Source organism: Chlorocebus sabaeus, chromosome 24 (assembly GCF_047675955.1).
Source record: "Chlorocebus sabaeus isolate Y175 chromosome 24, mChlSab1.0.hap1, whole genome shotgun sequence".
NCBI classification, from domain to species: domain Eukaryota; kingdom Metazoa; phylum Chordata; class Mammalia; order Primates; family Cercopithecidae; genus Chlorocebus; species Chlorocebus sabaeus.
Window position 1 is genome coordinate 60,870,901 of NC_132927.1, and position 72,089 is coordinate 60,942,989.

Consider the following 72,089-nt stretch of genomic DNA (forward strand, 5'->3'; position numbering starts at 1 on the left):
TAGTAACCTGCATCACATCTCACACAGCCAAAGTACCAAAGCTTGGATTCAAATACCAGAACCATCTGAATCTAAACGATATTTTTAACCACTCACTATGCACTGCTCCAGAAAATAGACACGCATACAAGAGTCAAAAAGAAAGATGACCTCTCAAGAAAATCTCAGTCATGAACCCTAAATTCAGAAACCCTGCTCTAAATTAAAGAGAAAGTTAAAGGAAACCTTGAGATTTCTTCTGGGTTCGCCACCATATTTTACAGGAAAAGGAAAGGACAGGAAATAGGAAACTGGGACAGAAACTTAGTCTTAGAAATTATCATTTGTTTTTTTAGCTAGAGAAGATGTTGGTAACTTTTTCTTAAGCCGTATAGTAAATATTTTAATGTCTGTGGATCAAGATGTAGTCTCTGTTGGAACTACTCAGTTGTGCTGTTTTAGGTGAAAGCAGACATAAACAAGAGGAAAAGAATGAGTGTGACCAGATTTAACTTGCAGTGGTTCCCACTAGCTATGTTTGAGTAGAGCATACAACATACTGTATTTTATAGGATCCCAGGTTTTGTAATCAGAATACAGGAGCAGGTGCAGGACAAAAGTCATCGTTATAGACTGACTGCTTACTCTACTCTCTGTTACAGTCTCTCAGTCATTATATATTAATATATTGTATCAAGAATAAGGGCTTCTTAAGGGAGCTGTGTTATCATCATCAGAGATCATACTAGGACAACTAAGTCTACTCTGGTGAGGAAGATAAGTATCAGTTACTAGATGGTAAATGTAGAGCTTCTCGGATACTAACAGTATAATATTTAGTGTGAGTGCTGGGTAGTGACAAGTTCTGGAAGAAATTAGTCACACAGTTACAAGGCTCATTATTAGATTTTTGGAAGGAAGGATAACATAAATGTTCAAGTAAAGAATTCCACAAGGAGATGTAGAAACGTTAGTGGAAATATTAGAAATTATACTGTGAAATGGTGTTTGACAGTAGGGTTTTAAAATGGTCAACATGCAGCCAGTAGGGAAACAAACAAAAAAAAAGTTGAAAAAGATGTGAGAGCCGAAAATGGCAGGTGAAGATGACCATTCTTTTTAATGAAAAAATGTTGTTATATAAAACAGACATTTTGCATAATTCGCTTTGAATGAAGCATCTTAAGAAAAAATGCATATGTTTAGTCTTTTCCACCTCCAAATGTAGGTCAAGAATAAAGTATTTGGTGATGGGAGGGTAGGAGAGATGGGATAACTATTGCATAAAATTTACACATGCAAGAATATTAATGGGATAAAACTATTACACAACAGCAGTCTCTTGTTTCTTCACCAAATCTTATCCTGACTTTACCCATTTTCGTGGCCTCCTCCTCTTTTTCACCCAATCAGATCTTTGGTCCAATGATTGTGAATGTTTTACAGGTTTCTCATTAGACTTAATTAGTTTCTCTCAAAGTTATGAATACTACCCAGGCATCTTCTGTATTATTTGGACCCATAAAGCAAAAAGGAAGCCACATCTCTAATGTCTTTCTGGTTTGTCATTAATATAAACAAAATATTCAGAACTATTTTTTTAGTAGGGGTTGAGATGTTCAAGAACATAGAGATATTTCCATTTTATCTAAAGGAAAAAATGTGTCTGCTATATAATACTAAAGATAAAACTTAATTGAGTCTATCTGATGATGATGAAGAAACAATGCAGCATTTCAGATGATTTAACTGCATGCTTTGTGCTTAGCCTTTTTCCCTCAGCACCCTGTGGATTTCTTCTACAGCCATTCCCGTCTTTGAAGTCAGTGGGAGCTCTGAGCCTAGAAAAGTCACCCAGAGTACAGAAGTGCACAAGGACAAGTCTATTTGACTTTGTGTCCTCACAAGGATCATGGAGTGGTCAAATTAGTAAGCAGGAGGGAAAAAAAAAAAAAAAAAAAAAAAATCCTAACCATAGCCAAATGCAAAACAAGCATTTTTCTTCTTCTTCTTTTTTTTTTTTTTGAAGTTCAATATTGTTTCCTTTACTTTTTTTTACATTTTGTGTTTTTACCTTTGCCCTTCCTGTTTCCAACAGTGATTAGAAGTACTGAAAACTCTTCAGAAAGTATGTTCTGTTGATATTTCTAACAGGGACTGGAGCAAAAAGTATGACTTATGAACCTCTGCCCCTTTGATGCGCTATCACGAAAGCTGGGAGTGCAAAGTGTGAATGTCTCAAGCTTACATTAGCTCTCAAGGGATTGCCAAGACCAAGCGGTCATTGACGGGATTTCAAAAGATGAATAACCAAGCAGACTCCTTTAGTATGCATTAGCACTAATAATTAGTAGGGGTCTTTACCCATGCTTTTCTTAAGGCAGAAATATTTAATGTCTTCCCTTAATCATGTATGATTTTCAACAAGTATCATTTATTAAAATATTTTAAATCCTTAAGAAAGATATTTTATAAATCCTTACCATATGGCCTGTCACTACATGTTAATAAGCTATTAGTATTTATTAAACATACAATTACTGCCTTATTAAAATAAAAGTTAATGCTAATTGGAGATAGTTAATTTAATGTATTGCTACTTTGGCTAGTTAATATCAGCCTCTCCCATGCGTTCCAATAGATGAATAAGAAATTTAATTACTGTACATTAAAATTTTCTGGACAGTTTACTTTTATTGCGCTATAGGATTTACTTTCTCTTTTAATCTTCTTTGACTTTCCTAAACCTATATCAATTTACTTGGTAATTTTTCAATCACATAAGCACAAGATATTTTCCTTGGCTATGCAGTCAAGGAAAACACCTGGTGCATAGTGAACTGATAGGTGGATTTTGATGGGGTTCAACTAAATTTATTTTAATTCAATAGATGTTAATTGAACATTGTTTACATGTAAGAAACTATGCTAAACATTTTGGGCATAGAGAAAGAGACCTGAAAGGAACCAATCAACCTTTCTGGTTTGCTCAGACCTCATGTGTACATGGATACAGAACTGTTCGTGCTAAAACAGAAAATTCCAGGCAAACCAGTATTAATTTTTTTACCCTGGAAGCCTATTCTTGGGACACTTACCTCAAGGAGAAAAAAACAATACAGGAATATAGAAGGTATATCATAACATACATTTTTACCGAATGGCCTAGGTATACATTACTTCTGAGTAAGTAGTCAGGTAGATACTGCTACAGCCGTTTTGTCAATACTGATAACAATAATCACATTTTGACTTTATGTTTTAATGCAAAACCATATAAAAATATGATGATGATGATACTCTTCTGAGAATTCTGAAATGCTCAGTAGCTGAAAGAGTTGCACTGCGTTTTCCTTCTCTGTAATTTCTTGGTGCAGAAAATTATAAACATTAAGAAAACTTGAGTTACGTCTTTACTGCCTAGTGCTTTATGTTGTTTAGAGCATTTCCTTATTTAATTCTTTAGTGATTCTGCAGGTTATACATGAATTCATTCATTCAACAACAAAACCACAAGACAGGTCCAATTTTTTATTTCCATTTTACATATAGGAATGCTGAGGCTTAGGAAAATTATGTAATTTGTCCAAGGTCAAACATGTAAATCACAGCCAGGATTTTAACTTGAGCAGTCTAGCTTTAAAGCCCAAGTTCTTAATCATAATATTCCTGCCTTCCTGAGGCAGTGCTTGACTTGGACATTACAATAATTATTCCCCATTTTAATTAGAACCTCATCAACAATAGGGTTATCTCATCCCTATATCTAGAACTAGCACAGCAAACTAGTTACAGGAGGGAGCTAACTTTACTAACTTTTAGCCTGATTATCTTTCTGTTATCCCACAGTATCTCTTTAAAAAAAAGTTTGCTTTTTCTTGCACCAAGTGTAATATTAAGCCACATAAGAGCATGTTATTTATCCATTCACTAGATTATTGACAAAGTAGCATTGGGGAATAAAAAAGGACTTTTGGAAAATATAACTTTCTTGGCATTGATAATGTGGCAGGGGGGAGGAAGGGTTTGTTTTGATTCATTTTATTTTAGATTTAAATTTTTTTGAAAGCTGTCATGTATAGAAATAAGTTTCATCTAAACAAAGCAAAATAAATAAATAAAGGGTTGTCATGCCAGTTGAAGCAGGTGAGCAAGATTTAGGCTTCCAATGATGTCCCTGTTTCTTTTTATTACCTGGAAGGTAGAGTGACCTAGAGTTCTGACCAGCATGGCTTAGGAACCATCCCTATAAATTCTAGAGACATAACATCTGGGGTCCCATCTCAGTGAAATAATGGAGAAAGAGCTCACCGATCTGACAGGATTTGATTTAGGGATTAAAGCATAGCAGTCTTTCATTAATTCCATATAGGACAGTCATTTTATTGTGTGTGGATGGCCAGCAATCAAAGCCATTGAACAGAATCAGGACATATGCATTGAATAATCATGACAGAGATAAAAGGGTGGGAGATTATAGACAACTGGCAGGTGACATCATTCTTTATGGATTTCTTGCCAAAGAATATTCACTATAAACAGTAAACCAGAGGGAGAAAGCTTGGTTAGGTCTCGAAATAGGCACAACACACGTGAAAGTTGGTTTGCAAAGAGATGTAAATGATGATCACATTTCAAGTCTGCTCAACTCTAAGACACTTAACATAGATACTTGTCTCGATCAACTCATAGATACTTGACATAGACCTTTGAACTATAAGAGAAAAAGATAATTGAAACATTTGATTTTATTATCTTAAAAAATTATGTGGTTCATTCAAAGCACTTGGTATAACTACATGAGAATTCACATAAATGTATAAGAAGACAAAATAATACAAGATCTTGTTAAGTGACAGGGCATCTTGATGATGTCTGCAGACTTTTATGAGTTGTCAACAGCAAGTAATAATGTGACACAGACACTTGTAAAATAACCACTTTATTTAAGTAACAAAGTCCCCATTGAAGACTCTAAATGAGTTCAGCATGTATCATCCAAATCCCAATTTATGTCTCCGGTTATTATCCAATCATAGCTACCAGAGTAGATAACATCAAGGTTTTTAGGACAGTATAATTATTTTTTATTGAGTTATATTTCTTAACATTAAAAAGATTAAAATTAAGTAGGAAAATGTTTAAAATAATTTAATCTGGGATATTTATATTTGTATTTTAGAATATTCTTTTTTTTTTTTTTTTTTTTTTGAGACGGAGTCTGGCTCTGTCGCCCGGGCTGGAGTGCAGTGGCCGGATCTCAGCTCACTGCAAGCTCCGCCTCCCGGATTTACGCCTTTCTCCTGCCTCAGCCTCCCGAGTAGCTGGGACTACAGGCGCCCGCCACCTTGCCCGGCTAGTTTTTTGTATTTTTTTTTTTTTAGTAGAGACGGGGTGTCGCCGTGTTAGCCAGGATGGTCTCGATCTCCTGACCTCGTGATCCGCCCATCTCGGCCTCCCAAAGTGCTGGGATTACAGGCTTGAGCCACCGCGCCCGGCCTGTATTTTAGAATATTCTGTATATATTTGGTGATTTCAGGATAAATCTTGTAATTCTGTTTTTAATAATGAGCAATCTGATATCAGTTTTATGTTGAAGTCTAATAATGTGTGCATATATACAAACATGACTTAAGAGAACATCAAATTATTCATATCATATAAATTCATAAAATTCGCTTAAGTACTTGAGATAATCTACTTTCAATTAGATAATGTAAATATTTAATAAGAAAAAAGAAGGAAACTATTCTAGTAAGCCAGTTTAAAATGCTGACATTTATATTTACATATGTTTATAAATAAAACAAACACTTATCAAGGACTCTTAAAAGTTATTAATATTTGCAACACTTAATAAAAATTTTTAAAAATGATTGGATTTAGGATGTTCAATTTTAACAAATTTTATATTAAATAATTAAAGTATTTATGAACAGAAAACCACCATTGAGGTAATCAAAACTCACATTGACATTAGGGAAATGAAATACCTTCTCTAAAAATATAAGTGCCTTCTACAGTACTTAGTACTTATGGTACAACTTCAGGAGATGCAGAGATAGCTATACTGAAAACATAAAAATAACAGCTGGGCATGGTGTTGTGCACCTGTAGTCCTAACTACTCAGAAGACTGAGACACAGAATCACTTGACACCAGGGGTTCAAGGTTACAGTGAACTATAATCCTGCTACTGTACTTCAGCCTGTGTGACAAAGACCCAGTCTCTAACAGTAATGAAATATTAAATATAAATAAGAATATTTAAAAGATAAAGCTATTCTGTGATTTAAGACTCCATGAAAACTAAGTAAAGGTTGAGTATGTACAGATTTCATGTGTCTCTATGCATGATAATTTTTCAAGTATCTTCTTCTTTTAACAACTAAGAGCTGGAATTATGAGGGGAGTCAGGATGAATACAGTTGCTTGGAAGAAGTTTCCATGGCTTAATGGACCACTTCACACACTGCATAACAAACGCCCTTGTCTATTTTTCACAATTCTCATGCCACCTCTAAAAACAAAGTGATTGAGATATTTCACACTGTAATTAACAAGTGGATGATGATTCCAGCCTTAATTTCATTTGATTGAACAGTTATGGTGCTCGTGATTGAAAGTAAGCGTGGGCCATATAGTTAACACTAGATTAGCATTGCATCCCACTTGAGGAGTGAAGTGGGAGGGAGGGACTAGTGTCTGGCTGCTTATATTACAATCATCCATTACTCTTCAAGACTGCCAGGAGAGTAGCAGTTCTAGGATACTGTGAATGAGTGAATAATCAATCGTCTATCATTCTTAGAAAGATTCATAAAGGAGATATTTGCGGCTGACTTTATTAAGCAGCCATGTACCCTACATGGCCTAATAGTATAATTTGACAAACAAATTTGAAAGTCATTTTGTTTCCTAAATAGTGTGGACCTCTCTGGAGGCAAACGAATCCTACATGCTCATAGCTACCACAGAGGCAAAAGTACTCATTTGTGAGAACCACATCAAGGCAACCACTGGGGGTTTTCTTGAAAATGAAACATTTGCGGCCAGTTGACATTGCAGAAGGTTGGGTTGAGCAAACTGTATCAAGAGAGAAGTGTTTGCTGACAGTTTGACAAAAGGACATGTTGCTTTTGCTTTACCAGAGGAGAGGTTAGGCGTTACAGCACCACTCCCAATGAGACCTTGGGGTATTGCATAGCTATCCATTCACAGCTTTCACAGTGATGAATGAGGTCTTAGCAGATGCCTTGCAGAGAGGGTTAGAGAGAAATAGATTCCTCATATGTCTGCCCTTTTCCCCTCAGATTGGGCGAGGCAGATGATTAGAGAAAGTAGAGTCTGGATAGTTTAATAAAACCCATCTGCTTTAGCTTTTAATAGAAAAGGCTTTTAGAAGCTCTTGAAAAGTAAAGCAATGTAATTGTAAAAAATCATATATACATGATATATATATGACATATATGTATCATATATATGACACATACATACACACACATAGCAAAATATATATTTATGTTTTCCAAGGATAAAACTTTCATTGCCTTTTTGCCTGCAGTCCCAGTTGAATGGATATAGAGTTTTTCCTACATCCAACATGGGCTCCTGATTACATAGTTACGACATTAATAGATGGTTGTGTTGATTAAACATAGAGGAAGCTGAAACAATGCAGTACCAAACCACTGTAAGTTGCTAAACAGCAAGAGGAATTTTATAACAGAAGGTAATTTACTGAAAATACCTGATGTACTGGATGTATAAGGTACCAAAATCCTAATGACTGCTTGCTTTCTCACAATGCCTCCAGTACCAGCTCTCATGGAAGATCTCACTGAGGCAGCTGAAAATCGAAACCAAAAAAGAGAGAAGTCATTTCTGCAACCTATTCACTTCAAAAATTATGGATAATATTTGAAAAAGATTTTATTTTATAGATACTTGCTTGGAGATGCTTACTGCATCTGCTGTATTTTTTTGTTTGAAGGATGGTTATATCAAAATTAAGTTAAAATATTTTCATATGTGTTGAGCATTTTGTATATTAAAAACCTAGGTAAATATGTATATATCATCGACGTATGTATGTATACATCTGCTCAGGAAAGAATGAAACATGCAGAGAAACACTGGTAAAATTAAGTGAAAACATTAATTTTGTTGAATACTTTCATACTGGAACTTTAGAGTGCTCAGTACTTGGTGATATTCGCTAAATAGTTAACAACAGAGCACATTGCTTCCAGACAACCAAAACTTATAAAGAGAGTGAGGAAGGGCTGGTATATTGTAAATAAATTGAAATTTGAGGGACTAGCTTCTAAAACAGTTTTCATTTTATTAAATTAATTTTATTGGGTATATTATTTATGTAATAAAAGCATTTTATGGAAAATACCTAGTTCTACAAAAATCAGAGCAAACATTTTTAAATATTTATGAAGAGTAACAATTAGCCTAGCCTAGTAGTTATATAATTTATAACAAAATAATTATTTTAAGCTATTTAAACAGGATGCTTCTTCTTCTTCATAAAGAAACACCTCCTAGCTTCAGTTTTTTAATATCAACTATCATGGACTTTAATGAATATGATATAGCTTGTTTAAAAAAAACAAAACAGAACTCCCATGATTATAAAAAATGTAGGAGCCTTAGTTTATAACCGTAGCTCTCAAACTTTAGAATGTACCTGAATCACCTGAAGGGCTTTGTAAAGCAGACTGCTGGGTTCTGTCCCCGGAGTTTCTGATATGACTTTTTAAGAAGTTTCCATGTAATGCTGATAACTGTGGTCTGGGGATACCTATGAGAACCACAGGTTTTTACTATCAACTTAGTCCTCCAGTGAAAATCCATGGCTGCTGGTGAAAACAAAAATATGAAATGATGAGGTAAGTCAATCATTAAAAAAAGGAGAATGTGCTTTCTTCTTTTGAAAAAATGGTGATGTGTGTGTGTTGTTGTTGTTGTTGTTGTTGTTTTTTAACCCTTCTTCTTCTTCTTCTTCAGATTGTCCGGAAAACCAAAGAGGAACCAGAAAATTGAAGGAGGAAACATGAATAGGCAACTTAACTCTATTATAGCAGTTTGAACTTGAACGCAAAAGAATGTTCTAAATATTTCTCAGCCTTCTGAAGTCTTGAGGCATCCTTTTATTCCTTTTCTGTAGCTTCCTGAGGTGCTACTTCATGGTATTTTATATTGTTGTTTTATTCTTTATAATTTTGTGTATTTTTGTACCATTACTCCATAACAGAATAAGCTTTATCATCACAATAAGCATTATTGTAGTGATGTAACATTTTGCAAAGGCCCTTTCTTTCTTTATGGAAACATGGCTTGTCTACAGTTATTGAGATATCCCCAGCTCTCTAAGCTATTTATATTACAAATTTATATAGACCTTAAGGGTTGTGGCTTTTCACAATCAATCATATCTGGAATCTCCAGGAACTGCCCACAATTGCTTTGACTCTGTGGGCTTAGCCATTCTTAGAGCTTTATGGCCTAGAACACCAACAGTAGGCATCATGCGTGGGTAACAAGAACATGCTTTCACACCTGGTCCACAGACCAATTTAAATGTGTTTCTTTAAGTGACAGCAAGAATTGCCTGTTTGTGTTTACTCTCTAACTGCACCTGAACTCAGGCTCCCTCAAAACAATAGAGTAATTTTCTGGAACCCTGCACTCCTAATCCAGTTCTCACAATACTATTAACAATCATGAGGAAAGTAAACACAAGAAAATGGGAATCCTCATCAATGTCATGGCATCATTTTTATATAATCCTTTCATTTAAAAAATCGTGTTTTCCATGTTCTTGTTGGCAGCAAGTTGATTTACAAATGCTAGCCAGTGGCTAATGTGTAGCCTTGGAAATGTCTCTCAACTTCTTAGGTACTTAGTTTCCTTCAATGGATGAATCTAAATATACTCTCAAAGGTTTTCAGCTTTCAATTGGAGGAGCTCTCAAATAGGGAGAGTCTGTGGTGCCAAGTAAAAGCAGTTGTTACAATCACAGTTAGAGTTTAACAACTCTTTTAGTTTAAGGTCATTTTTTTGTCCTCCTTTAGCACTGAACACAAGCACATTAGATGCAAACCACAATATAGAAGCAATGCATAGAAAGAAAAAGTATCAGCCTATAAAGAAGTTCACTTACTTTTACTTTATACAATATCTCACTGGTTGCTTTAAAAATATTTCCTAAGCCGGTTTGAGGACATTGTGAAAGATGCTAAGCTCTTCCTGGCCTTTGCACATTTTGCTCCTGAGAAGAAAACAAAATGATGCTATTGTTTTTGCATCAGAAAATTTATTTTCAGCAAGAACGCCTTCAAACTTCCCCCTAAATACACATTTTTTTAAAATGCTGGCAAACGGTCATTTCAAATATATGTGTTATATTGTGGTAGCTGTCTGTCTGTTTTCCCCTTGCTGTCTCTTGTTTTGGTCTTTTGATAGGAGTAGAGGCTCAGCAGTCCCAGTCACTTAATGGAAGTGAATGGCATTTTGAGAGACCCCAAATTTTCATCATTGAATCTATTTAGGGAGGCTGCACAGAGCCATTCTTCGTCTAATCTCCTACTGATTTTCAATGCAAATACTGCCAGCTTTGCTCATGGCCACAGGATTTAGTTACGCACTTGACTGAAAACCATGTCAATGCAAATTCAGGGGATAAACCAGCATGCAAATCCCCAAGGCTTCAGCAAGTTACAATTCAGCCACAGTATTAGCAAAACAAGATAGCAATTATGCAAGGAATCAGCTCAAAAGTTATTTTTAATTTAAAGTTTTTGCATCTTTACAGCTGAGAAAAACGAAACTCTGCCTATTCTTTCTTGTAAAACCCACCGGTAGAAACCAAAAGACATATGGTACATTATCACAGCCATGTTCTAGTATGAGTCACACACACACGCACACACACACATAGGTACACTCACACAAACTGCTTCAAGAAGGCAAGAGAGATTTCTGATGAGGTTAAATTGTTATATTTTATTCCAGTGTTTATTACTGATATTTCAGAGACCAAAATACAATTAGCATCCATTAAAATCTTCATATTAGAAAGTATCAGCCCTGAGCAATTTGCCCTCATTTCTAAGCTCTTATCTCTGGTCTCACCATTCCTGTTTCATCTTACTTCTGGGTGCTATTGCTGAGCTACCTTTTGCTAAGATGGGTAAAGGAAGTTGCCGAGGTATCTTTTGCTAAGATGGATAAAGGAATCCTTTCATCACAGTACAAGGATCTACGTTGTGCTCAGAAAATTCCAATTTGAATTTATGACTGCTGGAGCTATTTCATTTATTTAAAGTCTAGAAATATTAAAGGCATTCTATAATGTACTGTCTCTAAAAAGGCATCAACCATCTCTGTTCATGATACCCTGCATTTCTCCTGAGTCAGGGGCAGAAAATGCATATTCCTTTTGCAGTATTTTCAGGAGTCAAGAAGAGCAGGCACAATTTGGAAAAGATGACAGGGGAACTGTGTGGTCAAATTTAAGAATGACTGCAGTTAACAAAAGCAAATAGCACACTTGAGAACTCAGGGCAAACCTGAGTCTCAGGGTAAACCTGAGTCTCAGGGTCAGGGTTAGAGTCCAGGGTTTCCTCCTAACCTGTTGGGTGAACTGGACAAGTTACTAAGCTTCCCAGCTTTCCAATGTTGTCTCATGAATGTCAACCCCTTCCTTCTCAAAGTGTGGTCTGTGATCCAGCAACATCGACATCACTCAGGAGCTTGTTAGAGAATTGTAGAATCTTACACCAGCCCACCCCCAAACCAGTGAATCAAAACTTACCTTTAAGCAAGGTCCTCAGGCAATTTGTATGACTGTTACAATTTGACAATCACTGGTATGTAATACAATAGGTCTTCTGTAAGTGGTAATTTCATTCATTTATTGAATGTCTACTACTTCCAGGATTCTCAGTGGACATAAAATAAAAAATGGAAACTAACATTGACCTTTGTTCTCATGATAGGTGAAACAGACTTGAAACTCACAAATGAAAGTCTATTTGAAGATTGACAAGAGTGCCCTGAAGATCTTGAATGAGGCCTTATGATCACAAGAAAATTGGCTTGGACAGGGGTGTTAAAGAAAATGTGTTACTAAAATGTGTCCAGAACTGTGTTCAGGAAGACATTTGTCATTTCTCCTCACTCAGAACATTTCAGTTTTAACAACTTAAGTGTTAACCAATCTTATACTTCTGCATATATGTTAGTTTTTCTCAGGAATATACATTCTTTTTCTCTTCTTTGACATCCAATCCTGGACTTCCAAACAACTATGTGTCTGCATTAATTCAGCAGACATAAATCCCTCACTTTCTTCCTCGGTGGGGGTTCTCTCCAAAAGGGTATTTAGCCTGGTAGGGGACATGTATCTTGTTACTAGTTCAGACAACAACTGGAGCATCGACTGCTACTCTTGGGATCTTGAAAGGTCAAGCTCCCTCTCTGGACACGTTACATTATAGTAATTACTTTCCCTTGGTTTCTCTCCCTGTAAGTACTATTCTCAGGCTCCACTGATTCCTGACCTGCCCACCCAAGCCTGCTGGTTCCTGAGTTCCCATATTAAGAGTAATAGAACCGCCACACTAAATGTAACAAATCGAGACCTGGAGTGACCAGACATCCAGAATTGAAAATAGAAAAGAAGTCCCAAACCCAATTCTATCCATCAGCTGCGATACTTGGGTGCAGAAGTACTCAGTATCAGAACAAGGACAAGCATTTATGAATTCTAATTACCATACCATAGAATATGCATTCTAGAAATATTTTATTGTAATTAACTCATATTTATCAAAAATCCTTTTTCACTGATGCTTATTCATCTTGTTCAGCAAAGTTACTTTTAAATATAAATCTGACTGTCTTACTCTCCCCTCCTTAAATCATGTTGATGATTCCCCAGAAAGTCACTTTCACGAAGTTCAATTTCCTACACGTCCCTTCATTTCCTATGGCCTTTTTAACTGGTACTCTACTCCCCTACCATTTCAAAGACAAAGATTTTCAAATATGCCTTACTCTCTCAGGCATCTGAGCTTCTTGTCCTTTTCGTTATTTGATTGGAAATCTTATTATTATTCCATTCTCCTGGAAGAGTCTCCTTTTTCATTCTGTAGCTACTCATATTTCCTTGATGAGGCCTGTCCTGACTTCCTGTGTGGAACGAAGCAATTCAAAATTCCCCCAAAATCACTTCCATTATCTATTTTGCTGCATCATGTTTTTACCACACAGATATTTGGGATTCTGCATCCATTTTCATATCATATTGTGATGTCAAGAGAAGAGACCGTTGCTTTGTATTTCCAGAGTCTAATACAGTATCTGAAGCACAGCGTACCCTCGGGGAAAATGTATTTATAACAAAATCAAGCAGAAAAAATTGTGTACGCTTTCATAAATAAATGAATGCATGCATAGGGGTCATAGGCTATTTCCATCCATAATTGAAAGCAGAACAAAATTAAGAGGCATATCCTTGCACATTGCTTGTTTTGAAATCAACACTGAAATATCTGTAAAATCAACAAAGAGAATATGCAGAGAGATACATAAGGCCAGCTCTACCTCTTCTTTCCTGAGTACTGAAATTGTACCATTTGCTTACAATAACCCCCCCAAGTGTACATAGACAATTTTCAAGCATTTCCAATCAAATGTTAGGTCAAGAAAATATTTTTTTTATTAGTAGAACAACTTTCATGTTTCTTGAAGCAATTTGTAAATATTATCTCTTCAAATATACTAGGGCAGACAGGCTGAAAATATTACACTTTTGCTCCAGATGACAGAGGCTAGGAGAAGAGCATATGTGAGCATGTGTGTAAATGTGTGTGTGTGTGTGTGTGTGTTGGGTAAAAATCAGCCTCACTATGCTAGAGTCTGCTCAGTTTGTCTCTCTCAGGTCACTGCTAGTCAATAAAGATCACCACAGACAAGACGATCAGGCTATAATATGGATCAATTATTTAAATTACTCTCCTACTAGCTTTTCACACACTGTGCTCATTCTGTGCAATGCTAGAGACTAGTCAACAGCGAAACTTCTGTCTTCCTTTAAATCTTTATGTCAGTCTCTCTCTTTTTCAATAATGGCTTTCTACAGTACTTCCTGCCTCCAGATTGGGGAAAAACTAAAAAGTATAAGGCATGCACTGTGCTCTCAGAGAATTCACCATTTGACAGGCTGGCAAAACTTGTTTCGTTTCAGTCATCGTTCCTTTATGCATGACAATAAATACACAGTCTAAAATGCACAAGGAAAACACAAGTGTCAAGACGGTCTATACTATTGAAGGAAGCACTCTCTCTATGTTCTTAAACCCTTCAATAGTAGGACTGCATCTTAGTTTATCCAACCTAATTTCATGCTACCCTCCAAGGAACTCCAATTATGCTGCTGGCCTCATTTTCTCTCACAGTTTTCATTTCCCTATTAACTCGTGTTCTTCCTCCTACTTAAACTACCTGCACTTTCTACCTTCTCCATATACTCAAGTTCCACCCATGTTTTAAGATCCATATTTACCTTTCCCTAATATAAATCTGTTTTCTGGTTATTCTGTTCTATTCCTGAAGGTTTAGTAAATATTATAAAAGTTAGCACATCATTACATATTGATTATATTGTACTCTATTTGTTCCAGGTATGTCCATCTGGTTTGCCCAAGGATGACCTATGTTTTGACTTTTACAAATACCATATCATAAATTAATTTGTATTGTCCAAAGACTGAACAGTAATAGGGATTCAATAAAAATTCCTTGCTTCAGAGTTGGGGTTAAAGTATTCACTCATTTATTTTTCTTTTGCTTATACAAAACACTCACAGCTCCTTGTCCGTCTTTATGCATTTCTCTATGCCTGGAGCTCAATTTTCCCACTCTCAAACTTGGAAACTCTTAGCCTTCCTTTAAGACCCAGGGCACAGAAGTATTTCTTCTTGGTCATTTCCAGAATTGATTTGTTTTGCTTTCATGCTTCTAGGATACTTTACACAGCACTCTATTTTAATGGTAATTACATTTCCTTATTTTAAGGTTTATAAGATTGCCAAACTCAATACCATCTGTGGTACACTGAAAAATGGTCCCCAAAACATAGCCATCTCCTAAGCTAACTGGGGAAGGGAATAGTCATTGAGGATTTGATTATAGATCTTGAGATTAGAGTATTATCCAGGTGAGCTCTAAATGCAATCACATGTATTGTTATAAAAGGGAGGCAGAGGAAGATTTGATACAGACACAGAGAAAAAGTTGATGTATAGATAAAGCAAAGATTTGAAAATACTGTCACCTTTGAAGATTGGAGTGATGAAGCTACAAGCCATGGAATGGCAGCAGCCACCAGAAACTGAAAGAGGAAGGAAAGGATTCTTTTCAAAGTATCCAGAGAGAACATTTCAGCCCAGTGATACTAACTTCAGACTTCTGGTCTCCAGAACTAGGAAAGAATAAATTTCTGTTGTTGAAAGTCTCATAATTTGTGGTATTGTGTTACAGTAGCCATAGAAAATGAACTCACCATGTCTCAATTTAATCAATTTATTTATTTATTCATTCATTTATCTGAGACAGAGTCTTACTGTGTTGCCCAGGATGGAGTGCAGTGGTGCAATCACGGCTCACAGCAGCCTGAAAATTCTCATTTCAAGTGATCCTCCTGCCACAGCCTCCCAAGTAGCTAGGACTACAGTTGTGCACCACCACACTTGGCTCAATCTATTTTGTATTGTTTGCTGTATGTCCTGCCATTAGCATTATACCTTCCATATAGCAATACATGTTAGGGAACGCTTTCTGAGCCCCTACTATGTGCAAGCTGTGATGCTAGTTGCTTGGCAATTTTATTGTAATAAGTATTTTAAAGACTACTTCTGGTATGATGATTTTTTATTGCATATATATATATATATGAACTTAAGCTTTTCCTGAGAGTTCAAATTTGAATATCCAACTGCCTATTTGATTTCTCTACTTGTATTTTCAAACAGTGCCTCAAACCTAAATGAAAACATTACTCTTGATACATTATCTGCAGTTGTATTCTCTGTAAACCACACTTTTGCTCCTCTCTAGGTTACTCTATTATTAACCAAGTGTACAAGCCAAAAACTCTTTCTTTCCTCTCCCTCCATATGCAACAGACCTCAACAAATCCTCCTGTTCCTGTCTCAGAATCACATCTCATATTCATTCACTTCTCTCCATCATCACTGCTATTACTTATTTTCACACTGTTAAGAACTATAACGGTCTCTTAACCAATTTCCTTGATCCCACTCTTATCTCTACTATCTATAAATTTTTCTTTATTTATTTTCTAGAGTGTTCTTTTAAAACCATAAACTAGAGCCAGGAATGATAGCATGCACCTGTAGACCCAGTTACTCAGGAGGTTGAGGTGAGAAGATTGCTTTAACCCAGGAGTTTAAGGTTACAGTGATCTATAATCATGCCACTAAACTAAAACCTGAGCAACATAGTGTGCCTCTTACATTAAAAATATATATACATATATTTTTAAAGGAATCCAGTAGACTTTCTACCTAAAAATCTGTGCCTTACTACTGCATTTCAAATAAAACCCCACATTCTTATTTCATCTCATGAAGCCTATATCTCAGATTTCATTCCCTACCACTTTCTGTTGTGTCGATTATGCTCCAGTATTGTGGATTTATTTTAGATTTTAATTAGTCAAACTCACTTTTACGTATAAGCCTTTACAGACTTTGAAGTCACTGAATGGAGTGTCATTTCCTCAGGTAAATTTGGTAACTTATTATTGTCATTTAAATTTGAACCGTAAGTTACTCAGTCCCTTCCTGCTCTAGCCAATTATAATTCCTTGTGCAATAATCTGCACATTTGTTTGTGTATATTTTACTGCATCTCACTAATATATAGGTTTCATGAGAGCAAAAAGACCCTATCTGTCTTATTTATCTCTATCTCCGGGGTCTAATTCAGGGTTTGCTACATAATGGTTTCTCAATAAACAGCTGTTGAAAGAATGAAATGCAAAAATAAATCAGCTAGTCAATCAACAGCACCCAATCAATGAATGATCATCAAATTCTAATATAAAAAGTGTTCCCAGGTCACCAGCCTGCCTTATAACAGGGACACACAATAAGATATTAATATAGCGTTTCTCTTCCTCAGTTCACAACAGAACTGTGAAAACAGTCGCACAAAAAAGGAGGACCTCTGTATTTCAGGAAGTACCGTCTGCTCATTTCTGCATATCTCCAAGTTCTATTTACAATTGGTGTCCACTTATATCATTTCTTTGTGTCCGGTTTATTCTCCAATACTTGACTATTTCTCAGATTGCTGATTACAGACCTCCTACCAATAGTACCACCTGTAGAACACTCTCAAATTTCATCTATCTTAGACACTGTGTTTTATCTGATTGTTTTCTCAACTCCTGGTGGCACTGCCATCATGGTGTCCTCGTGTTTATCCTTTTGAAGACATGACTCTAACATTAACCAAACAATTGTCTGCCCCCTTCCAACTCTCTCTCCTGCTGCAAGAAGTCCCTCCTCCTATCTTCAGCTTGTACTGTAGGTCCCTGCCTAACATTCTGAGGATGTCTTCCCTTCCTACGCTGACTACTCACAAAGAGATCAAAGCTAGTACAGTTCTAATGTTTGCTTGCCCTTCTTTGCTCTTCCTCCTTCTCTTTCTACTGAAGTTCTTTTGGGTGGAAATTTGAGGATTTGTAGACTTGGCCTAATGTTTGTTTAATTATTTTATTAAAAGTTTTTTATTTTTTACAAAAAACTTATTGTCTATACAATTCTTTATTCCCATTTGTTTCCACTTACTACACTCAAATTCTTCATATCTAAATAAATTATATAGAACAACACAAATAGTAGATACTCAATAAATAGAAGATATTATCATCATCATCATTATTAAACACAATTAAAAAGCAAAACCTAATTTTTATTATAACTTTAAGAAGTCTTTTGATGAATTCTGCAAAAATACAGTGAGTTATCAACATTTAAAAATCTTTTTACTTTTTCTTCAAGTCTAAAGTCTATAATGCACCACAACAAGTTGAAAATAGAATATCCTGTCAGCCAAAAAATTATTCCTGTACATGTCAAACGTCCAATTTACTTTAATAATTTGATCAATACATCGTTTGAAGTTATGCATACATAGTTTCCTGTGCTGTTTAAGCTTGTAGTTTTTGCTTACAGAAGAAGAGTAAGAAAAAAAAAAAAAAAGAAAGCAGTACCAGCATATGATAGCAATTTTCCTTTGATCATGTCAAAAGTAAGATGTATATGAAAGATGTGTTCAGTAGTTGATACAGTAAATTCTCTTGCTTTAATTTGTGAATATAGTCTATATTTTATGTCCTTAATATTGTAACACTGAAATATATTAACTTCCTCAACAAAATGTTGACAAAGAGTATCCCAAAATAGCATTCAGTATCAATAGTTACACTGATTATTTTTGATTAATACAGAAATTTTCATAACATATATTTGGAAAATTATATGATTCAGTTCCACACCTTGAAATCTCCAAATTCCAAATAGGAGGGGAATCTCCTTTCAACTGTGTAAAGATTAGTCTTAGATAAACTATATTAAATAATTATGGATAATGCACATTTATTTGACAGTGAAGACAAAATAAATCCGTGGGAGGTAAATAAGTAATTAGCAACAGCAATTATCAGGAACCCCAAAATATAATGAGTTGCAAATCACTATAGAAGGAATTGTCATAAAAATTAGACAATTAGACACATTTCCAAAGAATTTCTTAACGATTCATTTTAGGAATCAACAATCAGCCATTAAGTTAGTATTTAAAGGCTAAAGCTACTCTTCTTATTATATCCATTTCATTGGGGGAATCTTAGTTTTTGGACTTTCCCAACTGGGTTGCAGGTACTTACTTTTCTAGGATAGCACGAGGACTTTCTACTAATCCTTTGGGGCATAATGCTGCCGGTCACTGAGAACCAAAACTATGACTTATTAGGCCCAGTCTGCTCTTTTTATTTTTTATCTTTGTTGAGTTGGAGTCTTGCTCTGTTGTTCAGGCTGGAGTGCAATGGCATGATCTCAGCTCACTGAAACCTCCGTCTCCGAGAATCAAGCGATCCTCCTGCCTCAGCCCCCTCTAATCCCAGTAGCTAGGATTACAGGCACGTGTCACCATGCCTGGCTAATTTTTGTATTTTTAGTAGAGACGGTGTTTTGCCATTTGGTCAGGCTGGTCTTGAACTCCTGACCTCAGACGATCCACCCACCTTGACCTCCCAAAGTTCTGGGATTACAGGAATGAGCCACTGCGTCTGGCAGTTAGCTATTTATTATCTTTAAAATTAGTGTGGGCAAGCTGATCATCTGACTTGCTGGGGTGACCAGCCACCTAAGTCTGCTCTTATGTTCCCGAAGTCCTCCAGTGTCTTCCATAATCCTATCCACCAAAGAAAGGAAGAACCTGCGATTTTGACAGCTGTGTTATTTGATTAAAGCAAACATGCTTTGTTTTTTAAGGATGAGGAATAAAAATAGTTCACTTTGCTTTTAAAGGTGAATCAGCCGGCTTACCTGCAAAATGTAGGTGTCCCCTCTGCATTGTTCCAGCTCTGGGTTCCCCAAAGTGCTCATCTTTACCCCAATCACTGCAACAGAGCCTGTTACACTGCTGGTTGCACAGGGTATCTCTTTAGCCTCACAGGCATCCTGGGTCAGAAGGCATTGCAGGGAGAGTTTTGCAGAAAAGCCAGGTGTGAAACTGGGTGATTAGCTGACATGCTGCCAGCAGGGACAGATATGCGGTCCCCACTTGCAGGAAGACTGAATGGTCCATGGCAAGAACAAATGAAGTGTCATTTTCAAGAAAACCAGACAGAGAACTGGCAAGTACTCTCGGCTGACTAATACTGAATAACACTATCTCCTTTTCCTTATAGTGGTTCTTCCAACAGCCCAATTCCAGAGACTGCCCAGGAATTAGCACCTCTGGACAATTCCTGTAGTTCAGAATCCTCTACTCTTCTCTTTCTTTTCCAATTTCATTCAGTTTCCTTCTCATATTTTCTCTTTTTCTCTCTACTGAATAATAATAATTAGTAGTAGTAACCCTATTGCAACTCACATGAATGGTTATGAGGAGGAGGCTGTTATCTCATAATAAAGCACACATAACAGCAACAAAACAAAGCAAAACTACACAGAGCTACATAAAATCACTGTTTCCCTTTACACAAGGAAAAGGAGGCTGAGAGTCAGACTTTGGAAATAATTTAGTCTGGTGTCTCCATCCAAGAAGATAGAGAAGGTGATTACATTTTATCCTGCAAAATGTTGCCACAAGCACAAAAAAGTGACTCTAAATGTAGCAAAAAGCCAGCAAACAAAAATAAGTGAATTTCTTAAATAATCAAACAAAAAATTGAGTTTTTACATTGTGCTATACCTTTCCAGTCAAGCGGTACGTCTGAGTGTGTTTTAAAAAATCATTCATATAAACTACGAAATCAAATTCTAAGTTTCCACAGCAATGATATTCATGAGGCTACTGATCTCATCATTTAAATATATTTTGATTCTCTAAATCCCATAGCCAATTCCAAGCTTTCCCTTCTGTTTGTCTGATTAACTTGTCATCCAAATAGTTTTTATTTATTTATTTTCAGTTTCTTGGCACTGATAACAATTTAAATGTATTTGTTTCACAGTTTCTCAGAAAAAGTGCGCACAAAGATTGACTTGAAAGTCCTAAAATGCATTAATTTCATTATCAAATGCTAAAGCTAAATATAAAAGCTATATAGGCAAAATAATAAAATGTGCTCATAAGATCTACAAATATTAAGCTCTACTTTATACTGTCATGACAATGTTTTCTCATTTCTATTTACATAATCTCCAAAAACACAGCCTTTAGATTTTGAAATGTTTGCTTTAGTACTTTATTTGTAATGAAACTTCTAGTGAGATAAAATGATAAATAATAGATAGCTAAGAGAAACAGATTCTGGGGAAGTGATGTCTTAGAAGTAAAGCATACGGTTCTTTGAAAGACAGTAAAGAACTTCTCTCTGAAATAAGAGTATTGGACTAGATGATTTCTGGGTTTTCGGCCAGCTCTTGGGACCTGTGATGTTCACTAAGTATATTGTCTTTTTTTTTTTTTTTTTTTTTTTTCGCATTTGGTGGTTAGCAGCACCATTCTTTAATGCAGTGTGCTCTATTTTCACCTCTCAACTAACACATCTACAAAAGGATGCTGTGTCTGAGTTACCACAACTTAATGAGTTTCTGTGAAAACACAGCATGCAGAAGCACGCTGTGGATTACAAACACTGCAAACACAAGATGGTAGTTTTCCTGTCCAAGACACAAACTGCCTCAAGGAAGTGCAACTTAGGGGTAGAAATGTGTAGCCTCAAGTGCCTAACTCAGTTTAAATCTTTATTTTCTCAAAACCACTGAGACTCAGTACCTAACTTGGAAAAGAAGGAGGCAGGTACCAACCTTATGCGATCACTGGGAGAATGGAATGAAACAGCGTATTCACAGCTCACATTACAAGGCCTTGAATATTATAACTATTTAATAAATGCTAGTGATTATTTTTGTACACTCCTGGCATGCATCTGGGCACTGATCATGAAATAAATAATTAAGATAAAATAAAACAGAGAAAAATACCAAGGTTACTAATTTCTAAGTGTGACCTTTTTCCCAGGGATTGGTCTATCTAACAAAAAAGGAGGTAGAACTAAGTAAAATTAAAGCCCTTTGATTTCAGGGAATTTAAAATTTCCAATAGAGAATACAAATGGGCATAACTTTGAGTCTCAATGTCACAAATGAGTGATTTTCCATCCACCTTTTCCAGCTTTCTGAGTTTTTTAATATGAATGCCTTTTCCCATTGTGTACTGGAGCTGGCTTGTGACGGAGCTGGCACACACCAGCTTGCCAACTGTTAAATTTTCAGGAGTACTATGAGCTGGTTGACAGACTTTTTGTAGCTTGTAATCTATCACAGTGGAAGTATTTACTGCAATCAAGGAAACAACCAATAATGCAAATTATGAGTATTTTTTAGTCCTGGTGTTAGTGTTGAACATATACCAGCATATCCTTTCAAAAGAATGCATTGACCATGAAAAGACAGCGAAAATATTGCTCTGGGAAAAGGGAAATCATGTGTTTTCAGCAGACACGATATGAATGCTTACAGTGGTCCAGGTACTGTACTAGATTCTCAATCAGCTCTTGATCAGACTAAACTACTGATGCAGGACTTTTCTCCGCCACTTTACCAGGCTCGATGCAGGGGATACCACGTTTACTCAGCCTGTGTCTGACTCGCACTCTGGCCCATGGCTTTCATGGCTAATGCAACTGTGTGCTTAGCCCCTGGTGGGAGGGAGCATGAGAGCAAGCAAGCACAGGCTCCAGCCACCCACTTCAAGCACTGACAGAGGAGTAAGTTCCTTGCGGGTCCCAGGCCAGACCAGACATATTGTCCCAAAGAGAATGCGGCAGCATCCAGGCAGGGGTGCCTGTGACCTGAAGCCCCAGAGTGGGTGTTACACTGTGCTAATTAGCTCTTTTAGTTCCACCATCCACAGCTGGATGGATGGTGGCATGTTAACAGCTCAATCAGCCCCTTACTCCACTCTGGCCCAGTAAGAACAACAGACCAAAGTTACAGCCTTTCTTGGTATCCACATTCGGTGGGTCCCGAACTCCTGTCCCACACCCAAATAAAATGAGGTCACGCTGACAGTTGAAGGGTAATGAAGGTGGAGAGTTGTATTGAGTGATGAAACAGTTCTCAGCAGAGAAGACACAGGAACATCAGGTTGTCTCTCTGCCAAAGTCAGTTTGTCTCCCCGCAGTGCAACTGAGTCTGGGGTTTTTACAGGCACAGGATAGGGGACTGCATGCTTATTGGTATGTGAGTATGAATAAAAAGGTTAAAACAAAGGCACCAGTCAAAGATGGGCATGGCAGTGGAAAAACAATTTTAGGGAAGAGTAGGTGTATTAGTCCATTCTCACACTGTGTATAAAGACATACCCGAGACTTGGTAATTTATCAAGAAAAAGAGGTTTAATGGGGTCAGGTCACAGTTTCATGTGGCTGGGGAGGCCTCACAATCATGATAGAAGGTAAAAGGTACTTCTTACATGGTGGCAGACAAGAGAGAATGAGAGCCAAGCAAAGGGGGAAACCCCTCATAAAACCATAAATTCTCGTGAGACTTATTCACTACCATGAGAACAGCATGGGGAAACCACACTCATGATTCAATTATCTCCCACTGGGTCCTTCCCACAACACATGGGAACTATGGGAGCTACAGTTCAAGATGAGATTTTTGTGGGGACATAGAGCCAAACTATATCATTCCACCACTGGCCCCTCCCAAATCTCATGTCAACACATTTCAAAAACAATCATGCCTTCCCAATAGTCACCCAAAGTCTAAACTTATTTCAACATTAATTCAAAAGTCCACAGTTCAAAGTTATTGTTCATTCTCATTATCAGCATTTTTGTCAAAGCCATTCGAGCCTCTAGGAAATTCCAAAATTTCCCACATCTTCCTGTCTTCTGAACCCTCCAAGTCTCTAGGAAATTTCAAACTTTGCAACATTTTCCTATCTTCTTCTGAGCCCTCCAAACTGTTCCAACCTCTGCTTGTTAGCCAGTTCCAAAGTCGCTTCCACATTTTTGGGTATCTTTACACCAGCACCCCACTCTACCATATAAATTTACTGTATTAGTTCATTCTCATGCTGCAGATAAAAACATATCCAAGACTGGGTAATTTATAAAGAAAAAGAGATTTAATGGACTCACAGTTCCATGTGTGTGAAAAGGCCTCACAATCATGGTGGAAGGTGAAAGGCACATCTTACATGGCAGCAGGCAAGAGAGAATGAGAGACAAGCGAAAGGTAAAATCCCTTATATACCCGTCAGATCTCATGAGACTTATTCACAACCATGAGAACAGTATGGGGAAAACTGCCCCCATGATTCTATTTTCTCCCCACGGGTCTCTCTCACAACATGGGGGAATTATGGGAGCTACAATTCAAGATGATATTTGGGTGGAGGCAGAGCCAAACCATATCCGTAGGTATATATAAAATAGGTGAAGGTGAGGAATCAATCAAAGGAAAGCACACCAAACAGGAAGACAAGTTCTCAATCCAGTTTGTGGATTTGATTTGTAGGTTGACCTTTGGGCTATAAACTGTCTTTGGCGTGAAGGTGAGATTTCAGTGCGGACCTGCTCCCATCTGTCTAGGCATTTGTCTGCCTCCTGCCACTATCAATTCCCCCCTCTGAAGAGTTACATCTAATTGTCATTAGGATAGGAATGATGTCCAAGCTTAACTGCTTCCTGTTGACATGGGGGCACTGTTTTGGGGAAAATGGCATTCAGATTTGCCTCCAAGTCCTATATAAGGGTCCCCAGTGAAACAGAGCTTTCTTCCAAGGCTCCAGTTGCATTAACATTTGAAGTCTGATGACCTCCAAATGAGAAAAAAACAAATTTTACAAGGTTAAGTATGAATGGACCAAATATTATATATACAAAGAGGAGTAAAAACGGAGAGTAGCTAGTGCTGAAGATAACAGAAATAAGAAGTTAAATATACTAATCGTTCTGAAAACAGTATTGTGGCCACAGCTGTTTCACCCTGGTCAAAGAAATTGAATCCTGTATGAGTGCAATTAAACTTTAGGAGAGATAACTGTTTAGGGGAATAGGTACTCCTAAGGGTATTCAGGATTATGGGTCCTTGGCAAAGATGCCTCATGATGAGGAACAGAATGAAAATAAGAACAGCAAGCATAGGCAAGACCATAAAGAGGATATCCATGGAAGATTAATTATTGACACCTATCTTTTGTGATTTTTAGCTCGAGGTCCCCAATTTTTTCACATTGGTACTTTGGACGCTCTTCTGGGTTGATGGAGGTAAGTGCGTCAGCTTCCCAGGCCTTTACTCAAGTATAATGAATCCAATAATCAATTCCAGTGACCTTTACCATTGTAGAAGGAGGAAGAAGTACAGTGTAAGGTTCCTTCCAATCTGGGCCTAGAGAGGGAGAAAGAAAAGGGAGTGCCTTTACCAGTATTAGATCCACTGGGCTGAATAGAGGCGGCCCTAATTCATGGGATTGGGCCTTCAACAGTTTTTTCAGTTCCTGTTGGAAGCAGACCAAATAGGTTGTATGTTTAATTAAGTTAGAGGTCTCTTGGTTTAGCAAGAAATCATTGGTGAGAAAGAGTTGTCCTTACATCATTTCAAAGGAACTTAAACTCAGCTTTGAAGGGGTATCTCTAAAACATAGTAGGGCTATGGGAAGAAGAGTAGTTCAGGGGAGATGAGTTTCTTGAGACACTTTCCTGAGGTGCCTTTTGATAATATCATTTGTTTTATCTACCTTTCCCAAGGATTGCGGTCTCTAAGCACAATGAAGAAGGCATGCAATAGATTGTATGCCTAGTGCCTTTGAGGCCCCCGGGTGACAGCCACTTTGAACAAGGGGTTATCATCACTCTGGAGGTATTTAGGGAGTCCAAAGTGATGAATTAACTCATTGATTAGTACTTTTATCACCTCAGAGGCTTTCTCTGTCTGACATGGAAATGCTTCTACCCAATTAGCGAAGGTATCTACCCATACCAGGAGATACTGGATGCCCCTTGTCTTTGGCAAAGGGGTGAAATCCATTTGCCAGTCTTCCCCTGGGTAGCCTCCCATTCTTTGGATTACAGTGGGGAGAAGCCATTGATTGAGGAGATCACTCTTAAGGAAAGTCTTGCAAGCATTAACAATCTGTTTGATCACTTGTAGCAGATTTTTACCTGAAAACAACCTCTGGGCTAATTGATAGGCTTTATCCTTACCTAGGTGGAAGGCATAGTAAAATATTTCAAGAACTGACCATTAGCTGGCAGCTGGTAGATGAAGCTTGCCATCCTCCAATTGTTACCATCCTGAGGACTGAAAAATGTATTCCCAAGAGGTGGCCCATTCTATTTCTGCAGGAGAATATTGAGTTTTTATTTATCTTATGGAGCTCTTTCAGAGTAGAGGGGCTTCAAGTGGATCAGAATTCTGGGGCTCTCTCGCTGCTGACTTAGCTGCTTCGTCTGCCAATCTATTTTCTTCAGCTATTTCATCCACCCCTTTTGGTGGCCTTACAATGTATTACTGCCACTTTCCATAGGAGGAAATCTGAGGATAATAGTCTATTAATTTCCTGATAGTATTTAATGGGAGACCCATTAGCGGTAAGGAAGCTCCTCTCTTTCCAGATAGTGGCATGGGCCTGGAGGACTAGGAAAGTATACTTTGAATAAATATAAATGTTAACTGCTTTTCCTTTGTTTAGTTCAAACACCTTCATAAGGGCAATTAACTTGACTAGTTGAGCACTTGTGCCCAAGGAGAGAGATGCACTCACAACCATATCATTTAGGGTAACAATTGCATACCCTGCTTTATGGATCCCTTGTTCTACACTGAAACTTCCATCTGTAAAGAGAATCCTTCCTCTGGGAGGAAGGTGACTGGAATTAGAGAAGGACAGGTTCTTAACTGCATGGAATATCCTTCTAATAGAAGAGCTTGATAGTTGAGGAGGTGGTTGTCCATTAGCCAGAGGCTCCTGTTAGAAGACAGCAATCCTGCCACATTATGTGGGGTATAAACAGTTAAGTTATTTCCCACAATTAACTTAGTAGCCTCTGGTACCAGCAAGGCCACTACTACAGCAGTTTGGAGTCAGGATAACCATCCTTTAGCTATCCAATCAAGTTCTTTGTTTAGGTAGTCTACAGGTTGCAGGGCTGGACTTTGAGCCTGGGTTAGAACTCCCAGGGCCGTTCCCTTCCTTTCTGACACCTAAAGATTAAACATTTTGCCTATGAGAAGACAAAGGGCTGGTGACTCAAGCAAGGCTTGCTTTACTAGGTCAAATATGTTTTTAGCCTCTGGTTCCCAAATAAGGAAGTGAGTTGTAGCTGCCTGAGTCTTCTTTATTAGGTGATATAGGGGATGAGCTACTTCACCATTCCCAGGTAGTTATAGTCTGCAGAATGCTGTAATGTCCAAGAATCCCCTCAGTTGCTTGAAGGCTTTGGGGAGGGGAAAGGAGGAGATGGGCTTAATTCTTTCTTCACCCAAAGTCCTGGCCCTCTCTGACAAGACTAGACCTAGATACTTCACTGAAGTCTGATAGAGCTGAGCCTGAGATTTTGAGACCTTATATAATCTGTTAGCCAGAAAATTAAGAAGAGTCTTCTGCCCTCCTGAGAGATTTCTTCAGTTGGGAAACAGAGGAGAATGTAATCTACATACTGTAAAACTTTAATCTGAGAGTAAAGGAACTCAGAGAGGTCTTTGGACAATGCCTGCCCAAACATGAGGAGGCTGCCTTGGAATCCCTGAGGTAACACTGTCCAGGTTAGCTGGGTGGTGTATTTGGAGGGATCCTCAAATACAAACAAATTTTGGAAGTTAGGGGGCAACAGTATGCAGAAAAAGGCATCCTTTAGGTCCAGGACTGTGAATCATTTAGTTCTCTCAGGAATTTGGCTTAGCAGGTGTATTAGTCTGCTTTACATTGCTGATAAAGGCATACCCAAGACTGGTCAATTTACAAAAGAAAGAGGTTTAATTGGACTTACACTTCCACATGGCTGTGGAAGTCTCACAATCATGGTGGAAGGGAAGGAAGAGCCAGTCACATCTTATGTGGATGGCAGCAGGCAAAGAGAGAGTTTGTGTAGGCAAACTCCTGTTTTTTAAAACCATCAGATCTCATGAAACTTGTTTACTATAAAGAGAACTGTGCAAGAAAGACCTGCTGCTATAATTCAATCACCTCCAACTGAATTCCTCTTATGACATATGGGAATTGTGGGAGTTAAAATTCAACATGAGATTTGGGTGGGGACACAGGCAAACCATATCAGCAGGGTATACAGATTGGAAACCACCAAGTTAATTCAAACCACAGCCTCATTAACGAGGCAGATATTCTGGACCAGTCTCCATTCCCTATTGGGTTCTTGTACCCCCAATATTGGGGTATTATAAGGGCTGTTGCAGGGTTTGAGGATGCCCTGAATCCTCAAGCTATCAATGATGACTTCTAGTCCTTTCTTAACTTCTGGTTTCAGAAGATATTGTTTCTGGTTAGGAAAGGAAGTGGGATCCTTAAGGTGGATCTAGACCAGCATGGCAGTTGTGGCTCGAACAATTTTCCCTTGAGTTTTCCAAACTTCTGGGTTAATATTGTTCTCCAGTGTGGGGAGAAAAACAGTTTGTCCTGGAGCCATCAAGATGGTGGTTCCCATATGGACCAGAATATCCCTGCCCAGCAGAGAGGTTGGGCTTTCAGGCATGATTACACAGGCATGGGTAAACAAGAGGTCTCCCCAACTACAACTAAGGGACTGGGAAAAAATATGAGTTTAAAGACTTTCCTGAGACACCACTCATGGTCATACTGACAGAGGACAGGGAGAGGAGAACTGAAAGGGCTGCTTCAGTGTCCAGGAGGACGCTCACTTTCCTACCTTCGATTTTCAGACTCACCCTGGGCTCTTGTACAGTAATGGTGGTCTGGACCACTGTAACTGGGAAGAGGGGCCCTGGGACCCATCAGTCCTGCTGGACCATTTCGGAGATTGGATTTGTGACCTGAATCTCCAGAGACAGTCTACCCTTCAGTGGTCCCCACTGCAGATTGGACAGGGTGGAGGTCGCTTCCCCATGCTGTCTGGACAGTTCTTCCTAAAATGCACTGACTTGCCACAATTGTAGCCGTTAATATGTGCATCCCGGAGATTCTGGGGTTGGTGGTCCTGAAAGTCGGCCATAAAGCCTCTGTCTTTTTCTAGTGTACTTCTTTCTCTCTTGGGCCTACTCCTTATCTCAATTGTAAAAGACCAAGGTGGCCACTTTCAGGAGGCTCTCTAAAGTACTATGATATGGTTTCACTAGGTCTCCCCCCAAATTTTATCTTGAATTTTCATTCCCATAATCCCCACATGTCATGGGAGGGACAAGGAGAAGATAATTGAATCATGGGGGTGGTTTACCCATCCTGTTCTTGTGATAGAGCTCATAAGATCTGATGGTTTTCTAAGGGACTTCTCCCTTTGCTAGGCACTTTATTGCCCCTGCTGCCCTGTGAAGAGGTACCTTCCACCATGATTGTAAGTTTCCTGAGGCCTCCTTGGCCATGTAAAACTGTAAGTCAATTAAACCTGCTTCCTTTATAAATTATCCAGTCGCAGTTATTTCTTCATGGCAGCATGAGAATGGACTAATACAGTAAATTGGTAACGCAAAGAGTGGGGCATTGCTGTAAAGATACCAAAATATGTGGAAGTGACTTTGGAACTAGATAACAGGCAGAGGTTGGAACAGTCTGTAAGGCTCAGAGAAAAATGGAAATATGTGGGAAAGTTTGAAACTTCCTAAAGAATTATTGAATGGCTTTAAACAACGAAATTAAGGCCGAGGTGGTCTGAGATGGGTATGAGGAACTTGTTGGGAACTGGAGTAAAATTAATTCTTGCTATGCAAGGAGACTGCAAGCATTTTGCCCTGCCCTGGAGCTGTGTGGAACTTTGAGCTTCAGAGAAATGACTTAGGGTATTTGCTGGAAGAAATTTCTAAGTGGTAAAGCATTCAAGAGGAAACATAGCATAAAAGTTTGGAAAATTTGCAGCCTGACTATGAGATAGAAAAGAAAAACTCATTTTCTAGGGATAAATTCAAGCCTGCTACAGAAATTTGCATAAGTAACAATAAACCAAATGTTAACCACTAAGACCATGAGGAAAATATCTCCAGGGCAAAACAGAGACCTTCACAGCGGCCCCTCCCATCAAAGGTCCTGAGGCTTAGGAGGGAAAAATGGTTTTGTGGGCCTAGCTGAGGGCCTCCCTGTCTAGTCCAACCTCATAACATAGTGCCCTGTATCCCATCTGCTTGACCTACAGCTATGGTTAAAAGGGGTCAACATAACACTCAAGCCATTGCTTCGGAGGCTGCAAGCCCCAAGCCTTGGCAGCTTACGCATGGTGTTGGGCCTTCGGGTGCACAAAAGTCAAGAATTGAGGTTGGAAACCTCTGCCTAGATTTCAGAGGATGTATGGAAATGCCTGGATGCCCAGACAGAAGTTTGCTGCAGGGGCAGTGCCCTCATGGAAAACCTCTGCTATGGGCCGGGCGTGGTGGCTCACGCCTGTAATCCCAGCACTTTGGGAGGCCGAGGCGGGTGGATCACAAGGTTAGGAGATCGAGACCATGGTGAAACCCCGTCTCTACTAAAAATAGAAAAAAATTAGCCGGGCGCAGTGGCGGGCACCTGTAGTCCCAGCTCCTCGGGAGGCTGAGGCAGGAGAATGGCGTGAACCCGGGAGGCGGAGCTTGCAGTGAGCCGAGATTGCGCCACTGCACTCCAGCCTGGGCGACAGAGCGAGACTCCGTCTCAAAAAAAAAAAAACAAAAAACAAAAAACAAAAAACAAACAAAAAAAAACCTCTGCTATGGAAGTGCAGAAGCAGAATGTGGGGTTGGAGCCCCCACACAGAGTCCCCAGGGGGGCACCATTTAGTGGAGCTGTGAGAAGAGAGCCACCATCTTCCAGAATCCATAATGATAGATCCACTGACAGTTTTCACTGTGCACCTGGAAAAGTCACAGACACTTAGCACCAGTGCCAGCCTGTGAAAGCAGTCAGGAGGGGGCTGTATCCTGCAAAGTCACGGGGCCAGAGCTGCCCAAGACCATGGGAGCCCATCTCTTGCATCAGCATGCCCTGAATGTGAGATATGGAGTCAAGGAAGATCATTTTAGAAATCTAAGGTTTAATGACTGCCCTATTTGATTTCAGACCTGTATGGCACATATATCCTCTTTGTTTTGGCTAATTTCTCCCATTTTGAATGGCTTTATTTACCCACTGCTTGTATCCCCATTGTATCTAGGAAGTAACTCACTTCCTCTTGATTTTACAGGCTCATAAGCAGAAGGGACTTGCCTTTTCTTAGATGAGACTTCAGATTTGGACTTCTGAGTTAATGCTGGAATTAGTTAAGACTTTGGGGGACTGTTAGAAGGGCATGGATATGTTTTGAATTGTGAGGACATGAGATTCGGGAGGGACCAGGATCAGAATAATATGGTTTGGCTGTGGCCCCACCCATATCTCATCTTGAATTGCAGTTCCCATAATCCCTACATGTCATGGGAGGGATCAGGTAGAGACAATTGAATCATGGGGGCAGTTTCCCCCATCCCACACTTGTGATAGTGAGTCAGTATTCATGAGATCTAATGGTTTTATAGGGGGCTTCCCCCTTTCCTGGGCACTCATTATCTCCCTTGCCACCCTGCAAACGGGTGCCTTCCACCATGATTGCAAGTTTTCTGAGGCCTCCCTGGCCATGCAGACCTGTGAGACAAGGAAAACTCTTTCCCTTATAAATTACCCAGTCTTGGTTATTTCTTCATAGCAGTGTTAGAACAGACTAATATATACTCTCTTGTCCTATGGTCTGTTTTTGCGTTTTCCTCCTGATATCAGGGGCTGTCTGAGTAATAAACTTATCCTTTAGGATTAGTTGTCCTCCAAGTGATAGAGAGGTGTACATTACCAAGTCCCCTCTTAGTCTTCCCAGGAAGGCAGTGGGATTTTCATTAAATCCAGGACTATCACACACAGTTTGGAGTAGTTGAGATGTTTAGTTGTAGTCCTCTGTAATCCCTGCATTATACATGCCTGAATGTGTTTCCTACTCTATTCTCACATTTCATTTCTGGGATCCCATTTAGGGTCCTCTAATGGTACTGCTACTCTTCCAATTGGATAAGGCTCATCTTCCTCCCTGACACTATATGAGATACAAAGCTCATCCCCTAATCTCTCTGTCAGTTTCAGGACAGCCGCTTCTCAGTGTTAGTCAGGGTTTGATTCAAAAGTAACATAACTTCTTTCCAGGAAAGTTCAAATACTTGAATTAAATTCTGGAAAGCCTCTCTATACCTGTCAGGGTTATCTGAAAATTTGCCAAGATCCCCTTTACTTTGCCTTAAGTCCAGTAGAAAGAAGGGTACATGCACCTTACTGACACCGTATTCATCAGACATCTGTTGTAGGGGCAGGAGTGAAACTGGGACCTGTCTAAAATGAGGACTTCTAGAAGGAGGCAAGTGAGAGAGAAAAGCTGGATAGGAAGGATGAGGTGGACCTGGAGTAGCAGGGCCAAAGGGAGCTGGTTCTCCTGCTGAAAGAGCCTCTGGGGTTTCTCTAGTTCCCTGGTGTTGCTCCGTGCAGCCTCGCCTGAGATGGCCAATAGAAGGGCTGTATTAATCCTACAGTGTCAGCAAAGGTCTGAGTTACTCTGCAAGGAAAAGAAAGCCTGCACATATGGGACCTTGGACCATATGCTTTTCAATTTACAGAAAAGGGCCAGCTCCGGGATGGTGTCAAATGGTTTTCCTGAGGCCAAGCCAGTCATTTCTGCAAATCACAATTTGGCCAAACTCGTGTCCAAAAAACTATGAGGTTTTTTTTTTTTTTTTTTCCTCCAGAGTCTGAGGGTCAAAGCAGTCCCAGTGATTCAGGATACACTCCAGAGGAATGTAGACTAACGATGGTAGGTTACCCATCTGAAAGAGAGGTAAAGATGTGTCCCTTAATTCCTTTCTCCCTTTCAGTGAAAACCCAGGATGTGTGAGGAATAGAAAGAAAGGGAATCCGCCTTTTGTCTTCCATCTTTTTATCCCTAAGTCCCAACAACCTAGTCAGGTACCGCCCATGGATGCCAGTGCGACATTTACCCATGAAGCACTGAGGCCTAGAAGGCAGGAATTATTTACATTCCCCTATCTGCTGCCTATCTCCTCTGTTGTCAGTAGCCTTTGATGTCCCTAGACCTCATCTATGCCATGAATATGAACATGGCTTCCTTCCATGAAGTGGGAACCTAATCAGCAGGAATTAGTCCTACCCACCTATGCTATGCCCCTTCACTTCCATGTTGCCTGCCTTTGGATACCTCAGGTCTAGTTTTCCTTTCTAGGGCTTCAACCCGAATCTTGGAATTGAGCTTGTGACAAAATAGTACTTCAGGAGTATGCATGGGTTTATTTAAATTAAGTCCCAGGTAGCCCTCAGCAAATTTATAGCCAGCAGCCTATGGGATTGCTCCTCCATTGCTTCCCTAATATAAGCAGAGTGCTGAAGTGAAGCTGTGGAACCAGGCCCTTCTCAAACAAGTGAGACAAGGGAAGTCCCATGAATTGGAGACCTAGCCTAGTGATATGCTTCCCAAAAAGAGGGGGAGGGAACTCTCACATGGAAAAGTCTCCTGTATTTACAGGGCTCTGTGAAATCCTGATATGGTGGAAAAAAAGAGGAAAAAAAAAAAAAAAGCTTTAGTGCAGGGAGGGAAAGGTGCCTGGGGGGAAAAAGGCTCTTGTTCTATGCAAATCGAATTTTTCAACAGGGGGAACAAAAAAACCTCTTAACTGCTGCATTCTCCCTGCTTCTAAGAATAGATGACAACTATGTTGTTCTGAATTACATTTTTGAAGACTGGGCCCAGTGCTCATCCTACCCAGTAATATCTGCATAGTCTGCAACAACACTCTTAACATTATTAAAGAAGAGATAGGAGCCATTATAATCCATGAAGGAAGTGGGGGGAAATGTCATAGAAAAGTCTGGGGATCTTGGCCAAAACCATAGTGGGTGGTCGGGAACTGGAGCCAGTCTAGGAGCCTTCAGGCAACACCGATGTGTGGCCTTGGCCAGATGCCTTCAGTTGCCCCAGAACCTTATTCCAATCCTGTGCAACAGCTAGACCTCTATGAAAGGAAACAAAGCCAAGATTCCCTACCCAAGAGTCACAGGGGATGGGAGGTGGCAGGATCCTTCCCCAGTCCCCTGTCCTCTGTAGCTGCTCAGAAAACTAGCTAATCGGAGGTTTGGTTCTTCGTCTGCCTTCAGAGAAAAGTCTGAGGACAAGAAGCCTCATAAAGAAAAGTGAAAAGTCATAGATTCATGTTCTCTCATCCTTCTGATGAATTCCAGACAAGCTCCCAAATGACTAACTGAAACCAATGGAAAAAGAAGGAGCTCAGACAAAAACAAGCTAGTAAAAAAGCAGAAGAGAGAGCAACCCTATTGAACAGGATATTTCCAAAGTGTTATCCACTGAACTGGTATGAGATGTTAGTAATTCACCCCTGAGATACATTATCACCAGCTTTCACTACTACCTTGAAATTCCCAGCTTGTAAAAGACTGGTACTGTACTTTAAATATTGTCTTCTCAATTTGTCATTAAAAATGACAATGTTTTCAATAGATTTAATAAATCACTACTAAATGTCTTTTAGTTTCTTCATATGTATAGTTACTCTGAACTGAATGATACATTTTATCTAGCTGAATAGGCACATTGTGAAAATGTCTTTATAGAAACAAAGAGACAATGTGTTGGCAATATTCTTTGTCTCATAATATGAAAGATGATGAAGACTTCTTTTAAAATATTTAAGAGCAAGCAGTTGAAACACACGCTCCCTTCCTAAAGTAACATCAGTTAATTTATTTAAACTGCTTTCATTTGTACTTTGAGTCACAGAGACTGCAGGACAAGCAGTGATCACAATATAGGACATTTCTATAGCCAAAAATAATTGCTTACTTTAGGCCTGAGTCAACTGACATTGTAGAAAAATGACATTATTAAGCAGGAAAACCAGAATATAATAACAAGTATTGCCATTTTTTGGCCAGACAACTTTAAGGTTTTTAGTTACTAAAGTTTCTTGGACACCGTTTTCTGATTTATTAATTCATCCAATAAATATTTATAAAAGGAGAAAGCTAGACAAAATCAGTTTTTGCGTAAGTGGGCTAGTTGTCACTGGAATAAGATGAACAGCACTTATATGGTGCACGAACAAGCATAGAGTGACACTAAAAAATCTAAATCATCAAAAGATTGAGGTGTCTCCTGATGTTTTGATGACTACTCACAAAATATCTCAACTGGGTATTGCAAATTCCCCAAAAGAGAAAGCACATTTCAGGTTCACAACTCCCTTAGGAAGGATATATAAATATAATTAAGTAATATTGTCTATTTTATTTGTTGTTGTAATTATTTTAATGGTTATTTTATTTCATTTTATTACTTTTGAGACAGAGTCTCCCTAAGTCACCCAGGCTGTAGTGCAGTGGCATGATCTCAGCTCACTGCAACCTCCACTTCCTGGATTCAAGTGATTCTCCTGCCTCAGTCTCCCGAGGAGCTGGGACTACAGGTGTCTGCCACCATGCCTGATTAACGTTTGTATTTTTAGTAGCAATGGGTTTCCCCATGTTGTCCAGGCTCAGGCTGGTCTCAAACTCCTGACCTCCAGTGATCCTCCCACCCCAGCCTTCCAAAGTGCTGGGATCACATGCGTGAGCCACCACGCCCAGACAGTTATCATTATTTTTTAGATAATCCATTATCATTTATTTTATTTTTATTTTATTTATTTATTTATTTATTTTGAGACAGAGTCTCGCTCTGTTGCCCAGGCTGTAGTGCAGTGGCACGATCTCGGCTCAGTGCAAGCTCCACCTCCCAGGTTCACACCATTCTCCTGCCTCAGCCTCTCCAAGTAGCTGGGACTACAGGTGCCCACCACCATGCCACCTAATTTGTTGTATTTTTAGTAGAGACGTGGTTTCACCGTGATCTCGATCTCCTGACCTTATGATCCGCCCTCCTCGGCCTCCCAAAGTGTCCATTATCATTTAATAACATTTCTGAGGGTATATTTTTTTCTATTTCCTGCTGCCTGGGAATAATAGCATTGTAGTTTTTCTCTTCTTTTTATAGATCATTTCCATGTCCCTTAAAAGTGCAATGGGCAACACAAAGCCTTCATTCATTCATTCATTCATTCTTCATTGTGGAAAAGACATGAAATGAAATTTACCATTTTAACCAATTTTCAGTTAATTTTTAACAATTTTCATTTAGCATAATGTCTCCATGTTTTATCCATGTAGTTGCATGTGTCAGAATTTCCTTTTCTGTAAGGCTGAATAATATTTTATGACATGTATATACCATATTTTATTTATCCATTCAACCATCTATGGTTACTTGTGTTGTTTCTGCCTCTTTGTTAGTGTGAATAATGGTGCTACAAATGTAGGTATTCAAATAACTTTTGAGTTCTTACTTTCAAATTTTTGGCATATGCTTTGAAGTAGAAATGCTAGATTATATGCTAATTCTATGTTTACTTTTTAAGGAAGTACAATACTGTTTTCCACAGCGGATGCATCATCTTACATTTCTATCAGTAATGAGTACTGGTTGCAATTTCTCCACCAACATGTGATTTTCTGTTTTTGTTTGCTAATGGCCACCCTAATTGGTGTGAAGTGGTATCTCATTGTGGTTTTGATTTGCATTTCCCTAATGATTAATGATGTTGAGAATCCTTTTACGTGCTTATTGGTTATTTGTATATCTTTAGAGAAATGTCTTTGCAAGTCTTTTGCTCATGTTTTGAATTAGTGTTTTGTTGTTGTTGTTGTTGAGTTTGTTCATTCATCTCTCCAATCCCTCAAGAATAAACAGGACCTACATTTTAATGACAGAGAAACAAAAGTAAAAGTACTGAAACCTAAGTGGCCTTGCTAAGTTATGGTTCAAGAGCCATGGTGACCACCAAGGTTGGAACAACTAGCTCTGTTAGGGATGTAAAAGATGCTACATTAAAGAGCAATCGTCATTCTGTATCTTACTAGGAATAGTTTGTCTATGAAGGGCAAAACAAGGTTGTTTTACAAATATTAAGAAGTAAATGGTTACATGAGTCCAAGAAATTAAAATAATGTAATTGCTATGAAAATAGAAATAGTAATTTGTCACACTACCCTCATTTAAATGAATTTAAGTGAACTTTTCTTATTTCTTCAAATTGTCACACACAAGCCATATGCATTTCAAAATACCATCAATAATAACGTAAAGAATGTTTTTCATCATTTCAAATGAGAAAGAACAATATATAGATGGAAGTTATCTCTATCCTCAAGATACTGATAAATTCTCTTTAAAAAATGAAGGCTGGTGTACTATCCCATCAGACTAGGTTTTTTTTTTTTTTTTTTTTAAAATAAAGTATGGTGATTAAACAAAGTTAAAAATATTACATTACTATAAACTCAGAGTTGGCCGGGCGCAACGGCTGACGCCTGTAATCCCAGCACTTTGGGAGGCCGAGGAGGGCGGATCACAAGGTCAAGAGATGGAGGCCATCCTGACTGACACAGGGAAACCCCGTCTCTACTGAAAATACAAAAATTAGCCGGGCATGGTGGCGGGCGCCTGTAGTCCCAGCTACTCGGAGAAGCTGAGGCAGGAGAATGGCGTGAACCCGGGAGGAAGAGCTTGCAGTGGGCCGAGATGGCACCACCGCACTCCAGCCTGGGTGACAGAGAGAGACTCCGTCTCAAAACAAAACAAAACCTCAGAATTATTAATAAAATAATGTACATTGTATATCTTTGTAAAGGAAAGATAGTATAAAATAATTTTGAAACGTCTTTCTCTTTGGAATCACGTCTCACTAATTTGACTACCCCTTCACTGCTTCATTCTTTGCCTGGCATCTAGTGGGTCCTTAGTCAATGGCCAATGTTATCTGAACAAATGAGTGATATCTAAGCACGAGGAAAGGCAGACAAAGTACTCATATAAGCAAACACATATTAAGAGAATTACTTATTGTGCACCAGAAACAGGTATATTTTCTTGGTGCTAAAAAAGCAAAAACAAACTAACAACAGCAAGAAACCAGAAACATGTCTTTACCAGAATTTGTTTTAGTTGAGAGTGAAAGCTGAAGATTGCTGGGTTTTCTATGGCAAACATCATTGCTTCAATTATTTCCTATCCTTTAACATCAACTGCATCATGAACTGAGGGCAGAGAACTCTTCATTTTAGTTGCAATTGGTTTATTTCACTGAAATATGATAAATGATTATTGTTGTCTTAAGACAAAAAAGCAAACGTTATTAATGAGTAATGAAATAAACTACTCAGACCTTTAAATTGTCCAGGCACCAAATTTGATTCTGTGACCTTCTAATGTAGGAAATTTCAAGAGGTAGGCTAAATTTAATCTGAAACAATGTTTCTTTCTGTTTGTTGTACATTTAATGGCCTTTCATTTCATCTAAAGTCATCCTGTTCCCATGATCTGGAAAACATCTACATAAAGAATCCTGGAGGCTTTTCCTGACATACTGAACTCCAAGAGGAGCACTGAATGCGTCTTCAAGAGCCTTCAACTGCTGCAGACATCACAATGGCCCTGTCAATCTGGAGGTATTTCCACTTCCCTTACGCACTGGGCACTTGCTTATATCATCATGATGCAACTCTCATCTTCCTGTCTCCTTCAAGTTTGTTTCTTCTGCCTGGAAAACCTCATTTCCATCACCCTCTTTCCTCCTTATTTTTCAGATCTCTTTAAGGTCGATCTTCTACGAGAGCATCTATATCAATCCCATCTTAACAGGTAAGGAGTCCCTCCTATAAATTTCAACAGTACTTTGTTCTTCCTCCATTAAACCACTTATGACATTGCATTTCAAACTGCCTGTGCAGTCATCTATTTCCCCCATTTAGACTTGAAGGGGATTAACATAACTTTCCCCCCACCGCCGCCTTACCTTTTTATCTGTAGGGTCTAAGACAAAGCTGCTAGATAGCAATTGCTAAAAAATATTTGTTGACAGAAAGAATGGATGCATGTAGGCGTGTATTATGTTAATAAATCATTCTGTATATACATATATATATTCCCTGGTTCAAAAGTAGTGAGCATGCTGGGCAAAATCTCTGGACTTGTAGAACTCATGTTGGGAGAAGAGCAGAAAACAAGTTCACAAATAAATATGTAATATTGCGACAGCTGTTTGTAAATGCTAATAAGAAATTTTTTTTCTGTAAAGGGGCAAAGAATGACTGAGAGGTGGGTAGGCTATTACAAAATCAAAAAGTAGGCAAATTTTAAATCAAGAGAAACCATGTCTTCATTCAGAAGAACAAAGGGAGTATATTGAAAAATAAATAGGTCACAGTGCAAAGATTTTTTTTTCATAAAAGATACTGTGATTACCAAGTTTTATCTGAAAATACATTCACCAATAGTAGTGTTTTGTTTATATTTCTTAGAGGCTATTCGTGATTACGAAGAAAAGGTAAGAAGTAAACAACACGTAGAATATATAGACATATATGTAGATAAGCATAGATATACAATGTAGGTATGGATAGAGACAGTCAAGTAAATGTTAAAATGGTATAATGCTTTTCAATAATAACTCAAAGATAACCACAATCCTACCCTAGAAAGGTAAGCAAACATTGTATTTAGACATCTCCTTAATTAGGCGTAAGCAGAGTTGGGAAGAGCAAGACAGCAAACCAGGGCAAGGTCCCATGCTTGGATCTTATTGCAACAATAAGCAAAACCATAAATCAGTAAATAAATTAAAACAGTGATTTTTATTTATTTGGATTTATGACTTTTTCATTCCCAAATTTTGACATATTCTTTACCATAGAAACACCATGAAGCATCTGGTTGTAGTAGCGTGGGCTAAGTGCACAGTGAGGAGTAGAAATAAAATAATGGTCTGATTGTTGGCTTGGCTTGTTTTAGAGGGTGTTCTGAGTATGCAAATTTTTCCTTTCCTCTTGTTACTTAAGGAGCACCTGGGACTTAGTGGTTTTATAATTAACAAAAATGATCAAAGCATTATTTAAAAATTATGCCATCTATCAAATATTCAAAAGGGACTAGGGGATTATCTTTTTATTCGAGTTACTGAAACTGACTATAAATACTACTTGCATATATGACATAACAATTTTATCCAAATAACACCTAATATTAAGGATAGAATTTTTTCATTTATATAACCTAGATATGAGGGACACAATCTTCATAATAAAATCATCATGTATATGAAAATGAAACAAACAGGCCCACCTTATTATTATTATGCAATAATGATAAACTCACTTTTTATTAATCTTCCACCTGATGCACAGCTATAATTATTAATGCCAGAGTATCCTCTCATTTAATAATTGAGGCTGTTGTCATATTTACAAAGATGCCAGGGAAATTCTTGCAACCTTGCTTAGCTTTGACAACTATTCATTTGCTATAAGATTGCTAGCAACACATTAGATACGATTAGATGAAAAATCATTTCCATTTGAATGATGCGATCTTTGTGTTCTTTCTTTATTAAAAACACACAATACACTTGAAATGTACAATTGTATTCAAATGATTATTCATGGAATACAAACCACTGTTTGTGTAAAAAAAAAAAAATCAGTCTCTATTTTTACATCTAAATGTGCTGAAATGTACTGGGATTGAACACATCTGTTGGAAGAGTTAGATACGGACCTTGCAGCATTCTTCTCTTGTCTAAACCAGCTCACTGGCACTTAAAACAGAACTAAATAATCTTGCTTGATTTTCTTTTGTCCCAGGAGGAGGATAACTTCTGATTACCTCTTTGGAGAACAAGCACATTTGTTCTGTCTGCAGCTAGGAAGGGAAGGCTACCCACCATTTGGAAATTGTAATTCAGGTTCATGCTGCAAATACTGAAGAATATGTGAGACACAGAGGTCTAAAGGCTTAGTCACTACATCTGAGAGATGTCCATTCACAAATAATAGTTAGAAACAGGATGGAGATAATGTATCTTCATAATTGCATAGATGAATTTTTCAAGTAGGTGCAGAAATTGAAATCATTAGGTAAAAGGAAATCATAGATCACCGTGATCTGGGGATGAAAATAAATAGGAATGTTAGGGGATAGAATAAGATGTCCCACTGTAAGCAATGAGAATTACACACATTTGCTCGTCCCTGGTCTGCATCACAATTAGATCAATACAATAGCTAGAACCTTTGAGTGCTATCTCATAAATTCAATGAAGAATGTTGTTGAGTTTTGTACGTCTGAAAGGGCAGGAGGGAAAAATTAGAGAATAAGAAAGCTGCATCTGAGACATACAGCAGCCAAAACCTCAATTCTATGTCAAACTCTCTCCTAGACTAACTTCTATGTAAAAACTACTTGTCTCAAAGAGAAGTTATGAAACAGTGTTTGGGAATTCGAAATCTATAGACACTAAAACTTAAATGGACAAGTGAAATCTCAAGCTAGTCTTCCTGAGACCTCTCCAAATGTAATGTGCATACTTTCTACTCATTTTAAAAATATATTTTTCTGATGGTAGATTCCTACATTAATTTAATATTTTTATGTCATTCTTATGTCTATATCCCTTACATATGGTTGTCTTTATTGGTATGTGTTCTTGTTTTATTTAAGTATACCACCTTAAGAAAGAAGTTGTGTCCATGAATGGTTTTAGGTTAACATATTTTTCAGAGACTCATATTTTAAACATTAATTGATTTGCTATTTAAAGCAGTATTATTATAGTAAAGTTTTTATAAGATTAGTTACCTCTAATTGATCTTGTGTGTAAGTTAACATTGATACACATAGGCATGTTTAAGAGAGATTTCTAATGCAATTGTTGGTTACTCATAGGTAAGGGTCCAGTCTTTGTGATTATCTTTGTATAGAATTGAGCACAAGCCTTGCCCTTCAAAGATTGGTCCACATAACAGCAGCACTGACATTCTCTGGAAGCATATTAGAAATGCAGACTCTTACTCTGAATCTGATAAATCAGAATTTGTATTTTAGTAAGATCATCTGATGATCATATGCTCATTGAAGTTCCAGAAGCAGTGACCTAAGCAATTTTGTTTGTAACTTGTTTTGTAGATACTGTTCAAAGGAAAACCTTAAATAAATTACATTTAACAGGAGTTTAGTTGAACAAAAAACAGTTCATGAATCTGGCAGCCCCTGAATCAGAATAGATTCAAAGAGGCTCTAGGGCAGCTGTCTGGTGGAAGAAGTTGATGCACAGAAAAAGAGAAGTGAGGCACAGAAACAGCTGGATTGGTTACACCTCAGCCTTTGCCTTATGTGAACATGGATTGAACAGTTGGCCACCCTTGATTGACTGAAACTTGGTGGTTGCCAGAAAAGTAGGCTGCAATCTGTTTATACATACAGTGAGGTTACAGTTTACTGTGTAAAGATAAACCTTTAAGCTAAACTTAAAATATGTAAAGATGGCCGGACGCAGTCGCTCACGCCTGTAATCCCAGCACTTTGGGAAGCTGAGATAGGCGGATCACGAGGTTAGGAGTTAGAGACTAGCCTGACCAACATGGTGAAAACCCGTGTCTACTAAAAATATCCAAAAAATTAGCTGTGTATGGTGGTGCACGCCTGTAATCCCAGCTACTCAGGAGACTGAGGCAGGAGAATCGCTTGAACCTGGGAGGCGGAGGTTGCAGTGAGTCAAGATTGTGCCACTGCACTCAAGCCTAGAAGACAAGAGTGAGAATCCACCTCAGAAAAAAAAAAATGTAAAGAGGCAACTTCAGGCTGAACTTAAATTAAAAATTCCTATGGTGCTATCATGGCAATGATTCTGATGGTGATGGTGATGGTGATGTCAGTGATTGTGTTACCCTCATGGTACTGTGCTAATGGTGGTGGTTTGGGTAGTAGTTGTGGAAGTGATGGTAGAAGCATGAAACTACTTTCCAGGTCCTAGGTGAGGACCTAAATACATCACTTCAATAGTAAAACATTATTGGAAAAATACTAAATACAAATGCAAAAATTATATTTACCAGAAATCCTGTGGAGAAAATTGTATGCATTTGAGGATAAAACACTGACAGATCCTTTGAAAGAGAAATGAGATCCCCAAAATTGATGCCAGAGAAGACCTGGGGGTGGGGGTTTTGGCTAATGAGCAGATGATTTTCAGGCCAGAACTGAACTGAACCCAATAGAGTAAATTCGGCCATACCACTTTCAACAAACCTTCCCCAAACAACATTCAGTTTTTTAAATAAATGCTAACCAAATAGTTAATATAATTTTAAAGCATGGATACATCAGTAGTTTTTCCATAATACTAAACTATTAATATGCTCAATGTGTCCTTATGTCTTAGTTCAGCTCCAATTAAAATGAATCTTTAGATGTAAAAGTTTTCTTGCTTTTTTTCCCTTCCTTAAAGGAACATTTTAATACAGGAATAATGAATAGTTTAAAAGGGCTGGATAAAGGAAGACCCTCACTTCTAGATAATTTTTACGAGCCATCAGCTCATCCTCTTTAGCTTTTTAGGCCTGTGGCATTTTCCATGATGCTGTTCTAACTCAATAGGATTAAAGTCTGGGGAGTTGTAAAAAAAATACAATCGGCATTTATTGCTTAGTTATAATATGACTCTGCAGTGCATAATGTTTCTACTGTACGCATTTTATGATGGGGATCAAATTTTGTCAAAGGCAGTTAGCAACGCGCTATCTCACAGCACTGAACATGGCACTCCCACAGCTTGAGTTAGTGCTTTCATTTGCTGTCAACATGGCACCATCGTGTGCTTAAAGGTCATTGAGAGACCTTAGCACAGCATATTTAAATAGTAACTTGGTGCTATTTAGGCAAGGAACCTTCCCTACTGATAATTTTAAAAGAAAATGATAACAAATTCCCACAATCATTCTGCAACCTAGGTCCTTCCACAGTTCTGTATGGACTGGTATCATATTACTGTATTTGAATGACAAGATGACAAGAACTACTTCTTGATGCAGCACTTCATTCTTAATGTATGATCTCTTTATAATTGCAAAGAGAAGGGCAGATGTAAAATACCAGTTTTTCTTTGAAAAATGCAAAAAAAAAAAAAATAAAAGCCTAGAAGAGAGAGGGGAGGGTGGGTGTGTTTATCTTGTGAAGTCATGATATGTGCCATCCTTCAGGAAAACAATTTTGAGGGGTTAATATTCACAGTACCTGTCTAGGGCAGGAAATTGAACTGTGTCTCTGGAGTTCTACTGTCAATTCATCAGGATAAAGAAGAGTCTGCAATCCAGTACATTCCAGATGAGAAACAGGCCTTAGGCTGCTTCTGCCGTATTTCATTAGCAACCTTTCTGATCACAGGGTAATACCTAAGGAAAAATATGTATGTCACATAATGCAATGAGGACCAAAACAGGTGGCCAGAAAGAAAAAGAAAAGAAGAAAAAAAATCCTCAGTGACAGTGTTCTGACTCCTGTAGTTTATGTGAAAGAAAAAGAACTAGATTACAACATAATATATAATAAGTTAATATATAAAACAAACATTTATTCTTTTACTTCTTTGTTTTTAGGTTAGACGGGACTAGAATGAACATTCTACTTAGGATATTTTTGTTATTGTTTCTTTCATTTTATAGTCACTTATTAAGTGGCCTATAAAATATAACTACTTATATTAAATATTTGGGATGAGGTGGCAATTAAAAGAAGATCATGATCTCTGAGTCTTTCCAGCAACTTGAAGGGATTTGTTGTGTGTGGTCTGCACTTGAATATTTTTGCATCATATTTTGATTACAAAGCTTCCAGGTCCCTGAAAAAAAATAAAATATGTATTTTCTATTTATAGGTAAATTTTTTGCATATTCCTTTGTCTTATTGAGTGCAAGGTTTCTTGTTTTCAAAATGGAAAATAATCAAAACCATAATATTATTGTATATAGACTTACTGTGAGAAATATGTGATGTGAAAAATCACATTTTAAGCTGTAAAATTGTGTGTAGTTGTACAAACCTGATGCAAAGCCACACTGTTTTCATCAGACAAAGAAATTACCCAGTGGGAATGGAGAGTAATGATAGTGTGCCTGAGATTGATAGTGACAGGAGACAGACAAATGCCTAGGCAGACAGGGACTGGTGCCCAGTGAAACCTGACCTTCAAGCCAAAGATGGTTTAAAGCCTGAAAATCAAGCTGCTGGTTCTGGGTAGAGCTCATGACCAGCGTGAGAACTATCCCCATCTTATCTTCTCTCTCTTGACTGGTTCTTTCTGGATGACGCCTTTTAACCAATTGAATGGTGCTTTTTCCAAAGCCCACCCATGGACCAGTGAGCCCTCACTCACCCATTCTGAGCCCATAAAAACACCTGCCTCAGCCACACAGAGGGCTACCCTCTCTCAGGCCCCCTCTCTGCTGAGAGCATTCCTTCTGTTGCTCAATAAAATTCTTCTCCACCCTACTCACGCTCTAGTGTCTGCATACCTGATTCCTCTGGGTTGCAGGGCAAGAACCCGGAACTCACCAAGCTGTGGGTGGCAGGAACAAATGAGCTATAACGTGTTCCCATTTGCTGAGCTGCCAGTGGTGGGAATGAGAAAGACCTGTAATATTTCCTGGGGGTTCACACCTTGGGACTCCCCTAGCCAAAGCTGTGACATCCCTAGGGGCTCCGTGGTTGCTAGCATCTTCAGGTTTTTGGGCACCTCCATGTCCCCCTTATCTGGATGCTGGTGCCCAACACGGGAGCCACTTGCAGCACACCCAAGTCTAGCCACAGGCTTAACAGGGAGCCATGGTAGGCATGGGATTCAGGCCAGTAATGTGAGTCAAGTGCAGTCTGCTGGGCTGAGTAGGCGTAGCGAGACTGGCGGGCCCAAGCAAAGCCCTGGGCAAAGGTCACAGGAAAAAGCCTCTGAGCCCGTTTCCTCCCAGTCAGTGAACTGCAAAAGCCACAACAAGATGGCAGAGGAAACGGTGGAAGAACACGTGGTAATGTATACGGAGTGATATTACAGAGAGCATTGAACATACATTTCTAGATGATTATTAAATTGTGTTGAAGAAAATAAGCTGAACATTATTGGCAAGATGGGTTTTATTAAATTACCTTTCAAGTGGCTGTGAACTGGTTTTGGAGAAAATCCACAGAAATGAAAAAGGAAATGTAGGCGGAAACACATACTGTGAAGGATATAGCCGCAGACAGCAGTGTCTTCACGCAGAGGGTGAAGAAAAGGGAGATCAAAAGAGGATAATACATATTTGTTTAAACTCAGGTACCTAATGAAAATAGAAAGCTAGAAGAACAGTTGTTACATATGAGGTTACCCTCCCTAACTTCAAATTTTCCAAGGAGTGTAAACTTTTTTTTTTTTTCTTTTTTTTTATTTCTTTCTGCTGATAAGAATCCCAGGGACTTCCCAACAGAGAATTTCGAAGATACACACACACACAAGGTAATTACATTTTGACAATTGGAAAAACTTTGTTGAAAATAACTGTTAACAATATAATAAAATACTTCAGTTCTTCTCATCCTCTGTGTGGTCCTCTGTATTGAAAATACTTGATGTGTTCTAAGAGACCACCCAGAGTTTCAATTCTTACTTTCCTGATTGCTTCCATAATAATGTTTACATTTTCTTCACTTTTTTTCTGCTTTATTTGAATCTGGATTCATTATGTATCTTAAATATCTCATAAATTGGGACTCACTGAATAATATAGCAGAGGTGTAGACAGACAATAAACCCTGTTTTATTAGAGCTAACCTTTACGTGCACTGAATACATAATTGTGGATCAATCCAAGTGGTAACATCTACAGAAAGGCTGGACAAGATTTATTGTATCTCTTGCATAAAAACTCTCAAGCAGTTAAAAGTAATTATAACAAATAATGGTAAGATCAATTTAGCCATAAACGATAAGGATACAGTAGTCATTATGGAGGTAAAATAATTAAGGATAACACACCTTCCTATCTCTTCAAACACAAAATAAACATACTGTGCAGTGACCAATCATGAGAGGAAAAATCTCCTAAGTATTTTTCTAGACTGACCCATTTACTGTCCAAAACCTAGTAAGTTGTTTGGCAATAAAAATATCACAAAGGTACAAGATTTCATTAATACAAAACTTCTAATAGATCCAATTGTGGTGTTCTTATAGGTGCTTTAAGATTCCATTATTATGAATTTGAATTTGTCCCTCTATCAATGAGCATTTGAAGCTTTTGTCATGGCGAAGGATTATGACTGTGTCCTCAGTTATAAATTCCTTTTTCTTTTATATTTAAAATCATTTCTATGACTAATTGAAGCAGAGTTTAGTAATACACACTTGTCAGGATTACTGTAAACCTAGAGATTAATAATGGAAACAACCAACAATTTTCTTCTCTTTTCAATTTATTTTCTAAATATCTTACTTTTTAAGCCAAAGCTATATCTTTTTATTGGAAGACCAATCCTTTAAAGCTGAGCCTCAGACTCTTAGCTTGTTTGTGTATTTCTATTTACTTCTATGTGATGACAAGTACATGATGTAAATGTTAATAATGTGACTGGAGAGCCTTGGAGATGTGTCTCTTCTGTTTTTAAGCACTATTCCAAGTTCTTTTCAGCACAGAGTTCAGAATTTCATAAGTACCAAGTGTTGCTCTTGAACACTCTGGTTTAAAAATGCAAATTATAATTTAGAAAATTGCATATTTTTATCAACTGAAATACTTCATTTTTAATTAAGAGAGAGATGAGTCACTCTGGATTCCCAACCAATGTGAGTTAAATTTTAAGAGAAAATGTAGTAGAAATATGAAAACTTTTCAAGGAGATCTTACATTTTTCAGAGGAAGATCAAGCCTGTTTCGTTAGTGTTACAATGTGGGTGATGGCAGACATTGTATACAATACTTTACTAATCAGAAACGACAGGAATCTGTGTTCACAGCACTAGTGTTAAAATTGACAGGAACAAAAGACAGAATTGAAATTAGAGATTAAAAGGTATTTCTCCCTTTCCTGTTCTCCTTAGGTAGCTCTTCCAGCAAGGGTCATATCTCCTCCCTGGTTTCAGCTTCCATTTAAAAGGCCAGAGGTGGCCTCCACGTCCAGGTTCTGTTAATGTTTTCTCATCTCTCCATCCCAGGAAAGGTATCCTACTGTTACCACACTAACTACTGTAGGTCGTTCAGGTCTTCTATCACCTGGCTAACCAATTCTCTCTATTTAGTTCTGATACCCAAGCATTTTCCATTTCCTTGCTAGATCCTGACTGATATGCAGTTTTTCAGATGTCTAATTTTTGGTTGTATCATTTATGTATTATCTAATATGATTTTCCTAATAGAGAATAAATTTTCAGCATATTTTTAATACAGACAGTTAACACTAAAGTTGACATGGAAATCTTGGTATTTGATAGTATGTTTAGAAAGTCCTATATTTTTATGCTTTATTTACTGGAGATACTAGAGATGACAACATATTTTTGGCCTATGTTAGGAACTGTAGCATACTTTAGGAAAGTCTTGCATGAGCAGAAAATTAAAATGTGTTAAGCCCTTTCCCTTTCACTTTTCAGTATGGTGCCTGAGGTGAACTCTTAATGAGTTCATGTATTCAGTCCAAAACTTAAGAGATTTGAATGTTGTAGAGTTGACTAAGTCCTCTCTAGAAGTATTGGGTTTATCTCAAAAGAACTTCTTATGCAAAATAAGTGACACAAACTAAATATCATAATCCTAGGGATGATTTAACCATACTGAATGCTTGCCTGATTGCTTCTTTTGCCTGCTTGCCTAATAAAAATTGCCATGTGAGGCAGAATTTGGTCAGGTTTTTTGTAGCGAGGTTGTGAGAAAGAGCTAACAGAAACCAACAACTGGCAGCTACCAGAATCTACAGAGAAGAAATAAAGATATAATGAGAGAGAAAGGAGAAAAAAGGAAGGAAGGAAGGAAGGAAGGAAGGAAGGAAGGAAGGAAGGAAGGAAGGAAGGAAGGGAGGGAGGGAGGGAGGGAGGGAGGGAGGGAGGAAGGAAGGAAGAGAGGATAGGAGGAAGGAAGGAAGGGAGGGAGGAAAGAAGGGAAGGAGGGAGGCAGAAGGCAAGAAATGCGAAGAGAAAACAGCAGCAACAAAAAAAGCCAACTAATATCTATATTGACAAATACCCAGACCAGTTCAAAACACATACAAAATATTTTAACTAAGGTACAGAATTCCGAGATTCTGACCGACTGACTTTGGTTAACAATTCAATAAACGACTGATACTTAGTATGTATTCCCCATCTCACTTTATATCAGCAGTAGACCATTTTTTATCTAGAATATGCTTTAAATATTCAGAGCAAGCCAGTGTTTAAAAATACTAACCAAAGACAATTAATGAAGCACATTAGGAATATATGCAAAGATATTACTGCTTGGTACATTGGTGGGCATTGTGTGTGTTTATGTTTATCATAATGTAAATCATGATCATCTAACATTTATCAGGACCAATACAATTTCTCACCAAACAATTAAAAGGATCTGGGGTAGGTTGTTTTAAATATGAATAAAATTAGCATAATCAAGACAAAAATACTGAACACTAAGATTCAATTCCATAATGCATATCTGCCCATATGTGTTTGAAATAAAGTTCAATACAATAAAAAAAAATAGGAGTTTTACCACTGATTTCCATCAAATAAGGAAATCAGAACAAATGCAAATGAAATATGTAGATATTAAAGTATCAAAATACTGCATCCTCTTTAAAAAGACATTGTTTCTCAAGTTGTTGTCTACTTCAGCACTCTATTCATTAAACTTTTTTCTCATCATGGTCCATCACTGACTATGAAATGTAACATATTTGCCAAAAATTAGCCATGAGCCCTGTGATGGAAGAACGGCTCATGTTCAGTACCAAGAATTATTTTTAGAATTATTTTACTTAGTAAAATAATTAATTAGGAAACAAGTAAATAATTGCTTAGTAATTGCTTAGTACATCACCTGGCACAGTGTAGGTGCTCAATAAATGCTTATTGTTTTAAACTTTTCTGCTTTGCTAGTGGTGTGCTAGAATTATTTCATTATATTTTACATGACCACAAATATTTGTATTTATAAAGTGTAATATTTTAAAAGAGGTTGTACAGTATATGTCAGGTATTTCATTACTATTAGTAATGTTGATGTTAGGGACAAAGCATTCCCAATTCTGAAAAACTAACAAAGGGACTTTGAAATTCTCTAATCTAACTGGTGCTTTTCATCTCTATTGCAGAGTAGAATTAGTTAAGTAGAGTCAGTTAAACATCGTTAAAATGGTCGTATTACTCACATCAACCTATAGATTCAATGCTATTCCTATCAAACTACCAAAATCATTTTTCAAAGAATTAGAAAAAATACTCTAAAATTCATATGGAATCAAAAAGGAGTCTGAATAGCCAAATCAATGCTAAGCAAAACACAAAAACAAAAAACAAAGCTGAAGGCTTCATGTTACCTGATTTCAAACTGTACTATTAGGCTACGGTAACCAAAACAGCATGGTACTGGTGCAAAAACAGACACATAGGCAAATGGAACAGAATAGAGAACCCAGAAATAAAGCCACACACCTGCAGTCATCTGATCTTTGAGAAAATCAATAAAAATGGTACTAAGATAGCTGGCTAGCCATATGCATAAGAATGAAACTGAACCCCTACTTATCACCATATGCAAAAATTAACTTAAGATGAACTAGAGATTTAAATATAAGATTTCAAGCTATAAGAATCCTAGAAGAAAACCTAGGAAACACCATTCTGGACATCAGTCTCAGAAAATAATTTATGGCTAAGTCCTCAAAAGCAATTGCAACAAAAGCAAAAGTTGACAAGTGGAATGGAATAAAACCAAAGAACTTCTGAATAGCAAAAGAAACTGTCAACAGAGTCAATAGACAACCTACAGAATGGGGGAAAATACTTGCAAGCTATGGTCTAATATGCAGAATCAGTAAGGAACTTAAATAATTGAACAAGTAAGAAACAAGCCCATTACAAAGTGGGCCAGAAACATGAATAGATACTTCACAAAAGAAGACATACATATGGCCAACAAACATGAAAAAATTCCCAATATCACTAATCATAGGAGAAATGCAAATCAAAACCACAATATAATACCATTTCATGACAGTCAGAATGGCTGTTGCTAAAAAGTCAATATGTAACATGTTGGTGAGGCTGCAGAGAAAATGCAACATTTATACACACTTCCTGGGAATGTAAATTAGTTCAGCCACTGTGGAAAGCATTTTGAAGTTTTCTCAAATAACTTAAAACAGAACCACCATCGAACCCAGCAATTCCATTACTGGGTATATATCCAAAGGAAAATACATCATTCTACTAAAAAGAAACATGCACTCATATGTTTATCACAGCCCTATTTGCAATAGCAAAACAATGAAATCAACCTAGTTGCCCATCAATGGTGCATTTGATAAAGAAAATATGATAAATGTATACCATGGTATACTATATAGCCATAAAAAAGAACACAATTTTGTCCTTTGCAGCAACATAGATGCAGCTGGAGGCCATTTTCCTAAGCAAATTTACACACGAACAAAAAATTCAAATACTGCGTGTTTTCACTTCTAAGTGGGTCCAAAACATTGAATACTCATGGACATAAAGATGGCAACAATAGATACTGAAAACTACTAGAAGGAGGAGGGGAGAAGGGGGGCGAAGGTTGAAAAACTAACTACTGAGTACTATGCTCACAACCTGGGTGACAAGATTAATCATACCCCAAACCTCAGCATCACACAATGTACTTGTGTAATGAACCTACATATGTACCCCTTGAATCTAAAATAAAAGGTGAAGTTACATTAAAAGATGTTGTGTGAAAATCAGAAGAGACTAGTGTACCATTTGGAGAATAGTTAGCGTGAAATTCAGAAAACATTTCATCTGCAAATGGGCAGATTGTACTGGGTGCTGGGTATACATTGTTGGAATTAAAATAAAACAAAAGATCCTACAAGATCTCCTACTTTTATATAAGTTACATTTCTGTGGTAAGGATAAAATTACAGTGAACAAGAAAATAGATAGTGACATCAACTCTTACTAGTATATAGAAGAAATACTCTGAAAGCCTGTACCCTTACCAAATAATGAAATCTCATATTTTTAAAATCTTTATTGCTAGATTCATGATACATAAATCTCAAAGTCTTCCCTATCCCCATATTCACCCCTGCTGTCCCTCACCTGCAGTGAACTAAAGCCATAGCTATGAGTGATGAACTAATAGACAAGATGAAGTTTTCAAAGCTGGAAGTTAAGCCTTGGAACAATCTCAAAGTCTGTAAGCTGAACCTGAAATTGTTGCATTTATCTGGGACCCTCTAATGATGATCAGGTGACCCCAATTCAGTAACATTACCACCTCCCCTGCAAAAACGCAAAACATAACTAGAAAAAAGTCTCCATAATCTGGGGTCTGAGCAGTATCAAAGATTAAAATCTAACAAATATGAGCTCATAAATGAAGATCATCAAACCCTCAGGGATTTAGTTGCCATAACAGGAGCAAGAAGACAAAGTCAATTTGAGACGAAGGGATTTTAAATATTGAAATGATCAAACTGCAACAACCAATGATACATGAACTGTTTATTGAAATGAAGATGTAACCGTAAAAGTGACCAAGCAATCATGTAAAATAACCAAACGAAATTTTGTGTGTGTGTGTGTGTGTGTGTGTGTGTGTGTGTGTGTGTGATGGAGTCTCGCTCTGTCACCCAGGCTGGACTGCAGTGGCCGGATCTGGGCTCACTGCAAGCTCCGCCTCCCGGGTTTCCGCCATTCTCCTGCCTCAGCCTCCCGAGTAGCTGGGACTACAGGCGCCGCCACCTCGCCCGGCTAGTTTTTCGTATTTTTTAGTAAAGACGGGGTTTCACCGTGTTAGCCAGGATGGTCTCGATCTCCTGACCTCGTAATCCACCTGTCTCGGCCTCCCAAAGTGCTGGGATTACAGGCGTGAGCCATCATGCCCGGCCAAAAAAACGAAATTTTGAAATGAAAATGATAAATGTGAAAACAGAAATCTTTAAACTATGGATTAAAATGAGATTCAGCTGAAGAGAGAATTTGTGGCTAGGAAACTCATTTATAATACAGCAGAGGGATAAGGATACGGAATATAAAAATATGAGAATGATGGGCTGGGCACAGCAGTTCCCTCCTGTAATCCTAGCACTTTGGGAGGCTGGGGTAAGTGGATTGCTTGAAGCCAAGAATTTCATACCAGCCTAGACAACATAGAGAGAACCTGTCTCTACAAAAAAAAATTGAAATTAAAAAAAAATTAGCCAGATGTGGTGGTGCTCACCTGTGGTCTCAGCTACGTGAGGCTGAGGGTGGGAGGATCACTTGAGCTGGGAAGTTAAAGCTGCAGTGAACTACAATCACACTACTGCACTCCATCCTGGGCAACGGAGAAAGAACCCCCACACCCCACCTCTCTTTCTTTCTCTCTCTCTCTTCATATATATATACACACACACACACACACACACACACATGTATATACACACACATATATACACATGTATATACACACATATGTACACATACACACATATGTACATACATATACATATGTACATATATACATGTACGTACATATGTGTGTATATACATGTGTATATATGTACATGTGTGTATATATATGTACATATGTGTGTATATGTGTGTATATATGTACTTATGTGTGTGTGTGCTTGAGAAAAAGACTTTTAAAGAGTCAGGGAGTATTAAAGAGAGTAGAACTAAAAGTTGTAAAACATACTTTAGGTATACAGTTGCTTTTTCAGGTTGGTGTTAGGTTCATCACTACGCCAATTATCAGGTTCAGGGTTAGGTTACAACCCATGCTGAGGTTTCAGGGGAGGGGCAGATGGGCGAATAGCTGAGAGAACACTCGGGGGGCCATAAGCAGGTGAAATTTAGTTTTATTCAGCAGCTCTCTCATCAACAGCTCTCTCACACTGTCTGCTCTGTCTGGACTGCTTGCTCAGGCTGCTCCTTAACGCACAGCTGTGGGGCCGGTTCTCCCGTCAGGGTCAACAGCTTAACTCTTTTTGTCTCTGGGCACGAGAGAGCAGAGCTGCGTCCTGGCTCCCTCTTGTCCATCTGCAAGATGGATAGCTTTGGCTCTCTCCCTCTATCTCTGGCCACAAGCACCTGCACAAGAGCGCCTGTACAATGTCAGCAGGGCAGTTATACCTTTCCCAAACAATAGTGGCTTCGAGCCAAGTATGAGCTTACACAAACAGGTTATGTAACAAATGGAGGTGTGCACCTGTGCACCCATCCCGCTGAGTCATGCAGGCCTGGATGTCTGTCTCAGTCTAATTCTTGACCAAAGCACATCCATGTACCTTACAGTTGGAACTGGCAATCATACTAAAGAAAACGAAATTGACTATAATCTAGTATTATGGTTACTTAACTTTGTAGTAGAATAACAGGCAGGACATGCAGTAAGTATAGAAGCTTCATCTAATCAAAAGACAACAAAGCTATCCAAGTCCCAAGGTATGTGGGAGCTACATATGAGCTGCAGCTCTATTTCCCATCAACCTTGAATGTTACTCTAGCTACTCAGTCCCCAGCCTGCAGGACTCCCACAGTCCGTGTGTAAGATTGACATTCATGATTATTTTAACTCTTGGCAAAGTAGCAGTGCTGGGGAACAAGAAGGATTTTTTTTTTTTTTTTTTTTGAGATGGAGTTTCACTCTTGTCGCCCAGGCTGAAGTGCAATGGAGTGATCTCGGCTCCCTGCAACCTCAGCCTCCCGGGTTCAAGCGATTCTCCTGCCTCAGCCTCCTGAGTAGCTTGGATTACAGGCAGGCACCACCACACCCAACTAATTTTGTATTTTTAGTAGAGACAGGGTTTCTCCATGTTAGTGGGACTGGTCTCAAACTCCAGACCTCAGGTGATCTGCCTGCCTCAGCCTCCCAAAGTGCTGGGATTACAAGTGTGAGCCGCCACGCATGGCCAAGAAGGAAATTTTCAAATAGGTCTCCGTGAGCCAAGGCCTGATATTAACCATTCGCACATATATATTTAATTGGAATTTTAAAAGAGAAAATAAAGATAAAAATACAGAAAACTTTTTATAGCTAATAGAAGGATTAACCCAGACTTTATAGATAGTGCCTCTATTATGAAAAATAAAAACAAAAACGAATCCATACCTAGGCATATCATGAAACTGGGAAACACCGGAGAATAAGCAGTTTCCAAATACAGTCAGAGGAGGGGAAAATTCTCTTGAAAAATGTCAGAAAAACCAAGCAATTATATGAAAGTAAATCTATCTTTGAACTAGTTTTCTGTTGTATTAATCCACCTGTTTATCTATATTGCCTTGATCAATCTAGTTTCATAATAAGTCTTGAACTTATATAATAATGTGTATAAATCCTTCAACTTTGCTCTTCTTAAAGATAACTTTGAATATTCCATATTAGTTTTGGAATAGGTTGCCAATTTTTACCAAAAAAAATCATTAAAATAAAAGACAAAAATCAACTGAGATTTTTGAATTTTATTTGAGTAATGGATTTAAAAGATTACCTTGGATTCTACTTAGGGAATGGAATCAAGGAAAGCAAGAATAAAGTGGGAAGCCCAGTTTGGAGATGATCACGTGACTGGAAATGGAAATGGAAAACAGTGACTGGCTTCAGGGAAGGCTTTATGGGGAGGGCAAGCAGAACTTGCCAACGCATTGGATATCTGGGGCAATAAGGAGAAAAAAAGGAAACAGAAAAAACTGCTAAGCTTTTTTCCTGCACCCAGTTTGCCACTGGCATTTAATGAGTTGAATTTAAAGAGTTTTAGAGAATGTTTAAGAGAACTTATGAATGTAATTCAAATGTGATGTCACAGACAGAAATGTAAATTTTGGAATCATCTTACATATAAATGAAACATGCATGAATTGGATGTGATTATATAAAATCTTCATGGTACTACATTGTTAAATTGTTGGGAAAAAGGCTACATGCTCTTTGGGGGAATGATAAGAAGCTAAATGAATAAATCTGCAAAGGAACCTCTGAGTTGGGTTTAAGCACACTGCTCTGTAATTATAAGACTCTTTTCTTCAATCATCTTATTCTGTGAACCTATCAGTCTGGTGTATAATGTCATGTAAGTCTTGCGAATACGTTTACTAAGGGTAGAAATCAGTGCTAAATGTGTCTAAAATCTGAGGTGCTAATGGATGGGGTGTGTAGCAAATTCCTAAATTAAAAAGAATTATGTTGAGGATGTAAAGTTGGCCTCAGCTGAAATGAAACCACCAGGGCCCAAATTACAGAATCTCATATACATATGTCTGTCTGTCTGTCTGTCTGTGTGAATAACAGTCGGAAGTTGTAGTTGCTCTTTGATTCCAAAAAACAGCATGCTAAGAAAAGTTAGCTTGAATGATTTCCCTAGAAGTAAGCTATTATAGCAAAAGACGGATGATAGAAATGCAAAGTCATAAAAGAGATTATTTTCTAAAATCTTTAAGAGGAGAAAAAGACTTAAGGCTGTGACCCTTTCCAAAAAGCTGAGTTTATGTGAGTGTCATTAGATAAAGGCAAGGAAAATTATATTATTCATTAGAGATAAATTACATGAGCCTGTCTACATACACTATTCAAATTCCTACTTAAACATATCGTTTTGTAAATAGTCCAATTAATAAGCCTTTCTTCAGTACCTTCCTATTATCTGGGCTTCTAACAATTAGAAGGCTGATTATAAACATGTTTATGATCCTCTTACCTGTAAATCACATAAATGCCATAAGTCCTAGGAACAGCCTAGGAGCAAGAACATTTCTGATAAATAATACTCTAGGTGAGGTATATTTTCTGGTTCATTGGGCTAAGTTGTGAGGGAAGGAAAGAAGTTTAATAGGACTATGTTCTCTTAGACATTTATAAAGGCCAAAAATAAATCCACAAATAATTTTACTTTGGAGAGCCATAAAGAAACACTTTGATGCCTAATAAGGTCTGTCGTTATAGAAGTGTCACTATAATACCATTTTCTGTTTGGAGAATTACTCAGTAACAAGACCTTTCCATAGAGAAGTTTCTGGTAAAATACAAGTGACTTCCCTCACCTGTGAGTGATTCTCTGAGGACAGTTTAACAACCTATGGAAATTTTCATAGAGCTGGGGAGAAAGAAGAAATTATTTTATTCTTGGACAATCCACTAAGAATTTAATTTACAGAGATTTTATCATTTTAACTCAGGCTACTTAAAAAATAATGTTTATTTTGTTTCTATAGCACACACCAACTTGTGTAGTACGCTGTGGTTCTTGGAAGCAAAGTGACAAAGATAGTTCCTGTCTGCAGGGAGGGCTACTCCTTATGTAGGGAGTCTGCCAAGATAACAAAGGTATTTCTCTAACTTTTGAGCATATGGCTGACTCTGATGCGAGTCTATTCAACAATCAATCTCTCCTACTTCCTTTTTAAAATAATCACGATTTTATCTTGGTAATAATGTCCCCTGCTGAAATACTCACCTTCTCAAATGACCTACAAACTGAAAGTACCCACTTGGCTCAGCACTAGCCATTGGGGTATAAACAAAAGCATCTCCTATGAATATTCAAAAATGTCATTGTTTCAATGATGAAAAGGATAGATTCAGTTGGCAGCAGCTTCTTGCCATTTGCTCTTTATCTTCTTTCTGCCTAAAATGTGGATGCAACACCTGAAAATGGAAAAATCATCCCATGACTAGGAGAACAAAAGTCACACACCATGAAGCCAGATGAAAAGATGAGAAAATATGTTGCGCTGATACTGTTCAGGCAGCCACATCCCAGCTCTGGTCTGCCTATCTTTGGACTTCCTGTTATGTGACGAAATGTTAACTGTCCATTTGGTTAAGCTTTAGACAGCTGCATTCAATCCTATCTGAGAAATTTGCTCTTACAATTAATACATGAGTATTGGCTTTAATCCTAATAAATTATTCTACCATTACCGTCATTCTTCTCTGAGCACTCATCTTATTTATTATTTCACACAACAAACCCTTTTGGGGTGAATGATGTTATCCACTTTTCCAGATAGGAAGTTTCAGTTTATAGAGCTTGTGTCTTTCCTGGGATCACGTAGGTAGTTCATATGTAGGGATGGTATTTGTTTCTTCTGTTTCACCACCATATCACCTTATCAAATTAATATTAATAATGTTAGTAGTTTTCTTAATATCTATTACTTAATTTTATTTTCTGTTAAAAATAACCTTTTTACTTGTGGGGGTCTTACAATTCTATAATGTATTTTAGCTACAATCTCTTACTTGAAGTTCACAGTTCTATAAAGGAAATAAGTTATTGTTGTTATTCCCATTTTACAGCTGTGGAAATTGAGTTTAGAAGCTGGGTTTCCTGAGAAAGGGAAGGAGGGAGAACGTGCTTAGGTTATTTAATCCTGTAATTAATGTTCTTATAGGCCTAGTTCCACATTAAACTTATTTTCTCTCTTTCCCTGGTAAAGCTCTCTGATTGGGCATGAAAAAAAAAATGTTTTGGAAGCTGGGTCAATGCTTTGACTATTGAATAATGTGTTGCTTCTGTCTGTGACTTCTAGGGAATGAATAGGAGATTAAAGATAGCTGTTCCCAGAAGACTTGGAGATCCTCCCAACCCTGAACCTCTACACTGTTGAAATGTTGGGAAACTCATCAGTGTAGATCCAACCACTAAATGCTGTGGCACTACTAAACCATTTAGCAACTACTAAATGCTTTGATTAGAGTAATGCAGCCAGAGTACTGAGGGCTGCCACAGTGCCAAGAAAACGTACAAATGAAGGTGGTGGATGACACCTGAACAGGCTGTTTCAGTTACGACTCACATCTTTCAGGGTGAGCCTGAGATCTGCTGGTGGTCCGCCTCACTTTTTCCATTTTGCCAACCGTGTTTGGTGGATTTGGAAAATGAAATATTTATGCACCATGTAAGGCCTGCCAGTCTGATTACCACTGAACACCCTACGGAGGCACATTGTTGAATAAACAGGAAAGCTTTTATCCTGCCAACCTGCTGGGCGCCTTTCTCCAAGGCTGAGTCAACACAGAGCAATGGTTCTATGATATATTTGAAATCGTGGAGGATGGGACTAATCTTTACCAGATTTATTAGGCAAAGGATGGCTTTCGGATCTTCCAATTTTATGCATATGTAATGCTGCATTACTCAAATTCAAGTATTCTTGGTATATAGATATTATTTAAAATCATGAATTAAATAAATGTTATATAAAGTATCTAAAGATTTTGGGTTGCTATAAATGTACGGAGAGAGCTGAATTTCATGTAGTCTCTGAATAATTTAAAGGTGAGCACAAATTTGAATTAAGACATCCGGTTCATGTGGAGTAAGGGCACACATTGGTCATGGCTTTCAGATTTATTTTTTACTTTTTAAGAAACATAGATTTTCTGTTGTTTCTCCGTGGGCACCAAAAGCATCTGGAGTCATTTACATTTATTTATGTTCTATTCTAACTAAAATGGCTTAGCTGAAAGTATTTCAAAATTTATTTAAGGAAAAAGAAAACTGACTTTAGACTCACATGCCAGGTTTTAGCCCAAAGCAAAGTGATGTGGCTGATTTCTAAATAAAATGGAAACACTGACAGACTACTCTGGCAGTGATATAAGGATAACAGGTAAATACAACAGTTCGAGCTAATAATAGGTAACATTTTCCAGGTTTTGCTATTAACAGTCTCTTACAACAAACAAGGTTTACAAAGTTTCTCTGAGAAAAGTTTGCTTATAAGATAAAAGCCAAAATTCAGCCAATTTTCCTTTGCAATAAAGTAGGATTTATTTTTTGGTAGCCTTTATATTGTTAGTTTCTTTTTGCAAGTTTCCCAATATTAAAATCTATGCATTTAGACTTTACCCATTTATTAATAAGAGGCTATATAGATCTCAATAAAATGCAAGTGTTTAACGAGATGTTATTAAATTTCCTTTTAATGTGACTCATGTGTTTATGAGATCTTTTAAAAATTAGCATTTTTAAAAATAAACTGTTCCTTATCTTACTGGTTTCCCTTACTACTTCACCTTATAATATCCATTAGTGTTTGCATTTAATTTAAATTCTGATCATGCTGACGTTGAAGTTTATATTTATTTTGAAATATCCTTGCATTATAATGCATTTGTTGCTTTGGTCTGGTTGGTTTGGTTTGGTTGTTATTATTATTGTTCCTTGATGAAAAAAAAATTAAACCCAGCCAGGAGTTTGAATACATGAGTTTGGAAGAGGAGAGTCAATGTTTTGATCCCAGTTCTGACACACCTGAGCTTTCTCTGGGTACTCTTCTAATTTTTTAAATGGGAACTAAAATAGTAGCTAAACCAAAGGATAAATTTAGAAATTAAAATAGATAAATGGATTAGCACAACTCCTGGCTCCTGATAAGTAGGCTATAAAACTTGGCTTTAATCATTAAGTGTGTGATCTTTTTGTTGAAACAGTATATAGCACAATTTCCCCTCATGAAACACTAGTTATCTAACCACTATGATTTCCATCATTTGACTGTGCTGCTGTAGTCGTTATGAATTTCCGTCCATTTAGGTTCTGTTCCTAGACTCCTTTTTCTGTTAATTGCTGGTTGTCTTCAGACATAGGCACAGGCCTGAGGAAAGCTGGCGATTAAACAGAGATGCTGCATTATCATGGTTTTATAAGGTGCTTTGCAAGTAATTGTCCAAGTCCTCTCATGTGGTTTCTTTGTTTGTTTGTTTGCTTGTTTGTTTTAAAGAGCATATTGGGGCCGGGTGGGGTGGCTTATATCCATAATCCTAGCACTTTAGGAGGCCGAGGTGGGCAGTTCGCTTGAGGTCAGGAGATTAAAATCAGCCTGGCCAACAAGGTGAGAGCCCATCTTTACTAAAAATACAACAATAACAACAAATTAGCTTGGCGTGGTGGTGGGCGCCTGTAATCCCAGCCGCTTGGGAGGCTGAGGCAGGTGAATTGCTTGAATCCGGGAGGTGGAGGTTGCAGAGAGCCAAGATTGTGGCACTGCACTCCAGCCTGGGCGATAGAGTGAGACTCCATCTCAAAATAATAATAATAATAATAATAATGATAACTATCATAATAATAATAAATAAAGAGTATATTGGTTCTTAATGGCCCGTTTACTCTTCCAAATATATGGTGGAAAATCCTTGTGCCAAGTTCTGTGAAGAATTCTGTTGGAATTTGTATTGAAATTTTAGTCTTAAATCAGTTTGGAAACATGAACATCTCTTGAATTTTGATTCTCACTTTCCCATAAGCATAATATTTTTCTGTTTGTTAAATATATTTTTGCATATACTTATACATATTCTTGTATTGCTTTTGGCAATACTTTTGCATATTTTTCATGAGCCATTTTCTGCGTGTTAGATTTATTCTATCCGTTTATTTTGCTAAAGGTAAATTTTTGGGGGAATTTGAAAAATAATATTTTATTAAAATACAAGTGAATAGTATTACTGTAGATAAGAATCAAGAATTTTTTAATTAAATGGATATATAACAAGAATAGTAATTCCCCTTAAGTATTTAATATTCAGATACTACTATAAGAAAACTTTTTAAAATTTACCATAAGGTAGATTGTTACATAGTTTTTTAAAAATACAAATACTTCAAAGTATATAATTTTAATTATTTTAGTGCTCTGTGTTACTCTCAGTTTGGATATCCTAGTTTGGATAATGTATTACACAGTTACCTTGATTATAGACCGTTATTTTAGGAACAAATTAGCAGTGCTTTCTGATTTTTATGTTTGGTGTGTCAGACTTCCAGGAGAAACTCACAGACTGAAGCAGTGACTACACTAAGGAGCAAATTGAACATTCCTGGTTCTTCAGCCATAATACTCGGAAACCTAATTATTTTTTTTTTCCTTTACCGTTTCCTTGAAATTAACAAATAAAAGTTGTATATATTTATAATGTACAACATATTGTTTTGAAATATGTATGCAATGCAGACTGGCTAAATCAAACTAATTAACATATGTATTACCTCACATACTTTTTGTAGGGAGAACACTTAGACTCTTCTTTCTTAGCACTTTTTAAGGTGATACAATGCATTGTTATTAACTATAGTTACCACATTGTACAATAGATTTCTTGAAATTATTACTCCTATTTAAATTTTTGTTTCTTTTGATCAACATCTCCGCAACCCTCTCAGTCCATCAGTCGTTGGTAACCACCATTCTAGATTTACTTTCAGGAGTTCAAATTTTTTAGATTCCACTTATCAGAGAAATTATGCAGTGTTAGTCCTTCTGTCTCTGGCTTATTTTACTTAATATCCTTCAGGTTTATCCATGTTGTTGCAAATGACAGGATTTCTTGCTTTTTTTTTTTTTTTTTTTGAGACGGAGTCTTGCTGTGTTGCCCAGGCTGGAGTGAAGTGGCACGATCTCTGCTCACTGCAAGCTCTGCCCCCTGGGTTCATGCCATTCTCCTGCCTCAGTCTCCCAAGGAGCTGGGACTACAGGTGCCCGCCACCATGCCCAGCTAATTTTTTTGTATTTTTAGTAGAGACGGGATTTCACAGCGTTCGCCAGGATGGTCTCGATCTTCCGAACTCATGATCCTCCCACCTCGGCCTCCCAAAGTGCTGGGATTACAGGCATGAGCCACCGTGCCCTGCCAATTTCCTGCTTTTTTAAGGCTGACTAGTATTTTATTTTATATAGATCTATAAGTGTGTGTGTGTGTATATATATGCAGACATACATACACATATGTATACATGTACATACATAAACACATACATATATTTTTATGTATGTATACATGTGTGTATGTATGTGTGTGTATATATACACACACATATAAATGGATGGATGGCACACACACACACAAACACATATATATAGTGCCGTATTTTATATATATATATATGGGTGTGTGTGTATACCCCACATTTCCTTTATCCTTTCATTTTCTGATGGATACTTAGATTGATTCTATATTTTGGCAATTGTGAATAATGCTGTGATAAGCATCAGAGTGCAGATATCTCTTTAACATACATATTTTATTTCCTTTAGTTATATACTCAGTAGTATAATTTTTGCATCATATGGTACAGGTTGAGAATCCCTTATTTGAAATTCTTGAGACCAGAAGTATTGTGGACTTTAGATTGATTTGGATTTTGAAATATTTGTTCATATATATGATGAGATATCTTCAGGATAGGACACAAGTCTAGACACTAAATTCATGTCATATATGTATATACCTTGTATACATAATCTAAAGATGATTTTGTATGTATAAACAACATTTGTGTACATTAAACCATTAGAAAGCAAAGATGTCACTATCTTAGCCCCTCATATGGACAATCTGTGGTTGTGAGGCATCATCATCTTTCCCGACTCAGCATTTACATTCAGTTTAGCCTTAAATAATACAGGATTGAATTTCATATGTCACTTATACTCAGATTTTTTTCAACCACAGGCAGATTGAAAATAGAGTATTTGAGGGATGTGAAAATCATGTCTGGAGGATGAGAACCAATTTCTTGAATTTGTAGGATCTGCAGGACCAACTGCAGGCCTTGTGTTTGTGTGAATTTTTATATACATGAAGGCTCCTGAAAGCAGTTTCTCAGGTACACCAAGGGATGACTGCACTACCAAGGAGCAATCTTTTTCTTACACTTATTTACACGTAAATGCTTAACAGTAAAATATATAGAATAACATTAATACAGTTAAAAAACAATGTGTTGGCTGGGCACGGTGGCTGATGCCTGTAATCCCAGCACTTTGGGAGGCCAACGCGGGCAGATCACGAGGTCAGGAGATCGAGACCATCCTGGCTGACACGGTGAAACCCCATCTCTACTAGAAATACAAAAAAATTAGCCGGGCGTGTTGGCGGGTGCCTGTAGTCCCAGCTACTCGGGAGGCTGAGGCAGGAGAATGGCATGAACCTGGGAGGTAGAGTTTGCAGTGAGCCGAGATTGCACCACTGCACTCCAGCCTGGGTGATAGAGCAAGACCTCGTCTCAAAAAAAAAAAAAAAAAAAAAAAAAATAGGTTCAGGGTAACTAAACATAGCACAGTAGCATCACTAGAAAACCTGTGTCCATTTTTAAACAACAGCATCAACAAACAACTATTAATACATGTTTTCGTTCTCCACCTATAATGCTGCATTTTGATTAAAAAGTAACTGTACACTGTATTTCATTGTTATAGGTAAGAAGAAACATCAGAAGCAGTGGAAGGACCAAGAAGTAGGTCCTCTAGGATCAAGGAGACATTCTAATGGATGACTTTTAAAAATGTTTCTTTCAGAGACATCTGCGTCATTAACACTTCTTGTCTTGGAAGTCTCTTTGATGTTACAAACTCAGACTATTTGTTATTTTCTTATGAGTGCACACTGTGCTAGTTCTTCGATAAGCTCACAGCACATTTTCACCATATAGTCTATGTGCAAATTGTTCTGCAATGTTAATGTCACCCTTCTAGGCACTTCATGATCACCTTGTTTGAGAACCATTTTGGCGTTTGATATGGTCTGGCTCTGTGTCCACACTCAAATCTCATGTTGAATTGTAATCCAAATTGTAATCCCCATGTGTTAAGGGAGAGACCTCATGTGAGGTGATTCAATCATTGGGGCTATTCTCGTATTAGTGAGTGAGGATGTGATAATTTTATAAGGGGCTCTTGACCCTTCACTCTGCATTTCTCTCTCCTGCTGCCTTGTGAAGAAGGACATGTTTGCTCCCCCTTCTGCCATGATTGTAAATTTCCTGAGGCCTCCCCAGCCATGTGGAATTGTGAGTCAATTAAACCTATTTCCTTTATAAATTACCCAGTCTCAGCTATTTCTTTGTGGCAGTATGAAAACAGACTAATACACTGTTTCACCATTGGTCAATGAATGAACAATGGGAGTCTCATTAATTAATGTTAATGCCACTTTTGAAAGCCACTTCTTCTAGCTTACTGATAGGTTATGAAGTTAGATTTTTTTTTTTTTTTTTTTGCATGTGTAAGGAGATTAGACATCATTATTTTTCTCACTTGACACACAGATTTTTTCAAAGTCACACCTCGTTCATCATCATTACAGAACATAGTCACAGGCCAGAGGTTGTGCCAGGCACGCACAATTGTGTCTTTAGTTACTGTGTTCTAAGTGTCAGCAACAGCATATTCACACTGAAATTCTTTTGAAAATCTTTCACACTCGTGCCTCTGTTCAATGCTGCTAGTGCGCTGTTCCAGAGAGTGTTTTTATATTTAATCTTCATTGATCTAATGATACCCTGGTAGTATGACTGAATTAATAAAGTTAAATTTAGAGGATAGTATATGGCATAAATATAATATTTTTATAACTTCAACTTTTATTTTGGATTAAGGAGTACATGTGAAGGTTTGTTACACAGGTACATTGTGTAATGCTGAGGTACAAATGATCCCATCACCCAAGTAGTGAGCACAGTACCCAACAGGTATATTTTCAACTGACACTTCCCTTCCTCATTACCCTGTCTGGTAGTCCCTAGTGTCTTGTCTCCATCTTTATGTCTATGTGTATTCAATGGTAAACATTATTTTTAGGAAGATTTCAGCTGGAAGATGAGCAGAACAGTTGTCAAGGAGTAATAAAAGCTTTCAGCCATCATCCAGTCCTCCTTCCTTGCAAAGAGCATGAGCCACTAGTGCAAAACGTTTGTGAAATCAGTCATAAAAAATTTTTCTAATGATGCATGTCTTTTTGTTAGCATAACAATGGACTGATACAAAATTCCCTCCTTGAAAACAGTGAGGATACAAGATTTTGCCTATCACAGTGATTTTACACTTATGTGTGCCTATTGCATTAGCACATCTCAACACCATTATTCTGTCCTTTGCATCCTAATTCCTGTAGGAACTGTGTCATCACCTGTAGTCAGTGTCCTTCTGGAACAATAACAACAAAATAGGGACTTTTCACTGGCATTATTTATTGTTTTGGCATCATGATATGGTTTGGCTCTGTGTCCCCACCCAAATTGCATCTCGAATTGTGCTCCCATAATTCCCATGTGTTGTGGGATGGACCCAGTAGGAGATAATTTGAATCATGGAGGTGGTTTCCCACATACTGCTCTCATGGTAGGGAATAAGTCTCACAAAATCTGATGGTTTTATCAGGGGTTTCTTCTTTCGCATCTTGTTCATTTTCTCTTGCCACTGACATGTGCCTTTCACCTCCTGCCATGATTCTGAGGCCTCCCCAGCCATGAGGAACTGTAAATACAACTAAACCTCTTTCTTTTGTAAATGGCCTAGTCTTGGGCATATCTTTATCAGCAACATGAAAATGGGCTAATACATGTCAGATTTTCATCAGTGATGACCTTGGTAAACTTATTAATGGCTTTATCCACTCCTTCATTATCAGCAGACGCTTTATCACCACCAAGTTTTAAAAATTTAATGCTATATATTTTCTTAAACTTCTGCAACCAGTCTGTTGAATATTCATAGTTCCCTTCAATTTTCAGTTCATTGTAATGGAGCTTTCCTTATTTCACAATCCACCTACCACTGAGTAACACATGTTCACTGCAATGCTGACTGATGTACCCTTTCAATACATCATTGAGATTCATTTTTAGCCTTATGTAGCATTTTCCTATTTTTCATTAACTTTTTTTCATTACTTTCAGCATAGAACTTCTATAGTTTATTCTGTTTCTTCAGGTATTCCAACCCCATACTCATCTATAAGATGTTTAACTCATCATTCAAATTTCTTCAACAGACTTTCTATTCTATAGGTAAACATAAATGGTTCCTCTTTTTATTATCACTGTTATCCATAGAAGTGGATATTTTCAGAGACATCTGCCTCAGGCCATTTTTACATTTTCAACACTATCTTTACACCACAGAGCAGAGACTAAGCAAAAAAAGTGAATAATGCAGGTAGGTCTTGGGCCCATTTGGGGCATCAAGGGAAGCCTGCTGTTGACTTGTTTGGGCTACACATGTGCTATTTTATTACCCTTTGTGGGTGTGGTCATGGTGGGGAATCTGGGAATGCATGAAAAAAAAAGCTGAAGGGGACTGAGGGCTTTTTTTTTTTTTTTTTTTTTTTCCTTCTTGAGGATGCTGAATAAACTGTGTGTTGTTCATCTTCTTTGTGTTTGTTCATCTTTGAGTGTGACCTTCCACATGAGATCAGGTGTGGAATTTTCCACTTGTGGTGTCATGTCAATCCTCAAAAACTTTTGTATTTTGGAAGATTTTAAGTATTGAATTTTCATATTAGGTATGTTCTATCTGTAATTCTATTTTTAATTTTTTGAGAAATGTTTATACTGTTTTCCATGGTACCTCATAATAATTCACATTCCTAGCAACAATGTACATCCTTTCCAACACATGTTATCTTTCATCTTTTTGATAATAGACTTTCTAACAGGTGTGAGTTGATATTTGTGGATTTCATTTGCATTTCTCTGATGATTAGTGATGTTGAACATTTATCATATACCTGTTGGCCATTTGCCTGCTTCTTTTGAGAAACGTCTATTCAGATCCTTTGCCTGTTTTTAATAGGGCTATTTGTTTTCTTAATACTGAGTTATTTGTTTCTTGATATTTTTGGTATTTTGTATATTAACCCCTTGTAAGATGTATAGTTAGCAAATAGTTTTCCCCATTTTCTAGTTGCCTCTTCACCTTATTGATTGTTTGCTTGGCTGTGTAGAAGCTTTTTAGTTTGATGCGATCCCAGAAATTGAGGAAGACACAAAAAAATGGAAAGATACAATAACTTTTGTTTATGAATTGGAGAAACTATTATTGCTAAAATGTTTATACTATCCAAAGCAATTTACAGACTCAATAAAATCGTTATTAAAATTTGACTTTTTGTACAGAAATAGAGAAAACAAGTCTCAAAGTTTTATGGAACCACAAAAGATTCGGATTAAGACAATCTTAAACAAAAGGAATGAAGCTGGAGGCATCACAATACCTGACTTCAAAATATATTATAAAACCATAGTAATCAAAACAACACTGTACTCACATAAAGACAGACACATAGACAAATGAAACCGAAAGGAGGACCCAGAAATGAATCCATACATTTGCAGTCAATTGATTTTAAATGAAAGTGCCAAGAACATACAATGGGGAAAGGACAATCTCTTCAATAAATGGGGTTAAGACAACTGAATATCCACATGCAAAGGAATGAAACTGGACCCTTACCTCACACCATATATAAGAATCAACTCAAATTGAATGAAAGACTTAAACATAAGGCTGTACACAGTAAAATTAATAAAAGAAGAGAAAGGGGAGAAGCGCCCCACAACTTTGGTCTGGGCATTATTTTTTTAGATAAGAACCTAAAAGTACAAGCAACAAATGTAAAAGGTAATTTCTGAAATTAGGTTTCCCTTATGTTGCTTGTCTATAGATATTTAATAAACTCCTCTATTAATTTCCAATAAATTTATGTGAAGATACTTTCTAGTTTTGTATAGACAGTAATAATTTCCCCAGCAATGCTTAGTGTGTTGAATAAAATACTTAATAGGTATCAATAGTGAACACATGTTTCTTGTTTCCAATTCTAAAGAAAAAGTCTATTATTTCACCACTATGTGTGATATCTGGCTTTTGATCGACACTCTCAATCTGTTTAAAAACATTCTCCATTTTTGTGTTGGTTTGTATTTAGCACAAATAAATATGGAATTTTTTGAACCAGATTATTTGTATCTATTGAGGTTCTTATATGTTTTCTTCCCTTAAATCACCTAACTTGTCCAATTATATTCATAGACTTTTCTAAAGTTAATTTACATCCATTTCTGGATTTAATTCATTCAACATACACTTACTGACAACATACTATATAAGTCCTGTTTAGGTATGGGAGCTAAGCTGTAAACAAGACAGATATGTTTTAACAGAACTCACAATGTAACTGTAGGGAAAGACTAAAAATAAAAATTTTTTAATTGAATAAATATTATGTAATAGAGTAATAAGTACAATGGAGAAAAACCATAAAATGAGCTTGTTCACAATATATCATATTGTATATACATTTCTGGATTTGTTCTGCCAAATTTTTTTTTTACAGTATTTACAGTCTCGCGAATGTGCTTGGCCTACTATTTTTTTTTTTCCTGTTAGGGTTTGTTTTGTTAGCTTTCGATAACAAAATTTCACTCATTTACCAAGTGAGTTTGGGAAAGATACCTTATTTGAATTTCTGTTTGTATTCTATGTCTGTGTAAATAGTATACTGCCAATTTGCTTTTGTCTTCTCCAATCAAGCTAAATAATAAATTTCTCCCCAATATATTCATATATAGAATGTGCAAATTAATTATCTGTTCTGTATGATTCATACCAAGGATTGTAATAATGGAGTAATATTGTGAATTTCTTATTTAATTCAATATGATTTATTTCATGGCATCAGTTCTCATTTTGATCATTTGATTTTGTATGTCAGTGCCCAAAATAATGGACACACTTTCTGTTATCATGTTTATATTCTGCATAAAATTCCGCAGGAATATTATGAAATTATTATGTTATGGTTTCTTACAAATGAAAAAAAAAAAAAAACATAATCACATTATTTTTGGAATGATTGTCTCATGTTGGACATTACTTTGCCAAAAACAGAATCTTGTAGGTTATGCATTGAAAACAGCCTGAACTTAAAAAAAACAAAGTTAAAAAAAAATCAGTATGAACATATAACTCTATTTTTCCATGTTCCCGAAAAGCATTCTTTATTTATTAAGCAATGAAGGAAAACATTTAAGTACCCTTACTAAACTTTTAATGGACATTTAAATTTCATTTTTTAAATAAATCTTACTTCTCCATGGCCATCCTTAGGTATGTGCTTACCGATAAGAAGAGTGATGTAATAGAGAAAGAATACTGAACTAAGCCTCAGAAACTTGAGTTCTAAGAATTGACCCCTTAAACATACGAATAATTTTGGTCAAGTCATTATACTTCTTAGATCTTTCATTTTCTCATTTGTAAAACTGGAAAAAACTAACTACAAGCAAAGTGCTATGCTTTAAAAAGACATCTTATTTTATTTTTATATATTTTTTGCTATAAAGCACAGTTATTAAACTAGTATTTAAAATTATAATATTCAGTTTAGAATACATAAATGTATTGATGATATACATTTAATTTACTTAAATGTATTGATATACATTTTAATTCAATTTAATTTACAGTAAATATGTGATAACATGGCTAATCTTTGCATCCATTCTACTTTTTTCATCAACTCTATTCCTAAAACATTTTCAATGTAACAAAAATTATTTGAAATAGAACAAAGTAACTAGGATTTGTTTTTTTTACATATGTGAGAAATACGGGTTGTTCTATGTACATCAAGTTTTAGACAATTAAAATATTGTTATTGAAGTGGCTTATTTTCTTATTTCCTTTTTTTAAGACAGAGCCTTGCTCTATTGCCCAGGCTGGAGTGCAGTGACAGAGCGCTGCTCAGTGCAACCTCTGTCTCCTGGGTTCAAGTGACTAATGTGCCTCAGCCTCCCGAGTTAGCTAGGATTACAGGTGCCTGCCCTCATGGCCAGCTAATTTTTTGTATTTTTAGTAGAGACAGGGTTTTGCCAAGTTGGCCAGGCTGAACTTGAACTCCTGGCCTCAAGTGATCTGCCTGCCTTGGTCTGCCAAAGTGCTGGAATTACAGGCATGAGCCACTGCATGTGTTTGAAGTGGATGATTTCCAATTAAAATGATCAATAATTAAATACTCAAATTTCAAATATGTCAATTTATCTGAATCAGAAACAAAGTTTGCATTTAATGGAGTCTTTGCAATATTTTATTTTCTTGTTTTATTCTGAATTTCTTCCATTATGATTTACATTAATTTACAGAGTATATTCATATTCTGTTTTGCTCTCTCAGTGAAGTATCTTTTTCTATAGAATGTCCAAATTAGTAGCCCTGAAGTCTTTTTCTATTTTCTTGCATTTTGCCTGTTTTCTCAAAAACTTTATTCACCAATTCAGAAAATTTTATTTTATTTTCATATTACAGCTTTCTGTTTGTTATTGATGATTATTTCAGAAATGATATGTTTATTGTAGTATAATAAAATATGCAAACATTGAAAATATCTGCCTTCATGAAAATGATTATAGGAATTAATTTTGTACTAATGAAATTTCTGTTTAATCCATTAAAAACTTGCTATAATATAATTGGTGGATCATTGTGTGTTAATTTTGAACTTATTACTGTACAATACTTTATGATTTAGTAATAAGTGAAAATTAATTATACGGCAATTAATATTACAATAAAATTGTAAATTTACATAAAGAGCTTCTCAATATCATTCTCATACATTAAAAAATTATCCTATGTGACTGCAATGTAAAATAATTTTTAGCCAATGCTCTAACACAATTTAAAGATACTCATCAATACATACATCAAATAATCATTTTTTTAAATTTAAAATAATTGTTAAAAATTGTAGATTTGCTGCTATTTCTATTATTCAACTCATTCCTCATCTGCAAATAGAGGCAAAACAATATACAGTTGGCTTTCTGTAGCTATGTGTTCCAAATCTGTAAATTCAACTAACCATATGTGGAAAATATTAAAAAAAAAAAAATAGTTGTATCTGTACTAAACATACACAGACTTCTTGTCTTTTCCCTATCACCTAAACAATACAGTTATAACTATTTATATAGCATTTACATTGCCTTACATATTTTAATTAATGTAGACATGATTTAAAGTATATGGGAAGATATTATAGACTATATGCAAATGGTACAGCAATTTACATAAGGACTTGAGCTTCATCCATTTTGGTATCCACTGGGGTTCCTGAAACACATCCCTAAGGAATACCTACACACAATTGTATACTATCTCAGTAGTATACAATTGACTCTCTTTTGTAGAAAATAGCCCTAATGTATCTATCTGTTAAAAACTCCA